This window comes from Triticum urartu, chromosome 2, assembly GCF_003073215.2.
Source record: "Triticum urartu cultivar G1812 chromosome 2, Tu2.1, whole genome shotgun sequence".
Taxonomy (NCBI): Eukaryota; Viridiplantae; Streptophyta; class Magnoliopsida; order Poales; family Poaceae; genus Triticum; species Triticum urartu.
This window is the reverse complement of record NC_053023.1, coordinates 672,601,394-672,673,482: the sequence shown is the minus strand read 5'-3', so window position 1 is coordinate 672,673,482 and position 72,089 is coordinate 672,601,394. Positions and strand designations below refer to the sequence as shown.

The 72,089-nt window shown below is 43.4% G+C and overlaps 3 protein-coding genes across 10 annotated transcripts; 1 reads left to right on the top strand and 2 right to left on the bottom strand.

Moving 5' to 3' along the window:
• Nucleotides 1-5,625: 5,625 nt before the first annotated feature.
• LOC125534004 (transcription factor MYB93-like) lies at nucleotides 5,626-6,951 on the bottom strand. Its single transcript, XM_048697312.1, has 2 exons — nucleotides 6,602-6,951; nucleotides 5,626-6,432 (listed from the first exon to the last, which is right to left on the bottom strand). Exons 1-2 carry the CDS (start codon nucleotides 6,871-6,873, stop codon nucleotides 5,742-5,744), a joined length of 963 nt encoding a protein of 320 aa, XP_048553269.1. The 5' UTR covers nucleotides 6,874-6,951; the 3' UTR covers nucleotides 5,626-5,741.
• Nucleotides 6,952-35,230: 28,279 nt separating this feature from the next.
• On the bottom strand, nucleotides 35,231-64,153 carry LOC125539630. 8 transcript variants are annotated; one of them, XR_007296911.1, is made up of 8 exons: nucleotides 63,539-64,152; nucleotides 62,012-62,178; nucleotides 61,690-61,904; nucleotides 58,609-58,785; nucleotides 38,773-41,122; nucleotides 36,835-38,187; nucleotides 36,171-36,320; nucleotides 35,231-35,978 (listed from the first exon to the last, which is right to left on the bottom strand). XR_007296911.1 is itself a non-coding variant. In XM_048703128.1 (6 exons), exons 1-4 carry the CDS (start codon nucleotides 63,783-63,785, stop codon nucleotides 58,782-58,784), a joined length of 594 nt encoding a protein of 197 aa, XP_048559085.1. In that variant the 5' UTR covers nucleotides 63,786-64,149; the 3' UTR covers nucleotides 35,231-35,978; nucleotides 36,171-36,320; nucleotides 58,609-58,781. The 8 variants fall into 8 exon arrangements, 1 of the variants encoding a protein (XP_048559085.1); XR_007296910.1 differs by having other exon boundaries at nucleotides 36,835-41,122; nucleotides 62,012-62,252; nucleotides 63,539-64,153; XR_007296912.1 differs by having other exon boundaries at nucleotides 36,835-41,122; nucleotides 61,690-61,833; nucleotides 61,965-62,178; nucleotides 63,539-64,153.
• LOC125539631 (norbelladine synthase-like) lies at nucleotides 35,658-36,269 on the top strand. Its single transcript, XM_048703130.1, has 2 exons — nucleotides 35,658-35,855; nucleotides 35,968-36,269. Exons 1-2 carry the CDS (start codon nucleotides 35,666-35,668, stop codon nucleotides 36,267-36,269), a joined length of 492 nt encoding a protein of 163 aa, XP_048559087.1. The 5' UTR covers nucleotides 35,658-35,665.
• Nucleotides 64,154-72,089: the final 7,936 nt, after the last annotated feature.

Genomic DNA, 72,089 nt, shown 5'->3' with positions numbered 1-72,089 from the left:
CTGTTGCAAGAAAGATTTCTGCAACACTATCGATGTTGAAAGACTTTCTAGTGGAGACAAAAGAAGTCTGCAACATTATCCCTATTGTGAAAAAATTCTGCAACAATACCTTTGTTACGAAAGTTCAACAACATGAACTCTGTTGAAACACCTGAACGCAACATCATCCTTGTTGCAAAGCTTGTAGCTGAATCTGACGATCATCTTACGATTAAATCCAATGGCTCGCGAGGCGGCGGATCTTTTATGGCCGGCTTCTAGCGTTGCCCTTTCATAATTTAGTTTAGATTCACCGCCCTGCAAAAAAAATGTTTGGATTCACCGTTTTCACCTTTTACTTAGTTGGCCAGAATTGCTCAGTATGACCCAGCGGCTCGATCCGTGCCAATCCAGTCCGCTCATATGCACACTAAGAAAACGTGCACCGAGTTTAATTGTTCCACCCCGTTTCCTATTCAGCTCCAAGAACCCAGAGCAAACAATATCCTTAACTACAACTAGCTTGGCACGAGCAACTAAAGTCAACAGAGTTCTTTTAACCTTGTACTTAAAAAATGCTACCAGTCATTATCCATTGAAATGACACAAATGACTTCCTTAAAGGTGTAAGATCAGAATAACCCAACGATAATCATTGGTCACTCACAGCGATCCTTCTTCTCTTCCCTTATTTTTGTTGGAACAAGTCAATGGCTTTAAACGTTTCACAAAAAAGAAAAAAGAAAGGCTTCAAACATCGGGCAAGCCTTTAACCTACCCAACTCCTAACTATAAACGACTCTTTTGCTGCTCTTGTAGGGATCGATCAGCTAGAGCACCAAGCCATCGCTTCTTTATGCTTAGCACATCTAGCCATTAGATTTAATTTGATGTTGTTACATGATCGGAGGTAAAACCCTTCATTTTGACTTCCGTCTCAGCTCTAGAAGGCCGCGCGTCGGTCTCTGTATGCTTGAGTTAGCTCCATCACCTTTCAACACTGCACAAACAACTTCCTACCCTAACTAATAAGGCACCATAAAGAAATAGGGCAGCTCATCTATCTGATGGTGTTACGTCCATAAAATGCAAGCCTGTTTTTTTATAAAGGGCATTTTTATTGACTCATAATGCAGCATCGAGGAATACAATCATAATAAGCATACACCTTGCCTCTGCATACTAACTACGATGCACACACACACACACACACACACACACACACACACACACACAATCACGCCAGCAGAAGCAAAGCCATACTAGACCGAAGCTATGCCTTAGCGGAGGAAGAAAAAGAAAAGGAAAACCAAAGCAAAGAAAACAACAGTTGGTGATATACAACAGTGACCATTAGCACCAACCATCTCTTGATAGCATAAAGACTACGAAAAAGGTTCTGGAAAAGCAACGCCTTCAAGAAGGGAGCGACGCACAAGTGCTGCCATTGCCGGATCCAACCACGAAAGGACATATCATGGATTTTCACCTCGAAGATCAAGTCAATGTAAATTCTAAGCAATGCCTTCATCGGGATAACGGCACAAAGAACACCGTCATTGCGAGGTATAGCCAAGTAGGATCAAACATAGGATTTTCACCCTGGAGACCAAGACCAAGTAATCGAGAAGCATCACCCAATGTTAAGTAATATCTCGAGCTTTCCTATTACATTGGTTGGGACTGTAACATTTTCTAAATTTAGTCCTCTACATATGTCGATGCTCAGTAATTATTTTTGTAGATCAATTTTTTCTGCTAGGGTACATAATAGTTTAACAAACGAATCTAATATTTGTGACACAGAAAACATGCTCAAGTATTTTTTGTGTGTAAAGTCACTACAATGGATTTAGCACAATTTTTCTTGAGTGAACGGATCTAGCACAATTATTTCTTTATTATGTTTCCAAACACATTTAGTGGTTGTCCAACCGGATGCGACATGTCATGCTGACTGTTGCCACCAAGTAAAAAAAATTGTCCAATAGTTAACTATGGTTCTATTCAAAATGGTTTTGTGCTGATCTGGCTTCGAAATTGTCACTTAATTTGCTAGAAAATATATGGTTCTTAGTGTAATTTTTTTAGGAAACTACGGTGGGAAAAAACATCATGAACCAATTTTAATCCAAGAACAAGTCTTTTCAAAAGGTGGTTTTGCTATCCCACACTAGCTATTTGACAACCCGCAAGTATAGGAGATCGCAACAGTTTTCGAGGATAGAGTATTCAACCCAAATTTATTGATTTGACATAAGGAGAGCCAAAGAATATTCTCAAGTATTAGCAGCTGAGTTGTCAATTCAACAACACCTGGAAACTTAATATCTGCAGCAAAGTGTTTAGTAGCAAAGTAATATGATAGTGGTGATAACGATAACAAAAGGTAACGGTAGTAAAAGCAATGTTTTTGGTATTTTGTAGTGATGATAGCAATAGCAACGGGAAAGTAAATAAGCGAAGAACAATATATGGAAAGCTCGTAGGCAATGGATCGGTGATGTAGAATTATGCCGGATGCGGTTCATCATGTAACAGTCATAACTTAGGGTGACACAGAACTAGCTCCAGTTCATTGATATAATGTAGGCATGTATTCCGAATATAGTCATACGTACTTATGGAAAAGAACTTGCATGACATCTTTTGTCCTACCCTCCCGTGGCAGCGGGGTCCTTACGGAAACTAAGGGATATTAAGGCCTTCTTTTAATAGAGAACCGGAACAAAGCATTAACACATAGTGAATACATGAACTCCTCAAACTACGGTCATCACCGGTAAGTATCCCGATTATTGTCACTTCGGGGTTAACGGATCATAACACATAATAGGTGACTATAGACTTGCAAGATAGGATCAAGAACACTCATATATTGATGAAAACATAATAGGTTCAGATCTGAACTCATGGCGCTCGGGCCCTAGTGACAAGCATTAAGCATAGCAAAGTCATGGCAAAATCAATCTCAGAACATCGTGGACACTTGGGATCAAACCCTAACAAAACTAACTCGATTACATGATAGATCTCATCCAACCCATCACCGTCCAGCAAGCCTACGATGGAATTACTCACGCACGGCGGTGATCATCATGAAATTGGTGATGGAGGATGGTTGATGATGACGATAGCGACGGATTCCCCTCTCCGGAGCCCCGAACGGACTCCAGATCAGCCCTCCCGAGAGGTTTTAGGGCTTGGCGGCGGCTTCGTATCGTAAAACGCGATGATTTCTTCTCCCTGATTTTTTTCTCCCCAAAACACAATATATGGAGTTGGAGTTGGAGTCGGAGAGTCAACAGGGGGCCCACGAGGTAGGGTGGTGGGCCCCCTGGCCTTCATCTTTTACAGGTATTTTTCTTATTTTCTAAAAAGTGGCTCCGTGAAGTTTCAGGTCATTCCGAGAACATTTGCTCCTGCACATAAATAACACCATGGTAATTCTGCTGAAATCAGCGTCAGTCCGGGTTAGTTCCATTCAAATCATGCAAGTTAGAGTCCAAAATGAGGGCAAAAGTGTTTGGAAAAGTAGATACGTTGGAGACGTATCACTATTTAATCTAAATAACTTCTTAAAACCATTGCCTACAAATATATTTACATAAAATTGTATGGAAGGCGTATACATTGTTGAAAACGTCGAGTTTCAGCTAGTTCTCTACAAAAACTTTCCACCTCTGTACATGAACCCTCCTTCTCTTCATATGAAAAGATAGTGAGAGGGGGACGATATAACTAACTCCTTCCCAATTGGAAGAAGCCCTCGAGCTGTTCCTAGGGAGCGGCTTGGGCAGAACCTACCCCTAGTCCCCCCCCCCCCCCTGCCCGTTGGTGCCCCTCTCCTCGCCATCGTTGGCTAGCGCCTCCAGGCAAAGCCCGCTGGTGGTCAGCAGCAGCGGGATCTGCCCCCCTCCCATAGTACGTTGTTACCTTGTTGAAGGCATTGGTATGCTCAGACTGATTCTTCAAGGTGAAAACCTAGATTCTGGCCTTGTGGTTGGATCTGGTGACGGTGACACTTGAGTGTCGCTCCCTTCTTGAAGGCGTTGTTGTTGAATAACCTCGTCGTCCATATGGTGTCATCAGATGGTTTATGCGGATATGGCCAATATTGTACTTTGCTGACCGTAGATCTGATTGTTTTGATTTTTTTTTTCTCGCCTACGCAAAGTTGTGGTCTTTTATGACTTTGCTAGTTGCCGTCCGTTTTTGTATGTGTGAGTTGGTGTTGTTGTGTGCATACTAGCTATGTAGAGGCCAGATATGTGCTCATTGTGTTATGTATCTTCTTGATGCTTCATTTTGAGCCAATAAAATTCAGTTTTTATCGAGAAAAATGAAAAGATAGTTTTCTTGCCAGTTCTTTGAAATTTTTTTGAAAATGAAATCTACTAGCTTTTTATGACACCTTAGGTCCATTCGAGTGTATTAGCTAACATAGGATGTGTAAGCCAGTATAACAATTCATTTCATTGAAGCATCTATTACTAAACTCCAACCGTAAACAAATTTATCTAATAAGCACCACAGTCATTGCGACAAAATTGTTTCGGTTGTCTGTCATCTTAGTGGGAACATCTTAACTGATAAGGAGCACGAGTCACATTAAATCAGCAATGAACAACCTTCAACTTCACTGACCAATATATTCGAAGAAGCACAATGAACACACAAACAAATCAATGCATGTTTTATCATCCCATCTACACCTCTATGATGGATCTAACACTATGCAAAACTATCATACACAACACATTTGTTTCAGCCGGAAGGAGGAATCTACAAACGGTAGTTGTCCTCCAGTATGTCCTTCCAAAAAGAATCACTCTCCGGAGAGCACATATCAGGCAAAGCCCGCCGGTGGTTGGCGGCGGCGGGATCTGCTCCCCTCCCGTAGTACGTTCATACCTTGTTGAAGGCATTGCTTGAATATGCTCAGATTGATTCTTCAGAGCGAAAACCTAGATTCTGGCCTTGTGGTTGGATCTGGTGACGACGGCGCTTGAGTGTCGCTCCCTTCTTAAAGGTGTTGTTGTTGAATGACGTTGTCGTCCATTTGGTGTCATCATATGGTTTATGCGGATATGGCCATTATTGTAGTCTGCCGACCGCAGATCTGATTGTTTTGGTTTGTTTTCTTGCCTACGCAAAGTTGTGGTCTTTTATGACTTTGTTAGTTGTCGTCCGGTTTTTGCATGTGTGAGTTGGCGTTGCTGTGTGTATCCTAACTATGCAGAGGCCGAGTATATCCTCATTATGTTATGTATTTTTTTATGCTTCATTTTGAGCCAATAAAATTCATCTTTGGTTGAGAAAAAATGAAAAGATAGTTTTCCTGCCGGTTCCTTCAAAAAACATTGAAAATGAAATCTACTAGCTTTTTAGGACACCTTAGGTCCATTCGTTTATTAGCTAACATGGGATGTGTAAGCCAGTATAATATTTCATTGAAGCATCTATTACTAAGCTCCAACCTTAACCAAATTCTATCTAATAAGCACCACAGTCATTGCGACAAAATTGTTTCGGTTGTCTGCCATCTTATTGGCAACATCTTAACTGATAAGGAGCACTGAGTCACATTAAATCAGCAATGGACAACCTTCAACTTCACTGACCAATATACTGGAAGAAGCACAATGAACACACAAACAAATCAATGCATGTTTTATCATCCCATCTACACCTCTATGATGGATCTAACGCTGTACAAAACTATTATACACAACACACTTGTTTCAGCCGGAAGGAGGAATCTACAAACGGTAGCTGTCCTCCAGTATGTCCTTCCAGAAAGAATCACTCTCTAGAGAGCACAGATCGGGCAGCTCCATCATGGGCTCCAGCAAGCCACCAAACTCCTGCGCGGGCGACCAGTTACCCACGGGTGCAACATCATGCGATGCAAATGAAGTTGCAGTACAGCAGAGCTGGTCAGCCTGTTTAGCTGCTGCAAAGGAGCTCGTTCCCGGAGACGTGTCGTTGGTCAGCTGCTGTTGCGGCACGTGCTGCTCTGCAAAATTGGAGGTGTTGCAGAGGTAACCCGGCTGCAGGCAGTTCATCTGGTCCTGCTCCTGCAAGAGGTTCGGAACCATGCTACCGCTTGAGTTTAGCATTGCGTTTGCTGCAGCTAGGTTGGCGATGAGGCCGCTGGCGCCATTGTTGGATCCGATGACCTGGAGGAGCTGTTGTAGAAGTTGCGCCTGCATAAGGGCGCCGGTGTCCAAGCTGCCGAGGCTTGTAGCCGCCGCAGCCCAGAGGAGCGCCCCGGGGTGGTGGGCGATGGAGGTGGCGTTGAGGTGGTGGTGACTCTGGCCGGGTGGCAGCTGCTGATGCGTCACTGGGTCGACGCCCATGCGTAGGAGCTTCTTGCGGATGTGCGTGTTCCAGTAGTTCTTGATCTCGTTATCCGTCCGGCCCTCCAGGTGCGTCGCGATCGTTGCCCACCTAATATCCACCGAAAAATTATCCATGCATGTCAGTGTCGCTTCAAGACTAACAACTATTATACAAAAGCCAACGGTGAAGAAATTGACAGTGCATGGCGGCTAAGCTGTTGTGCGAGTGATGGTGTGTGGAGTAGTTGGATTAATTTGGACGTGGACTAGGTACGTACTTGTTGCCAAGGCCGGCGTGTAGGGTGATGATGAGGCGCTCCTCTTCGTCAGTGAAGTTGCCGCGCTTGATGTCGGGGCGGAGGTAGTTGGTCCAGCGGAGGCGGCAGCTCTTGCCGCAGCGGTTGAGGCCGGCGGCCTTGGGCAGGCGGCGCCAGCTGCCGACGTCCCCGCCGCGCTTCTGGATGTGCTCCACCAGCGTCTTGTCTTCCTCCTCCGTCCATGGTCCCTTCTTCACGTCGGCGTCGCGGCAGCAGCACGGCGACCTCCCCATCAGATCGATTTTCTAGATACAAGCTCTGCTAGCTAGTTACCTAGGATCGACTGGTGGCTGTGATGGAGGATGTAGTAGCCAGAAGTCAGAACTCAGAAACTATGTTCGTGTCTTCCCTTGGCCACGTATATATAGAGGAGTAGAGGACACGGCCAGTCCATGGTCGTACTCCATGACAGATTGACAGGGCACGAGCGAGAGGTGCCGCGGAAGCTACGAATTTTCCTTCCATTCTGCCGTCGTGGCGACTAGTGTTGCACAGTTTGTCTATGTCGGATACTGTAAACAAAAGGCGTGTGTACGATGTAAGTCAAGGAGGGCAGTTGTCCGGAGATCTGGCCACGTAAGATCAGATATATCCTGCATGCGCTGCATGTCGCAAGGCACGCAACAAGGAAGAATGAAGTGAACACTCCCAACAAGTGGCAGGCTGCTGTATAGAAAATTCGTTATGAGAGCGCTCTGTGTAGTGTAGCACCTGTAATTCAGGATCTGGTTAAGCACGTCAGGTAGTGGCAGGGACGAGTGAGGAACCTTCCTCGTCTCCTTCCTTGGAGATGCTGATCGACACGCTGATCTCACCGCTGAATAATGTTTCAAATTACGTTACGTCCATGTTTTCTTTACCTACGATTCAGGAAAATAATAGCCTACGATTACCATCCTACTACTATACTATAGTATTTTCTTTACCTATCCTGCTGGCGGCTTGATCGAGGTTTCGCCAGATGATTTGGGTCGTGAATTCGGTGAAGAATCCGATTAAAATACTCGTGGAAAACCACTGCCGAAAGTTAGGCATGCGTTCAATGAAACATGACTGGATGTTTTTGGAGGCACCGTGGCTCTTGTAGCTCCTGTGGAGCTGCTTCTGAATCTGGGTGCTCATCACCGTATTGCCAAGTCAGGACTCGGGACCGTGGCTCACGCTCACCAGCCATTTCTCCCCGTGGAAAACCACGTTGCCTTCCCGTTCAGGTTCAGACCGCCACCTGATCCACTAGAAAGAGCATGCGTGAGGCAGCTGAGTAGCCGAGCCGTGCGCTCGTACTTGGCCACGCTGGCCGTCTACTAGTTATCTGCCATGGTCGTCTTTGATCATTGGTGCCGAAAATCTGTGTACATTATGACCGTTCAACCTGAGCACCCCCGGGTCGCCTCGTCTTGTACGACCATCTCCACATGGCAGCAGCACTGAGCGAGACGAGTCTCGTGCGAATGGAGGAAGGTGAGACGTACCGGACGGCCATGTCGAAATTATGGGCCAGTAAATGAGCATGTGTGTATGAATTGATGATCTTCCTTTATGGATGAAATTGACAAGGCTGAAGCTCCGCCAACGAAGATGGATCTCTTGGAAGATGGAGCATTAGATGGCACACACCGCTGACCACATGAATTGCATTCACCACTTTCAGTCATAAGCTAATGCTGAGCTTCACAACAAGCTAGAGCTTCGAGGGTGTCCGGGTCAGATATACCTTACGTGGAAAGACAATCGCTGGCGCGCCCATGAATATGCCATCTTTGCTTCAACATGCTGCAGCTACAGCTCCACGACAGCCTACTTTGGCAATAACCCCATCAACACTGATTTTCATACTTCCAGATGGCTGGGGGGGATCAACCGAGTGGCCAGCTCAATTGTAGATTGGGTACGATTACTCGTCGGTGAATGCACAATCCGTAGGTCAGAGAGAAGCTAGTAATGAAAACATCCACAGGGGGCTTTGGAAGATTTTCTCGTCAGCTTTTCCTCTGGCTGTCAAAAATGCCTAGAGAGTGACCGCCACTTTCACAAGCACCTATCTCTCCCTCTTGAAGATCCACACCCTGGTACCACCCTCTTGAAGATCTACACCATGGTACCACGTTACCTTTTTTTGAGACTGCCTGATACACTGTCCCCAAAATGTTAAGAATCTGGCAGAGTAAAGTTGGTGGAGGAAAATTTTACTCCACTAAAGTATAGCCGATCCTCCATATACTTAGTGGAGTAAAAATAAAATTGTGTATATTTTGTGTCCTAGCCGCTTGACTTCAAACAATATACAATATATATCTTAAAAACATTCAAATTAAAACATACATAACATAATCGTCATAAACATAAAGTTTCATCATCGTGTTTTTTAATTAAAACATGCATAGTTCATCCAAAAGGCATCACTTCAAACACAAATGTTTTATTCAAAATCACCACGAGTATAGCATGTATATGTTGTAGATCGAGCCAACCATTGGCATGTACGAACTCAAACGAGGTGGTCTCCGAACAAAATATCACCGCCGCCACCACCACCATCCTCTCGGCCACCATCACCTCCATCTCGCGGCTGCCGACACCACCACCACCATCCTCTCGGCCGCCGCCGCCGGCACCACCACCACCTCCTCGGCCACCACCACCATTATGAAGAGAGGATTTCGCTTGGGTCAAGATCTCCCCACGAGTGAGCTCCCAATACTTTCTTGCAGTTTCATCCATTGTGTTTGGATTCATGAACATGATAGCACGTTCTTCGGCCTTCTTGTCATCACAGATCCTCTCCTCCTCAAGTGCAAGTCTATGCTCCTCCACCTTCAACTTCCTTTCTTCGGCAGTCAACTTGGCCTTCCATTAATTTCTCATCCTCCAACAACTTGAGCTCATTCCACCTCGCCATCTTCTCTTTTTTGCGTTCGGCCGCCAACAACTTCTTGGCCTCAATCGTGGCCACAAGTTGTCCTCCTCAACCTCGTCGGCCACCGTTCGAATGCATTCCTCTTCTTCTTTTTGTGAAATTTTTTCCCATCCGGTCTATTATTGGCCTCTTCATCAACCTCGTCATTCTCCTCAACGAATATGCTCAACCTTGATCTCTTGGTCTCCGTAATTCTTTGGATCCACTTCTCATTCTTGCATAGCTCTTTTGTAGCAATGATGCAACGACGTGAAGGGTTTGTGGCCGAACCTTGTGTTCCTATGCTTGGATATTTCTTGGATGTAGGGGCCATACTCCGCCACTTGCACACCGCTCGGTGGTGCATAATTCACTTGGTCGATGCAACCAAACAATCGGTTACAATGGTCATGAATGGTGCTCCAACGATGCCCAAGAGATCCTTGCATACGGCTTGAGCTCACCTCCACGGAGTTGTTGTAGTATTCTGTGATTCTCACCCAAAACATAGTCTTCGTTTGATTCGTTCCAATTGCAGTTGGCGGTGCGTGACCTTGACAACCGCATGCTTGCTTCGGTCACCTCCACAACTTCCTCCTCTTCCTCGGCCACCTCCTCTTCTTCGGCTGCCTCTGAATCATTACAAATGGAGTCATAATTGAGCTCATCAAGCCCCACCGTTGCCTAGGACTCCAAAGATGCTAAAAATTCGGCCGTGTTCATCTCCGCACTATGACAACAAAACGAGCAAACTACATCGCGATCGGCTACCAACAAAAATCACCGACCAGCCAAAATGTTGAAGTTTTTTTACCTTGTAGGCCTTTCGTCGTACACTTGGCAGCCGCGACCTTTCTTACCGGCTGACGTCGCCGGACGCATCGGAGTAGTGCTTGTAGGTGTCACTAGAGACGATGCACGAGGCACTGGCCGTGGGCGGGGCACCATTGTGGCTTTTTTCTTCTTCCTCTTCTCGGACTCCGGCGAGGGCCGATGCCGCAACCGTCGGTTTTCTTGCTCGTTTCGCAGCGGCCGGAGGGCAGCACGCCGTCGCCACCCCGGCGGCCTTTGCCACGGTTGGAGCTGGAGCTTGAACCCGGTGGATTTTTTATCCCCAAGCTCTTCTTCGGCGTGGGCAGCGGCGCGGGGGTCATTTTCGGTGGCGACAAGCTAGCGGCACTGGCGGCGGGGTCCTGGGTATCCTTTACAGCGGGTGGTATGGTCATCGATGGCAGCGGCGGGTCGTGGAGGCGGATGCGGTGGGAAGGAGGAGGCGGGAGAGAAGAGGAGCCACTTTTCCTCAGCCGATCGCACGGTGAGGATATTTAGGAAGAATGGGGGAGGATTCTTTTGGCACTGGAGAATGATTTATCCTCCAGTAACTGTTTTAGAGGATCGGCTTGGTGCAGCGTATGGGAAGATAACTGAATTTATCCTCCCTTAGGGCATCTTGTAACCGGACTGTTGTATACGGCCAGAGCTATATATAGCCATTTTCGATATGGGAGTTCCATCTCGCCTGTGGTTGGCGCTCTATTGGCCGCCCCTTCACTGAAGGATGATTTTTTTTCTGTTTGCAGGGTTTTTTCGGTTTTCCTCAGGGTTTTTTTGTTTGTTTTCCTTTTTTCCTTCGTTCATCTTCGGTTTCCTTTGTTTTTTTGTCTATATTTTTCATTTTTCTTTGGTTTTATTTTTTCCTTTCTTGGTTGTCTTCAATATTCTTTGTTTCTTTCTCGGTTTTTTACATTTTGCTTTGTTCTTTCTTTGTTTTCTTCATTTCCTTTTTTTGCTTAAAAAATTTCCATTAAATGCCTACCATTTTCATACATATAGTATATTTTTTGTATACAACACGAACTTATATATATATTAGAATATATGTATTGATGTCTATTTTTTCTATGCGTTGTACATTTTTCAAAACATTTATGTGTGTGTGTGTGTGTTTAAGAAGATGTAAATACAAAATTAATATTTTCTAAAAATATGTGTTTTGATATCTATTTTTTATACGCGTTGTAATTTTTTTGTATACACCCAAAACATTTCTTTGAATTACAAAAATATTTTTTTACATTGTACAACACTTTCTAAGAAAAGTTCATGTACATTTTTTTGAAGAGCGTGAAAACTAATGTAATGTCACATTCATTTTATTTAATGCTACAAATATTTTGTTTAAAAGTGAGTGAATTTTTATTTACATTTCAGTTACATTTTTTGAATTTCCAATGCACACTTTTTAAAAGAATTGACTAATTTATTTTTAATATTATATTTTAGTATTTTCTATATAATATAAATAAATAAGAACAAAAAAGCAAGACATCAGCATAATGAGACCCAGAGGTAAGCGCAGTACCATCACATAGACGAGTCGTTGTGAGCATTATATGGACGCGCTCGCCGTATGCCGCTTTGTGCGGGAATTAACGCCCCAGGAAATAGGAACTTTTATTTCGGAGTTTTGATAAAAAAATATAAACTACAGTATGTTTAAATCATGGAAATAATTAAAATTATTCTTTCACTAGAATATATATTCTTCCATACTGACATAACATATTTATGTAATTTTGGAAAAGATTAGTATATTCTAAAAATGTTGATGAAATTCTAAAATTTTGAGTATGTTTTTAGAATGAATTTAATTTAAAAACGTTGACATGCATTTTTAGAAAATCATGTGATATATTTTAGTTGAGAAAAATGTTCATATACTTGAAAAAAGTAATGTTTCGTAGTCTTCAAAATTTTTCATGTCTTTCGAACAAAATGTTAATGCAATTTTAACATTGTTCATGCATTAATTGTAGGTGAAATGAAACTTTGATCTCCCCAAAAGGAGAACTTCGTATATCTGGGAGACCGGATATATATTGTCCCACTGTTGAAACAGAAGGTTTCCAAAATTGTTTTCGTTTTACATATTTTATAAGAACATCTATGATTTTGTAAAGAAACCAGCGATAAATCCATTTCCCCCAAAAGAAAAAATAAATACATAACAATAGCGTGCAGCAACAAATCCCGTGTCGGTGATCGCCGGCCGCTGGATCCATCTTCCTCACCGGTCGTCGCCAGCATCAAGGCCATGCCACTAGAGGTGAATGGAGCAGTCAGCTAGCCTCTGGGTGATGCTTAACTTTGAGACCATGGACCATGCTTACTGTATATGTTTTCGGGAATAGAATTAGAGTAGGCAAGGAAATTTGCTTTCGGCTCCGAGCATTCGTGATGGACCAATGGCTTCAAACATCGGGCAAGCATTTAACCTACTCAACTCCTAACTATGAACGACCCTTCTGCTGCTCTTGTACGGATCGATCAGCTAGAGCGCCAAGTCATCACTTCTTTATGCTTAGCACATCTAGTGATTAGATTTAATTTGATGTTGTTACATGATAGGAGGTAAAACCCTTCGTGTAGGCTTCCGTCTCGGCTCTAGAAGACCGTGCGTTGGTCTCAAGGTGCTTGATCTAGCTCCGTCACATTTATTTTGAAGTCCAAGCTCCATCACCTTTCAACTTTGCACAAACAACTTCCTACCCCAACTAATAAGGTATCATAAAAATAGGACAATGCATCTATCTGATGGTGTTACGTCCATAAAATGCAAGCCTGTTTTTTTATAAAGGGCATTTTTATTGACTCATAATGCAGCATCGAGGAATACAATCATAATAAGCATACACCTTGCCTCTGCATACTAACTACGATGCACACACACACACACACACACACACACAGACACACACACAATCATGCCGACAGAAGCAAAGCCATACAAGACCGCGGAGCAACTACAATAGAAGAAGGGCCTAGGGTGAAAGAATAGAAAAACAAATCATGACCATTGGATGGAAGATGACTGGTATAGATTAAGGTGGAGGGTTCTCAGTGTACACTTCTTAAAACCCCCTAGTACTAGTTACATATGGAAGATAACTTTTGCAATAACCACCCAAAATTTCTGATATATGAATCATTCTGTACGTCATAAATAAGACAAAGTTTCATATCTACCGGTAAACAAAAACTTCATACGTAATGTAGAATACTTGACGTATATTTGATTTCATTAGTAGCCTCTGCTACATCCGTAATCATGCAAGAACACCAAACATGTTGGTCACGTAAATGTATGGGAACATCATAACAAATATTTTGAGACATGATAAAATTAATCCATCCGCTTTAAATCATAACTAAACATCATTTTAAATTGCACGATCCCAGACATAACATAACAGAAGAGACATACACACATATAGAGTGTTACATATCATGAGAGGATCAATTTTGGTACACCACACAGAACACTAAGTATGAAGGACTAAAATCAACATCGCTAAACAAGCATTGTCGTTAGAATTTGCATCAACTTTTGCTATGTTGATGGTACACAACAGAAAATCTATAGCCGTTTGCCTTTTGCCTCCGGTATTAGTGCTTCTTGCTTATCGATCTTCTTGTGTTGTTTCTTGCTTATCAATCGTCTTGTTCTGGGAGATGTCAGACCTAGCAAATAAGATTCAGTTAGCACAGTTCTATACAAGTGTCATGCATTCATACTTAATTTTTAATCACCGTCACCTAAAGAAATGAATATGCATCAACAATACCATTCAATTGTTTGCTACACATACCACATGGAAGGAAAATTACAGACAAATGCTTCTAGGCTAGACGGGAGAAGGCACTGGACAGTTTAATCACTTAAGAGCAATCATGAGTTCGACAAGAACAATATTACCTATAACCACATATAGTCAATTTCACCTTTCTCCTTTTCTTTGAAGGGTCAACAATAACCATACCTTTCTCGGGCCGAAAACCTTCTGTTGCACACAAGAAGCGCTTCCACTGAAGCACATTATCTATGATCTTTTGCTGCCCAAGACATACACCAAATTCAACATGCTGTGCATATGTTATGTAAAATTTCATCACCGAGCCAATGTCATCAAACAACATCCCCACTTTTGGCCTCAATTCCTCGTCACACTGGGAGAAGTCTGTTATAAGTAATCATGTGGAGTTGGATTTCGTTCTATATTTTGATAATGTGTTATGTTGTTCTTCCTCTAGTGGTGTCGTGTGAACATTGACTACATGACACATTACCATGCTTGGGCCTAGGGGAAGGCATTGTGGGATTAGTAAGTAGATGATGGGTTGCAAGAGTGATAGAAGCTTAAAACCCTAGTTTATGCACTATTCTGTAAGGGGCTGATTTGGATCCATATGTTTCATGCTATGGCTAGATCTATTTTAATTCTTCTTTTGTAGTTGCGGACGTTTGCGAGGATTGGGGGGGAGGTAATCATAAGTGGGTTGTTTGTTCAAGTAAGAACAACACCCTAGCACCGGTCCTCCCACACAAAAACTTATCAAAGTAATGAACGCGAGTCAACGAATCATGATCAAGTTAACTAGACAATATTTTCATGTGTCCTCGAGAACACTTTGCTCACTATAAGAAGTACTTTCGGCTTGTCCTTTTGCAATAGAAGGATTGGACCACCTTGCTGCACCTTGTTACTTTGGTTACTTGCTAATTGTTACGAATTATCTTTCTATCAAACTATCTGTTACCGCTATTTTATAACACTTGTAGAAAATACCTTACTGGAAATCGCTTGACAATTCTTTCTGCTCCTCGTTGGGTTCGACACTCTTACTTATCGAAAATACTACGATTGATCCCCTATATACTTGTAGGTCATCAGATGGCTCTCCGGCGGGCTTCATGGCGGCGGTGATGGCTATGTCTCTTGGTCGTGTGGGCGACAAGAGATATAGCAGCGGATGGCTCAGGCGCGCGCTCTGTCTCTCGAAGTGGTGCGCCATGATTCATATCCGAGAGAAGATGTCGAGCGAAAGCTCAATGCTTTATTGCCGAGGACAGCGTTGTTCTTGGGCGCCGCTCTCTTCTTGAAGACATCGTTGTGGTGTTCTTCTTCATGTCTAGGTTCCGGATGAAAACCTTTTTCCGTTGTGGACTAGACGGCGCTTTGCACCGTTCTCTCTTTTGAGGGCGGTGTTGTGGAGATTAGGTCTAGGGAGTAGCGTGGAATTGTTCTCTGATCTTTCTGTGTTATTCTTTGGTATTGTAGTTATGCGTGATCCGAGTATTATGGGATTAACTTTTTTTGAGATCTAGAGTAGAAAACATCTACTCATAAGGGGTTGTGTATTCAGAGAGCATCAAGGACCGAAGCTCACTCGGGACATTTGCAATCAGCATCTTCTCTCCATCACTGTTGGTTAGCGCTGCAAGGCCATGGGCCAACGAGTTGCAGTTTCTGTTCACATATCTAACGCTGCAAGAAGCAAAGTTAGCCATGGCTTTCTTAATGTCCATTATTAGACCATAATGAGGGGAGCGTGTCAGGCTTGGGGACGCCAATTCATTTACTATGTTTTGATTGTCCATCTCCAACACTGCCTGACCATTATAAACGTCTGCCATTGACTGCAAACCAACAAGGGCAGCGCGAGCCTCTGCTTCCTCCGCGCTGTAGCAGCGTGGAAGCTTTCTGCAGACAGCAATGAAAACATAGCCTCTGTAGTCTCGGCCGACCACTCCCGTAGTGCTTTCACCTGTATCAGGCCAAAACGTTGCATCAGTGTTGATTTTAACTTCATTCTGTGTAGGTGGCGTCCATTGATTTCCCTGCCTAGCAGCATTTCTACTACAGGTTCCCTTTTCAATCACCTTTTCCTTTCCATCAGACACAGTACTAGGCAACTCTGCATTAACAAGTTCTTCCTCATATTTGAGCAGAAACTGAATCGAGCTGCTAATTGACTCTTTTCCATTGTGTCGTATGCAGTCTTCTCTGAGATGCCAACATCTCCAGAGCATCATCAGGACCCTTGCGTGTCCCTTTTCGCTCTCTGTGTCCAGCAGGGTCTGCAACCAATCATTCCCCGTGTACCAAAACTTTTCCTCCCCAGGTAAATTCCATACACCCCTCAATGCATTCCTCAGGGCTCTACTCTTTGTGCACATGACCACAGCATGATGTTCATTCTCAACACCATTTCCACAGATATTGCATGTAGCATCCAAGTCGATGGTTCTTTTTCACTTATTTTCTTTGGTGGCTAGTGTATTAGTGGCCACTCTCCAACCAAATATCCGTACTTTTGCAGGGACTTTAGCCTTCCAAATTAGGTCCTAGATATTTCTATCATTTGGCTCCCTTGACGAGCTCGATGGGTTCTGGGCCAATTGGGGAAGACTTGCCGCAGCAAGCTTATAAGCACTCCTCACCGAAAAAATTCTATTCTTTTCATAGTGCCAAGCGATGCGGTCATCCACCTCTGAGGCCGGGATGTTTAATTTGCATATTTCATCCACATCAAAGGGGTAAAATAGCTGCCTTATCAAGGCCTCGTTCCATTCTCTCCTATCCGGGTGCATGAGCTGATTTACCCATCGAATTATTGACCTCCGGATGAAAGAGGCCGTCTTCAAACCCTCTCGCCTAGGTAACCACTGGTCTCTTTGAATCTGAATGTTCTTTACATTTCCTACCCTCCAGATGAGGCCTTTCTTTAGGAGCTCGAGCCCAAATTCAATGGCTCTCCAAACCGGGGATGCATCCGAAGCAAAAAACCGTGTCCAGAAGGTTTCCGTTTGGGTAGTATTTCGACTTTAGGACCCTCGCGCAGAGGCTATCTGGATTTTGAATTAATCTCCACCCCTGTTTGGCAAGAAGTTCTTGGTTGAAAAGGTGCATATCCCTGAAGCCAATCCCTCCCGCTCTTTTTGGCCTTGTCATTCGCTCCCACGACATCCAGTGCACCTTTCGGTGTCCATCCTCATCCTCCCACCAAAAGTCTCTTATTATTCTTTCATATTTCTCGCAGAATCCTTTAGACAACATGAAGACACTCATGACAAATGTAGGAAGGGCCTGAACCACTGACTTTACATGTACCTCCTTCGCTGCATAAGACATAAATTTTTCCGACCAGTCACTACACCTTTTCCAGAATCTGTCCATGATTGGTTGGAACTGGTCGTTCTTCATCCTTCCCTCCGGGGTGGGGAGACCAAGATACTTGCTCTCAAAGGTCTCCGACGTCACCCCAAGAATGCTCCTGATTTCCTTTCTAATCTCTGTTGGGCAAACTTCATTAAATAGGAGTGACCACTTACTTTCACTAAGTAATTGGCCCGTGCATTTCTGGAACGTGATCAGGACCCTCCTTATAGTTTCTGCTTGTTCTGGTTTAGCCTTGAAGAAGATCAAGCTGTCGTCCGCGAACAAAAGGTTTGAAATGCTCGGGCTGCTTCTAACAATTTTAATAGGTGTCAATCTGTTCTCAGCCATTTCCTTCTTTACGAGATGAACTAGGCCATCCACAATAAAAAGAAAAAGATATGGGCTGATAGGGTCTCCTTGTCGTAGTCCACGGGATGGTTTGAAAGGCTCTAGTAATTCTCCGTTGCAACAGACCGAGTATCGAACGGATCGGACGCACTGCATCACCCATCCGGTCCATTTGTCACAAAACCCAGCTTTCCTCAAGACTCCTTCCAGAAAACTCCAATCAACTCTATCATAGGCCTTCGCGAGATCCAACTTGTAAGCGCAATAGTTGTCCTTTGCATTCTTACAGTGTTGTATTTTGTGGAAGCACTCGAATGCACTAATAGCATTATCCGTAATCATTCTACCTGGGATAAAAGCAATTTGGGTTTCCGAAATGATCCCGTACAGCATGGGGCGAAGCCGATTCACAAGACACTTGGACACCACTTTGTATATGACGTTACAGAGGCTAATTGGCCTGTAATCCTTTAGGGACTGCGGATCATTTCCTTTCGGGATGAGCACAATCATCGTGTCGTTTATTCCTTCCGAGAGAACTCCCATCTCAAAGAACTCCCGGACTCCCTTCACGACATCCTCTCTCAACACCTCCCAGTTTCTTTGAAAAAAACGTGCCAGGAATCCATCGGGGCCTGGAGCCTTAAGAGGGCCAATCTGAAACAAGGTGTCGTTGATTTCCTCGGTGGAGAACGCCTTGGTCAGAGCTGCGTTCATGTTGCTGTCCACCCGTTCCGTGACAAGGTTCGGAATTTCACTCGGTTCAATCCCTTCCTCGGCCTCATACAAATTCTTGAAAAAGGCATTTTTCATCTCCTGTACTGTATTTGTGTCCTCTACCCAGCCACCACTTCCATCCCTCAACTTCAGGATGGTGTTTTTCTTCTTCCTCCATGTTGCTCTCTGCTGGAACCATTTAGTGTTCTTGTCGCCTTCTCGGATGTATGTCGCTCGAGAACGTTGTCTCCACATGATCTCCTCCCTCAAGAGCAGCTCATCTAGCTCCGCTGCCAAGCTGTTTTCTTCTACTCTCCGTCGTTCAGTTGGGGGTAGATTCCATAATCTACTTAGCCTTTTCCGGATTTCCGCTGTTTTCCTAATAACTGAACCAAAATCACTCTTTGCCATCCACTCATTTCGGACCGCATGTGATTCAGCTTCGCACGGACCTCTCGCATACTTGCGGCCGGCCCATTCTTCAGCCAGGTGTCATCTATGGTTCTCTTCAAAGACTCTGTCCTCTCCCACATCTGTTCATATCTAAAAATGCTACTCTTCCTCTCATCTACTGGTCCCCACTCCTTCTTACTTCCCACCCTTAGGAGAATAGGGAGATGATCAGACCTTGAAGAGCAAATATGTTCAACAGAGACATTTATGAAATAATCCGACCATTCTGGTGATGCCACAAACCTGTCCAACCGGGCTCGGACATTGCTTTTTTCCCCTGCTTGTTGTTATAGGTCCATTTCGGCCCTCTGAAGCCCAAGTCAAATAAGTTACAGTCTGAGAGAAGCTTTTGAAAATTCTCCATATTACTCTCTGACCTTCTAGTGGCAGATAAGTGCTCCGGTTGCCACATAGTTTCATTAAAATCTCCCACCATAAGCCATGGGAGGTCACTAGTATCCTTGATTCTCCTCAACAATGTCCACATATGGTGTCATTCATGAGCCTTTGGTTCACCGTAGACAAAAGTTCCAGGCCACTGAAGGCCATTGGGATTTAACCTGATCAACACATCGATGTATCTCGCCCCTGTGGCAATCTTTTTTATTTCAACATTCTCATCATAAAATAGGGCAATTTCGGCACCTTTTCCAATGTCGGGTTGCATGATACAATGGCGAAGGCCTAGCCTCCACTTAAGGTTCTTAACATACTTATTATTCTGCCGCGTTTCAGAGAGGAAGACGAGCTTGGGATTGTATGTGTGCACGAGGCACACCAGTTCTTGAACTGGGCGAGGTTGCCCTCAATAGTTCCATGCTAGCACCGTCATGGCTCCTGGTGGGCGCCGTCCTTAGCGCCCACCAGTTTGTCGGGAGCCCCTGGCCCGGTCGCTGCCTTCTTGTCATCCATGCCGCCGCCATCTGCTTCTGACTTACCAGCACCACAAACCTTCTCATTCTGTTCTGGGTTCTCACATGCAGCTGAAGTCCCTGTCTCCTTTGATGCACCATTCTCACGGCCTCCTCTTTTTCCCAGCACCGAGCCAACCTGCACTGGCTCTTTCTTCTCACCCCTGCCAACCTTCAGGTTTCTCTTTTTTGGAAGTACATCAGCACCAGCAGAGTCGCCTGCTTCATCCATTTCTGGGCCGACCAAGGGCTGGTCCGTCGTCGCTACCACCTGAGTGAAGCGGGGTACCGGTCCAAAACCCGGCGGGAATGATGGCTCTACTGCAGCACTTGAGCCATTAGCCAGTTTCTCTCCCAGAACAACAGCTCTGTCCACTAATGCATCCACCAGAGGTTCAGAAACATCACTGTTGACCACCTGAACAGCCACGGGAACATGCTTGTAGTTTTGGTCCAACGCGGCCACCGCTGAGGTCTTGGCCACCCTGTTTGTCGTTGCCCCATCAGCGTCACCTCCCGAGGCTAGAGCTGGTTTAGAAGCCTCTTGAGATGCAGTTTTTTTTGGTGGACTCCTGCCATCAGAGACCTTCAGAGAACTGACAGTTGCGATTGCAGCTTGGACCAGAGGATTCAGCAGGACCTCCTCTGGTATCACCTCATGCTCGTACTAGTCACCTCCTTTCCAAAGCTAAGGAAGCGACGAGCACTGCTAGCCACCGGAGGATTAGCTTTGTAAGAACGTTATCTTATCTTCTTGTATCGTTCAGCCGTGTACTTTGTTTGGTTATTTTTTTATATATAAAGTGTGACGAAAGGGGAAATACCCAATGGTTCCTGGGTACATATGTACCCTATATGGGGATTTATTTTTAATAGTTAAACAAAAAGTCAAAATAGTTAAGAAACTATTTTTAGAATAAAGTTGACTTACTTGCGCACTAGTATACACATTTTCAAAAAAAAGAAAACTATGTTGATTTCACAGCGAAAAAGACAAAGTTTATTTGCTACTATAGGTCACTACTCACGCTATTTTGACCAGAAATTTGTCTTTTTTGAAAAGAAGTCAAAGAGAAATTTTATGTTTTTCACTTTTCTCACTAGTACAACGGAAGGTCAAGTTTTTATCAAAAATATTTTTAGAAATGTTTGACTTTTTGTTGAATTACTAAAAAATTTACATATAGGGTACATATATACCCGGGAACCAAAAGTTCCCATCCGTGACGAAAGCCTGTTTCAAGATATATGGAGGAGGGGTCGGCCGGCAGTATGGATACGCCGCCGTACCTTCTTCTTTTTGACTGTTCTTGTCCCGTCCTTGACCACGCAAAAAGCGCAAGCCCAAGCGCAAGCCGAGGTGTTCTTGGAAGGAGGGCCTCCACTGTCAGCATTGCTTGTCTTATCATAAAACACCGCCGGCCTTCCTATCCGACAGGTAGCGGTTGCATAGTGGTTTGGTTGGTATCCTCCATCCAAGGTAAAAATCAAAAGCACATCGTCAGAGTCTTCGTCGAGCACAAATCTTCACCGGTGACCTTTCTCACATGGAAAACGCATCGCACGAGGTACACTTTCCCCTTGTGCAAGGGAGCCACCGAGACTACATCCGGCAGCCGGCGGTACGTGTAGCCTGCCTGCATAGTGGTTTGGTTGGCACGTCGGCGTCGTCGCTTCGGTAAACGCGGCGTGCATGCGCCGTAGGTAACTGAAAATCTCTCGTCGCGTCAAGTAGGGCGACCTGCGTCGCATGCATGCATGCTGATCCCTCCGGACAAACGGTAGTCAAATACGTTTCTCATTGTGCACCAACTCATCCATCCATCAGCTAGCTACTACAATTTGTTTTTTGTTTTTTTGAGGAAAACTACTATTTGTTTTGACCGGCCTGATGATTGGTTCAGCGAGGCAGGGTTAGCTTCGCGTAGAATCTTCCTGGGTTGACCGCGTTCACGAGCATTTAGCAGTTCGTATGTGGTTTCGTGGATCGGTAGCAACAATATTTCACCATCGGTCTCGTCTCCCGTCGTCGTCGATCATTTCCTTTGAGACAAGGCATGTAAGAGCATCTTCAGCCGGGCTACCCAAACCGGTTTCAAACGTCCAGCGGCCCGTCCGGTACTGATCAGTCACAAAAATATGATCTAGACGGACACATTAAACATGTCTCAAACGCTTGGTCTGACTGACACCCTAATATCCAGCTTAAATGTGGGGCGTATATGGGGCTTTTTTGCGCGTTCGCCAGTAGAACGGACTATGGGGTCTCACGTGGAACCGCCTGGAAACCCGGCGGTCCGACGGACGTCTCCTCTGTCGCGGCAGTGTGAACATCGCATGGCGCCGCTCCGGCTCGCCGCCTGAGGCCAAATCCGGCTATTTAAGCCGCCCGCCGTCCCCCAACCCTAGCCCATCCCCCTCCTCCCTCTCTGTGCCGCCATTCGAGCCCGTCCGCCTCCTCTCGCCCGCTCTCCTACACTCTCTGGCATCGCCATGGTCTGGCCGAAGATCACCACGTACGTTGTGCTCCCGTCGGAGCTCCGTGGACAGACCGCGGAGGAGATCCAGGCTAGGTGCGCCGCCCACATCACTGTCGGGCTGCCTCCGGACTCGCCGAAGCCGGAGGAGGAGGAGGAGGAGGAGGAGCAGTCAGAGGAGGAGGGAGAGCAGTTGCCGGAGCCGATGGAGGTGGCAGATCCGGAGGAGGATGAGGCGGATCAGCCTGCTCTGGGGTTCAACATGGAGGAGACCGAAGCGGTGTTCGCTGTCGCCCAAGCCGCAGAGATTGCGGAGCAACGGGCCTTTCTGGAGTCCATTCAGAATGAGGCCTATGTGAAGGCCAACCGGCAGTTCCTCATCCTGGAGCCGGGCACGGACATAGTCGACATCCCCGACAAGGAGTAGCAAGGTGATCTATGTAGTACGTAGGTTTTTTCTTTTCATGATTTTATATGGATTTAAAAATCTAGTATGAGGCGTCCGGATGCAGTTGTGCTAATTTGAAGATTGCCCGACATTGCTCATGGACACACCCGGACATGTCCGCGAACATTTATGGGGTCATATTTATCATATGCGGCTGTAAATGCTCTAACGCCATCATTTCTGGGTCTACAAAACTCTCTGCTTTAAGATATAAGTAGATAAAATTGTTTTCATAATTTAGTTTAGATTCATCATCTTTCACCCTTTACTTCGTTGGCCAGAATTACACAATGGATGTGGCTAGATCTTAGTTGACTAAGACTTAACAAAGTCTCAGTCAAGTGACTTATCATATAAAAAAAATAACGGGGTTGCTTTAGCATGGTCTCATTCACATTCATAAGGGCATCTCCAACGGCAACCCACCTGCCGCTTCCATCCACGGACACGGATGCAGAAGGATACCATCCAATCGTAATTGCATACATTTGGCCTTCTTCAATTTTTATTCAAGTCCGCACGATCAAATAGCCACATGTAAAGGTTACGGACGTTTAAATAGCTGCATGCAGCACTAATTCAAATTTTAAAAAAAGTTTCAATATTACATCCTAACATTGTTTTCCCGTTTCACCACCGACTGATGCTCAACCAAGTCTTCTTTCAGTTGCTCGTGAGTTGGTCGCTACCGAATTTGTTGATGCATTTGGATAAACTCTTCAAATGTGGCCCGATTCTGGTCCGAAAGTTGGATAGGATCACCCCTGTTCTCAAATTCTAGAGCTGCGGCAGCATCCTCACCCTCATCCTCGACAATCATGTTGTGCATGATCACACAACATGTCATCACCTCCCACAGGGTCTCCGGTTCCCATTGTTTTGCAAGTCCACGAACAACTGCAAAACGGGCCTGCGGAACTCCAAATGCTCTGTCGACATCCTTTCTAGTTGCCCACGCGCCTTGTTGCGGTTGAGCACTCAGTGACCCTTGATCAAGCCTTTGAAATTGAAAACATGCTCCTCTGCGCGCTCCGCGTCTTTAAGGACCACCTGCATCATCGTCGTCTCATCAGAGTACTCCTCCTCGTCTGACGAGCCCTGCGACAACTCAATATATTGCTCGTATATGTACTCCAAATCAAAATCCATTGCTAGAAAGAAGAAGGGACAATTATTTTCAGCTCCGATGAGTCATCGAACAGTTGCTGGACATGGTGAGAATAGCAGTAGAGGATAGTACCTGGCGGGGCGGTCGGAGGACATGGGTTGAACAGAGACGGAGGAGAAACGGCGGGGGACCCTGCTGGAGCGCCGGAGGTGACAGAGACGCAGAGTTCAGGCGGGGGTCTGGCATGGTGACCAGGATGGTGGAGCGGCAGTGAAGGCAAGAAAGAAAAAATGAAGAAGAGAAAATGAGGAGGATGAAATCGAGGGGTTCGGAAAGGGTTTTGGGTTGGCTGAGGGTGTCGGTTTCGTATATTTGGCGTGTTTAGACTCCCGCAAACCTCCTCCATTTTTATCTTCGGTTTGTGAGAAAAATAGCGTCTGAACCGTCCTGCCGACCAATATAAACACGCATTGGATGGCTCCTGCAGTTCGGACAAACGGTCTGAATGGATGCAGGAGATTTGTGAGTCCGCATTGGAGATACCCTAACCATCCGATTAAATTGTATGCAGATTCGTATCTAGCGATACACTTTGTCGTGGCGACCTGGGTTAACGAGTTGTCCATTTCTTGGGCTTTTCCCTCTTGCGGGCTGGATCTGCTGCTTTTCCCGCGTGTGTGTACGGACCCAACCCCTGATTTGGTGGGCCTTTTTTTCCTATTCAGGCTAGACATGTTATTGCTTTTATTTTTTTTCTCCTTACTAGCAAGAGGCTCATACGGTGCATGGAACATCAAGATGCATTTGTATGAGTATTTTATCTTGTGGGAAAAAAAATAAGAGAATGCCTAATTTGCAAATGTGAAGAGGGGTGTGGATATCTTTTTGCAAAATTGCCATAGTTTCCTTCATATCCGTTAGATATAAATCGGACGGCCTATATTATAAGATAGCAGGCACACCATCATCACCAACTTTGTTTTTTATAAGAGTAGTAGATTGTTAGGCTAGGCTCGTTATTGTTGTTCGATGCACCAGGCCCCACTATTGTCTTTTCTATGCCTCTTTCTTTTGGTATTTGTTACTCCCTCTGTAAAGTAGTGACTAAAACATTTTATATTTGTTTATAGAGAAAGTATTTTTAAAGGAAGCGGGTAAACTGAGTCCAAGCTCATATGAGCTTGATGAGGAGTAAGATCCGACAAAAAGGAGTAAAGTATTAAAAAAAATGGCAAAATTTGACAAATGTTTTACATGCTTGCAAACTTTCATCACAAAATAACATTTGTGGGAGTCGTGGCAAAAGAAAAATCGATGCTCCAAAAAAGTTATTTTTGGAGTGTTGATTTTTTTTTTGCCACGACTTCCACGAATGCCATTTCATGATGAAACTTTTCAAGCATTGAAAACATTTGTCAAATGTTATCACACAAAAATTTCAGATTTTTTTGAAAAAAAATCAGATTTTACTGTTCACCCAAGCTCATATGTGCTCGAGCTGAGAAGGGCATTTTCGTTTTTTGAGGTGCTTTCTCATAGTTTGAATGTGTTATAGTTATTTTTGTCCTTTGGTAAAATGACAATTGTGGTTTTCTTTTTGTTTCCGTGTTTTCTTTTTGTGTTTTTCACTGCTACACAATACACATAGTGCAATTGCATGACCATAAGTTTTCAAAAGGGGGCCGCAACAGCATGTTTTTAACGGGGACACAACTGTAAGTATTCAAATAGAGTCGCAACTACTTGTTTACAAATGAGGTTGCAATTGCATGTTTTTCAAATGGGGTGGGAACCAGGGGCGATTCTACTGGGGGGCTTTAACAGACTCAAGCCCCCCCTTCAGCACTGTAAAATTTATTTCTACTACTAGTTTTAAGGCCCAGCCCAACTACTTGCAGGCTCAATCCAACACATATTTGCATGACCCAGGCAGCCCAGCCCGCCCTCCATTTTTCTCTAGATTCGCCACTGGTGGGAACTGCATGCTTTTAAGAAGGGTCATAACCAGTGGCTCTATGTTTTTGTAGTTTTGAAAATTGTTCATGTCTTTCGAGGCTCACAATCTCGCTAAGCATGCACTTACTTTAGGGGTTTGCCACCATACTTGGTTAGGCCTGTAAAAAATAAAAGTGATTGTACGAATGATCTGATACTTTCATTGATTGAGAATCACATATTTATACAAGATTTGGGACGCATTGTGAAGGCGTCTATACAAAGAGGCGCCTGTACGGACAGATGCGTCCGTACGACGCTTGGACACTAATAACCGCTAACTACGTTTCCTAATGACGATTCGCTAAAGCCGCTTCGTTGATGTCGGTTCTCAACACTCCCCCTTGTACAACGTCTCTTCTTTTGATTCATCTTTGAAAGCTTCTTGTATATTTATCATTCATCTCTTGAGAGTCTCCTCCAAAAACCCTGTGGGAAAAAATATGAGGAGAATGGTATAGATATGTTGCTAAAACTCCTTTAAACCCAGTGGGAAAAATAATAAGGAGAAAATGATGCAACATATAGAGATTATTGTCTCTTGATAACTCATATGAGAAAAACCTTCAAAGAAGGAGAAAATTATTAGTGAGTTAGAGAACAATAAACATGCTTTAGATATTTTCATTTAAAAACCTTCATAGGAAAAATAGAAAGTATAGCATATAATCTTTATGAAGATATTTGCCTCATTAAAAACATCATGAGAAAATTTTCAAAGAAACTCATAATGAAAAGAGTGCAATCAGATGTGCCATGAAAAACTCCTTTAAAACCTAGTAGGAAAAATATAAGGAGAAATATGATATGGCATACATTAACTCTTGTATTTAATTGTCTCGTTAAAAACCTCTTATGAGAAACCTATTGGAAAAACTCATAAAGGAAAAGAGTACAATATTCATTATCTACTGATAACTAAAAGGATTATATTTTCAGGAGATTTCTCCCCCTGAACTTTGCAAAACTCAAAGTCGTCTCATACCAATTCCATGAATGCATTTCTGGAATGTTGAATTTGGTAAAGACTTTGTGAATAAATCTACTAGATTATCACATGATTTGGTTTGCAAAATATCAATTTCTCCATCTTTCTGTAATGAATGAGGAAAGAATAATTTAGGAGAAATATGTTTTGTGATATTACTTTTTATATAACCCATTTTCATTTGAGCAATGCAAGCTGCATTATCTTCATAGATAATAGTTGGTGATCCTAATGAACCAACACCACACGAAGTTTGAATGTGGTTAATCATCCTGCGAAGCCATACACATTCCTTTGATGCTTCAAATAATGCAATTATTTCAGAATGATTAGTGGAAGTTGCTACGAGAGTCTGTTTTTGTGACTTCCATGAAAAAGCAGTTCCACCATATAAGAATACGAAACCTGTCTGTGACCTAGCATTGTGAGGATCAGATAAATAGCCAGCGTCAGTATATCCTACCATAGTCATATCTTGGTTTCTCTGATAGAATAAGCCAAGATCTTTTGTGCCATGTAAATATCTAAAGATATTCTTTACTCCTGTCCAATGACGTTTTGTTGGAGCAGCGCTATGTCTAGCTAGTAAATTTACCGCAAATGCAATATCAGGCCTGGTGCAATTTGCAAGGTACATTAGCGCACCAATAGCACTGAGATACGGGAACTCAGGTCCTAATATCTCTTCGTCATCATCCCGAGGTCTAAAAGGATCTTTATTCATATCAAGGGATCTGACAACCATGGGTGTTTTGGTTGGATATGATTTATCCATATTAAATTTCTCCAAAACCTTTTGAATATAAGCAGGTTGGTATACTAAAATTCCTGAGGGAAGATGCTCAAGCTGTATGCCTAAGCAAAATCTGGTCTTTCCCAAATCTTTCATCTCAAATTCCGTCATTAAATGATTGCGTGCTTCTTCTATATCATGTGTACTCCCAATGATATTGAGATCATCAACGTATACTGAGATGATGCAAAATCCATTTGAGGATTTCTTTATAAATACACAAGGGCAATCATCATTATTTGAGTATCCTTTCTGAATAAGAAACTCACTCAGTCGGTTATACCACATTCTACCCGACTGTTTTAAGCCATAGAGTGACTTTTGTAATTTTACACAATATGCGTTGCGATTTGCTTTTGGATTCGGCATTTTAAGTCCTTCAGGGACTTTCATATATATGTCCGATTTGAGTGACCCATATAAGTATGCTGTCACTACATCCATCAACTGCATAGATAAACTCATTTGTACTGCCATAGATATTAAGTATCGAAACGTTATTCCACTCATAACAGGAGAGTATGTATCATCATAATCGATGCCGGGTCTCTGCGTGAAACCTTGTGCTACAAGCCTCGCTTTGTATCTCACCACCTCATTGTTTTCATTCCTTTTCCGAACAAAAACCCATTTTGCTCCCACAGGGAAGACATTATGAGGAGTAGGTATTACTGAGGAAAATACCTCTCTTTTATTGAGCGAGCACAGTTCTGTCTCAATTGCTTCCTTCCATTTAGGCCAATCAGGACGCTTGAGGCACTCCCTGACGGTCTTTGGTTCTGGATCCAGTTGAAGGGTTTCGGCAATTTCGGAGGCAAAATATATGTCGACAATTGTAGTCTCTCTGTTGTATGATTCTCCTGATTCTATATAGTTTATGGAAATTTCTTTTATACCTTCAGACTCTATGTGATTTCCCACAACAATAGAGTCATGGTGTTCCGATGTCCCAGCTATTATATTTGTATGCGCATTTATGCTGGGTTCTAGATGTTGAGCATCTGATTGGTGTCCTTCAACTTGAGGTTGAATTGCATTTACTGGTAGAGGATTTGATTTCCTCTGTTTCCGTGGAGGCTTTTGAGAAGCTATATTCCGGCTAACCAAATTTCTCCCCCTCTTACTCTCATTTGGGGTTTGAGTGGTTTTACTTGGTACCTCCACTCGTTCTGGTGCATTAACAGCGGGAATATGTGATTTAGTGACACCTTTATGATCAGTAAATGCATCTGGCAGGTTATTTGCAATGTGTTGCAAATCTATAATCCTCTGAACTTCAGTTTCAGATTTTTTAGTACGTGGATCTAAGGACTGGATGCCTGTTACATTCCAATCGATTTCCTGGCATTCTTTGTGGTTTGATTCTCCCCCTAATGCCGGGAAATGGTCCTCATCAAAAATAGAATCAGCGTAGCGGGCAGTAAATAGGTCCCCTGTAAGAGGTTCAAGATATTTTATAATTGACGGAGAATTATAACCCACATAGATCCCTAGTTTTCTGTGGGCGCCCATGGTTATACGCTGCGGTGGTGATATCGGTACGTATACTGCGCAACCGAATTTTCGCAGATGGGAAATACTTGGCTGAGTGCCACATACTATCTGTATCGGAGAGGTTGAATGATATGCAGTTGGTCTGATTTGTATCAGATCGGCGGCGTGTAATACCGCATGTGCCCAACAAGATGCTGGTAAATTACAATTCTGTAATAGTGGTCGAGCAACTAATTTTACTCTTTTGATGAGAGATTCAGCCAAACCATTTTGAGTATGAACATATGGCACAGAATGTTCTAAATGAATGCCCATAGCCATGCAATAGTCATTGAATGCACGTGAAGAAAATTCAGCGGCATTATCCATTCGAATTGTTTTTATCCTATTTTCAGGATGATTTGCTCTTAATTTGATAATTTGAGCAATTATCTTGGCAAAAGCATGATTTCGTGTGGACAATAGACACACATGTGACCATCTAGTAGATGCATCTATGAGTACCATGAAATATCTAAAAGGTCCCGATAGTGGTTGAATTGGACCACATATATCTCCTTGAATGCGTTCAAGAAAATTAAGTGACTCATTTTTTACTTTAAGATAAGATGGTCTTATAATTAATTTCCCAGTTGCACATGCAGTGCACACAAAATCTGATGATTTAGGGAAGTTTTTAGTTGTTAGGCTGTGACCAATAGAATTGTCAATAATTTTTCTCATCATCCCTATGCCAGGATGACCTAGGCGGTCATGCCAAGTCTTGAATTTATCAAGGTCTTGAAAAATTATTTTGTACGCAACATGTGGAACGGGTTTTGTATAACTGTAATATAGTCCAGATGAAAGCGAGGGGAATTTCTCAAGAATTTGTTTCTCAGACCCAGTACTCTTTGTTAAAAGTAAATATTCAAAATTATTTTCAGAAATTGTTTCCAGATGGAAATTATTTGATCTGAGGTCTTTGAAACTTAGAAGGGTGCGTGTAGATTCAGGATACAAAAGTGCATCCTCAATTACAATTGTAGTACCCATAGGTAGAACAAGTGTGGCTCGTCCTGAACCAATAATCGAGGCAGCGCGGCCGACGATGGTCATAATATTCCCTTTTCTCTTAGTTAGAGTTTGGAAATATTTTATTTCCCTTAATATTGTGTTAGTGGTACAACTGTCCACCAAACATAGTTCTTCTTCCATTGGATTATCTTCCCGTAAAATCTATATAGACTGAGAGAATATTTAGGATGAAATTTTATTCATTACTCACATATAAATACATAAAAAGTATTCATATTACAATTATAAATATAAATATGACATTATGTCTGAATTACATAATATGATTCGTCCGTAGGACTTTATTTTACTTAGAGTTATACAAATTATAACTTCCATTATTACAATAAAATAGCTGATAACATCAAATGAGTGATGTGGAGATTATATGAGATCTCCATATGTGTCTTGGGTGTATTCCACCATCATGTTGTCGACATCAAGAAGATCTTCATCCTTCTTCCTTGTTTCCTGAGGAGCGCTTTGAGAAGTGCTAGCTTCAAGGTTCTCTTCTTGTTGTAAAGCGTTGAAGTGAGCTTCTGCTTTTCCATGAACTTGTTTGCCTTTCCCGGTGGATTTGAGATATAAATCCGCTAGATGCTTGGGAGTTCGGCATTTGCTAGTACGATGGTTAGTACATCCACACCTTTGACAAATCTCGGATTTGGTGTTTCGGTCATCTTTCTTGAAATGACCTTTACCTTTAGATTGACCAAATGTTTTCTGCTTGTTGTTCCTTTTCCACTTTCCATTGAATTTCTTGAATTTCTTTTTATTTCCCCCATACTTTTTAGTAGACTGAGTGTTAGCATGTGCTTCAGGGAGTGGCATGGAGCCCGTTGGGCGTGTCTGATGATTCTTCATGAGAAGTTCATCATGTTTCTCAGCCTGAAGTAAAGTGTATATGAGCTCAGAATACTTTTTGTATTTTTGTTGACGGTACTGCTGTTGTAGTACTCTCATTGAGGGGTGGAAAGTGCACAAGGTCTTCTCAATAAGGTCTTCTTCGGAAATTGCTTGATTGCAAAACCTTAGTTTTGAGTTAACCTTGTGAACTGCAGAGTTATATGCTGCCACAGATTTGAAATCTTGGAACCTTATGAGGGACCATTCTCTCTGTGCTTCTGGCAGCATAACTGCTCTTTGTTGGTCATATCTCTCCTTGAGAGAGTTCCACAAAACTAGTGGATCTTCTTCCATCAAATATTCCGACTTTAAGTCCGGATGGAGATGGTGCCTTAAGAAACTTAAAGCGGTATATTTGGCTGCCGTGGGGATTTCTCCGGCGCCTTCAATGGGTGTGATGATGGTGGAACCGAGTTTACGACTTTCAAGGGCTATCTTTGCATCCATAGCCCATGGTAAATAGTTACTACCATCTAGTTCAAGTTCATGAAATTCTCTGTTCATGACACCAGCCATTTCATGCATGGTGTTATCATGCATAATTTTAGTTTTACTATGAGAGTAAAATATAAGTACAACAAATGCTTCAAAGAAGCAAAATTTTCAAGTATGGCTGATGCTTTATACTTATATGTGTAGACCTCATTTTATGTATATGGCACTTTGAAGATAGTCACCGTTGTGGTGTAGATCTCGCAGCAATGGAGAACATAATCTGGTTTTGACCAGTAGATGTTCATATATCCATTACCTTGTGCCATACTACATTTTTCAAAAACACTTTGAAGGTAGTCATCTGTCGAATAACTAGATGTAGACCTCACAGTAAGAGTGGATAGTCTGCAATTTGATGCAGTAGATCACACAGTTACCTTGTGCTTTGCTTGTATAATAGTTGAGGTAATCACATCAATTCGCATATTTGGGAGAGCACTCGAAGATAGTCATTTTGCCAGAACAAAATAGGCAAAATGTAGATCTTTCAGTAACGAGGATAATCTGCAAAGTGCAGTAGATGCCTCATCTACCTTGTGATCCCGAAATATGAATTGTAAATAAAATTTGCTCTAAAATAAAATGCTGAAGCAATCATACAGAATATGTACACATAGTCTGATACTTTATGTTAGACAATACATAGTCTAAATATTCACACTTATAATACAGTACTGAATATGATAAGCAGAGGTTCTTAATACAATAAAATACTACTCTCAAATAGAAAGAACAAGCTGTTGTACAATATATACACTATGGCTATTTCCTGTTGGAAATGACACAGCGCCAGCAGCCATTTATTGGATTTCTTGGCCTGTAGGCCTGTTTGGTGAGAACGTACGTGACTTGGGCTGGCCCATGCACCGACAGAGAGAAGGATAAGGATAGCACGCACGAGGGTTTCCCTTACAGCGCCGCTTCTCCCGTTCCCCACTTCTCTGCTCGATCTGGCACAGCACCTCACCACATCGTCTCTTCCCTGCTCATGGCGTCATCTTCAAGGGAGGCGGGGTGTGCCCCGCATCTCCGCACGGCCCCCGCCGCTGCTGCACGCCCCGGGGGCGCCGGTGAGGCCGAGGGCCGCCGGCGACCACGCGCCCCGGACGGCTGCGCGGTTTTGCGCCATGGCCGCGGCAAACTGCCGCAGTATCCGACGCGCCTCCGGTGGGGGCGTGGGAGGGAGGGGTGGTGTCGCCGGTGATGAAGGAGGCGGCGGCAGCGTCGACGACGAGCCCTGTCCTTCCATCTCCTCTTCTTCTTCTTCCTTGATGGCCATGTTCAGATCGGGGACGGTGGGGTAGGCGTGGACTTCCACTGCTGCCGGCGTCGGAGACGGGAGATCCGGGACAGGACCGTATCCAGGAGGGAAGAAGTGCTCCGGCAGTTCATCCGACGGCGTCGGTGACGGCAGCCGCGGTTGTGCACCCGTACGCGCTGGGCACGGTCCAAACTCGTGCTGCAGGCAGTACGGGGGCAGTGGTGGCGGCGCGAGTTCACAAGGGAACATCTCCTCTTCTCCGAGAAACGGCGCCGATGGCCCTGCAAGCAACCACTCCATCGGAGGGATGGAGAAGACGGTTGGTGTAGTCGCTTGTCCGACGTACTCGTTGGCAACTGCCGGAGCCGAAAGCCCGGCCTGGCGCATTGCAGGTATCTCTCCATTTGCAACAGTGGCCGTGGCGGAAGGCCCAGCCTGGTGCACATGGTGGTTGCCATGGCGTGCATATCCACGGCGGCGGTTCTGGCGGTGGTTCCCGGCGAAGAAGCGGCGACGTGGGCCGCTCCTTACACCAAGGCCATGACGGCGACGTGCGGCACGGTGGCGAGGAGTGCGGGAAAGGCGACGGCTCTCTCTTTGGATAAAGCGAGCGAAAGCGAAAGCCGCTGATGACAGGTTTCTCCCTGCCATGACCTACCTTTTCTTGTCCTTCCCGGTGATGGCTCTATCTTACTTTTGGCAGAGCAGTGCTGATAACGTGTAAAAAATAAAAGTGATTGTACGAATGATCTGCTACTTTCATTGATTGAGAATCACATATTTATACAAGATTTGGGACGCATTGTGAAGGCGTCTATACAAAGAGGCGCCTGTACGGACAGATGCGTCCGTACGACGCTTGGACACTAATAACCGCTAACTACATTTCCTAACGACGATTCGCTAAAGCTGCTTCGTTGATGTCGGTTCTCAACAAGGCCATCATGATAATCTTTTGTTCGTCCCAGTAACGGTGGTGACACCTTAATAAAGCTTGCGTACAAATAAAAAGGAGTCACTGCAAGCATTATATAGACGCACCCGCTGTATACCGCTTTGTGCGGGAATTAACGCCCCATTACCGGCAGCCCCGTTTCATGGGCCACTATTTGTGTGGCCCGTTAGAAAATAGGTATTTTTACTTCAGAATTTTGATAAAAAATATAAAATAAAATATGCTTAAATCATGGAAATAATTAAGTATAATCTTGTGTTATAAAATATGTTCTTCCATACTGAATAACAAATATCTGTGCTTTTGGGAAAGATTAGTGTATTTTCAAAAATGTTCATGAAATTCGAAAAAGTGTGGGTATTCTTTTAGAACGCATATAATTTTTAAACGTTGACATTTTTTAAATCATGTACTCTTTTTGAGTTGAAAAAAATGTCCATGTACTTGAAATAATTATGTTTTTGTAGTTTTGAAAATTGTTCATGTAATTTTCAAATATTGTTCATGCATTAATTGTAGGTGAAATGAAACTTTGATCTCCCCAAAAGGAGATCTTCATATAACTGGGATATTGGATATATTTTGTCACACTGTTTTATACAAGATTTGGGACGCATTGTGAAGGCGTCTATACAAAGAGGCGCCTGTACGGACAGATGCGTCCGTACGACGCTTGGACACTAATAACCGCTAACTACGTTTCCTAACTACGATTCGCTAAAGCCGCTTCGTTGATGTCGGTTCTCAACAAGGCCATCATGATAATCTTTTGTTCGTCCCAGTAACGGTGGTGACACCTTAATAAAGCTTGCGTACAAATAAAAAGGAGTCACTGCAAGCATTATATAGACGCACCCGCTGTATACCGCTTTGTGCGGGAATTAACGCCCCATTACCGGCAGCCCCGTTTCATGGGCCACTATTTGTGTGGCCCGTTAGAAAATAGGTATTTTTACTTCAGAATTTTGATAAAAAATATAAAATAAAATATGCTTAAATCATGGAAATAATTAAGTATAATCTTGTGTTATAAAATATGTTCTTCCATACTGAATAACAAATATCTGTGCTTTTGGGAAAGATTAGTGTATTTTCAAAAATGTTCATGAAATTCGAAAAAGTGTGGGTATTCTTTTAGAACGCATATAATTTTTAAACGTTGACATTTTTTAAATCATGTACTCTTTTTGAGTTGAAAAAAATGTCCATGTACTTGAAATAATTATGTTTTTGTAGTTTTGAAAATTGTTCATGTAATTTTCAAATATTGTTCATGCATTAATTGTAGGTGAAATGAAACTTTGATCTCCCCAAAAGGAGATCTTCATATAACTGGGATATTGGATATATTTTGTCACACTGTTGAAACAGATGGTTCCAAAATTGTTTCCGTTTTACATATTCTGTAAGAACATCTATGATTTCGTAAAGAAACCAGGGATAAAACCCTTTCCCCCAAAAAGAAAAACAAATACATAACCATAGCGTGCAGCAACAAATCCCATGCCGATGATCGCCGGCCGCTGGCTCCATCTTCCTCACCGGCCGTCCCCACCATCAAGGACATGCCACCAGCGGTGAAAGGCGCGCTAGCGGTGAATGGAGCACTCTGCTGGCCTCTGGGAGATGCTCAATTTTGAGAGCATGACCATGCTTTTCCAGAGAGAATTAGAGTAGGCAAGGGAATTTGCTTTCTGCGCCAAGCATTACAGTCCATCAAGTCCATGGCGATGAGGAGGAACAAGGTTCACGAGTTCGAGGCCGATGTGCCCGCCGCCGAGCTATGGGGGCTCTACGGCACGCTCCGTGCGGCCGAGCTGCTGCCAGAGCTTCTCCCGCAGGTGCTCGCCAAGATACAGCTCGTGAGCGGCGACGGCGACGTCGGCACCATCTTGGAGCTCACATTTGCTCCAGGTCAGATATCCAGAAACCACCCTTCAATCCTCAACTCGTATGCTTTCAAAAAAAAAATCCTCAAGTCGTCCATGTGCATACTGACCGAGTAACGGTTTGCTGCTTTTGCTAGGGATCCCTGGCCTGGAGACATACAGGGAGAAATTCATCAAGGTTGACAATGAGAACTACATCAAGGAGGCGCAGACGATCCACGGAGACATCCTGAAGCTCGGGTTCCTCTATTACATGGTCAGGTTCGAGATCATCGCCAAAGGACCCAGTTCTTCAGTGATAAGATCGACCATTGTGTATGAGATAAATGAGGAAACTCACCCCGGGCTTGAAGCTATGGTCAGCACCGGACCTCTGGCTGCAACTGCTGAGAAATTTGCAGGGTACCTCAAGGAGCAGAAGATCCCTCAGAGAAGTTAATTCTTGCAACAGCTCAGAGCAAAAGTGTACCAATGCTGTTGTGTGTTTTCCCTGAAAAATAAATGACCAATGATCAAACATATTAGGATAGTATGTTTGATCATATGAATATCACATAGTTGATATATAGATATTTTGCGGTCCATGTACCTTAACTTTATTAGTTTCATGAAAATGAAGTTGGGAGCCTTGATGCTCCTTTTCTCGAAGAAATGTACCTTAACTTGTTTTGGTTAATTTAGGTTTGATTAAAAAAGTACCACGGATTTCATTATGTATCATCACATACTTGGAATTTTGGAAAATATTCTCACGCATATGCATTTTGCAGTTATGACCAGTTAAGCCGAATAAACACAAGATATATATGACTCAGATTGATGGCAAGATGGACTAAATTGTATTGTGCAAATGAAGAAGCTGAATCGAGAGGGGATTATATCATCCAAACAATCACGAAGTTCTAGGTTGATGAGTAGTTCAACACCACATTCGAGAAGATCTGACCAAATGAAAATAACAGTTGACTGTAACGAATCAAATCAGCCATGAACAGAAACCAAACCTCGCCAGCCTTTGATTCATCTCTGCAGAACTACTACCCTCCTGCTTCTGCTGCAAGTAAAGGAGAACATACACACATACCAAAAGCAAGATCAACTGCTACAATAAGAATAAATCAGGACACTGAATCCACCTCCTATTAAATGATGAATGATGGAACTCATGAACAGAAGACCACAGGGAGATGGCCCTTCAAATCAGACCTTCCTCAAACCCCCATCGACATGATCTCCACATACCAGATTCAGTCCTGCAACCAACGCATGGAGGCCAACACAAATGAATCGAACAAACCACCGAAAAGGCACTGACCTGACTCAGTTACAGAGCAAAGGTTTGCCCACGAGACCAACAACAACAAAGCCTTTAGTCCCAAACAAGTTGGGGTAGGCTAGAGGTGAAACCCACAAGATCTCGCAACCAACTCATGGCTCTGGCACATGGATAGCAAGCTTCCACACACCCCTGTCCATAGCTAGTTCTTTGGTCATACTCCAATTCTTCAGGTCTCTCTTAACGGACTCATCCCATGTCAAATTCGGTCTACCCCGACCTCTCTTGACATTCTCCGCATGCTTTAACCGACCGCTATGCACTAGAGCTTCTAGAGGCCTGCGCTGAATACGGCCAAACCATCTCAGATGATGTTGGACAAGCTTCTCTTCAATAGGTGCTACCCCAACTGTATCTCGTATATTATCATTCCGGACTCGATCCTTCCTCATGTGGCCACACATCCATCTCAACATACGCATCTCCGCCACACCTAACTGTCGAACATGTCGCAGTCGGCCAACACTCAACGCCATAAAACATTGCGGGTCGAACCGCCGTCCTGTAGAACTTGCCTTTTAGCTTTTGTGGCACTCTCTTGTCACAGAGAATGCCAGAAGCTTGGCGCCACTTCATCCATCCGGCTTTGATTCGATGGTTCACATGTTCATCAATACCCCCATCCTCCTGCAGCATTGACCCCAAATATCGAAAGGTGTTTTTTGAGGCACCACCTGCCCATCAAGGCTAACCTCCACCTCCTCACACCTAGTAGTACTGAAACCGCACATTATGTACTCGGTTTTAGTTCTACTAAGCATTCCAAGGTTTGTATCCACAACTCTAACTTCCTAAATATATCGTGCAACCGACAAGCGCAGAAGACCAACATGGGGATCAAGGGTACATATAATGGACCAAACCTTGAGAGATAGATCGCAAACCAAACGATTTAAACAGATTCCAACTCACTACCAGAGTACCAATGATGGTGCAGAAAACCGTCAGTGCCCCCGTTAGGGTGGAGACAGTAGTCGGAAGTAAAGGGAGTTCACACGGGGGTTTTACCCAGGTTTGAGACCTCATGCTATGTTTTTAAGGCGGTAAAGCGTCATAAGGCGGAGGAGGGCCGCTCTGACGCCTAAGTGCCAAGGCGAGGCGGTAAGGCGAGGCAAGGCGACGCCTTAAACATTGCAGGAATAGAGTTATTAATAGGTCTGCACATATTAATACTAGAAAAAGAGCAATGGCTGAGAGATGGGCCACTACTTATGCACCTCCCAGTGGCCCAAAAGCCCATTTAGTGGCCATATACACCCCCGTGACCTAATTCCACTATCTCCTTCCCTTCTTTCCCACCACAGCCGCCACGAAGCCACACCCTTCTGGCCCTCCCTCCCTCCTCCAGTCCCCTCTCCTCTTCATGGCCCCACCCTTCTCCCTCACAGCAGCAAGCCCCAGGAGCCCCCAGTCCTCCCTCCTCTTCATGGTGCCGGGAGACAGCGGGGCCGTCATCTCCAAGCCCCAGGAGCAGCCAGAACTAGGGCATCCACAACCGTACACTTCATGTCTGTCTAAGGCGGGGTAGATGCCTTGCCATCCTGGGGCGCCTTGACGCTTAGGCGACGACTAGGCGACGCTTAGGCGACGCCTTAAAAGCATAGACCTCATGATCGAGGTAGTACCCTACTCCTGCTTTGTTTTGGATTGATGTGGCAGCACCTCGTGCGAGGGGGTTACAAGTGGAGGATAATGAATGCTACCGAGGTCTGGGCAATGGAACAGATGCCTCGGACTACCCCTAGCCTCGCCTTATAAAGGGGATGAGAGCTAGGGTTGATAGGGATCCTAACCGACCTCATTGTGAGAGCTTCTTGGCTTGCACGCCAAGGATAAATTTTATCTCCAAGCCTGGACCCTTGGACCGATCGCTGGGTAAGGCTGCCGCTAGGCCTCTTGGGCCCTGAAGCCAGCCAAGTCTCGAGCTTCCCGGCAGACGGGCCACCCTCGGTATATTGTACCGTCGGTAGCGCCCGAGCTTGTCTGGAGTTGTGGAGTCTTGCTGCCTTGAGAACGAAATCCAGGCAGGCTCTTTCTTAGTGATGGACACAGTCTAGCTCCCGGTAGCCCGACCTCAAAATCTACGTATCACGCGGCCTCCAGCGACGCATCTCTATGGCTTCGTAGCTCTTGATTTTGTGGTGCCGCGATCTAGCGGTTTTGCATCTTTCACCTTCATGGCTTCGCGGTATGCGTCTTTGCAATGTTGCGGCTTCACGGCTACACAGCCTTCGGCGTCGCGTCTTCACAGCTTCATGGCTGTGCGGCCTCCGGTGTCAAGTCTTCTTCAAATCAATTGCTAGCCATAGGAACCTAGGCGTCGTTGCCGCTCGCTTTGTCACATCCCGTCATCACTGTCGTAAAGATAGGGAGATAGCCAGTCGGTTCCGCTTTGACCGCTGCATCATGATGATAATGCCTGGATCTCCGCGCCCACATCCTGCGTAGTGAGAAACCGCAAAGGAAATGGGGCAGTTGTCGACCTGCCAAAGCCGTTGCTTGGGTTTCCCGATGGGATATAAAGAGGGGGGAGAGAGGCATTTCCCCACTTCCTCTTTTCCTCTCGTAGATTCCGCTACTGCTTCTCCCTCCCCCGTCGGAACCGCCATCGTCGCAAGCTCTTGCTCCTCAAGCCCTCCCTTTCTTTCCTTCTCCACCCAAGCGAGCCGCTGATGGTGTGAGTTGAGGGAGACCGTGGTCGAGGTCGTGGCCGGAGCATTCCCAAGGCCACCACCGCTGACAAGTGGAAGGACAACGCTTCCGCCAACGAGAAGGCGGGCGAGACCACGGACAAGTGGTTCTTCTCCACTGCGTTGGTTGAAGACAACTTTCTGCTGCCTTGGGAGGTACTTCAATGGATGACGGCGGGGACCGAGGCCATCCTGGCGTCGGTCGGCACAAGCAAGTGTTGCACTAGCAGTTCTTTTGTCGAGGTTTGGCTTTCCCTCTGCACAGCTTTGTGCGCGGGCTTCTGTTCTCCTACGGGTGTCAGTTGCATCATTTGACACCCAACGCCATTCTCCAATCGCCAACTTCATCACCCTTTGCGAATGCTTCCTCGGGACAAACCCAAACTTCGAGTTATTTTGATACTACTTCCTGGTGAAGGTCTAGAAGAATGGCGATGATATCCGCGACCTTGAAGGCGCCAAACCTCCAGCTCCAGCTTGAATCGAACTACTTCAAGATTGCTTTGGCGAAGTCAGTCTGCAACTGGCATAAGGGTTCTATGCTTTGGGGCTCGCGGGAGATCTGCCGCCTTTCATCAATGAGCCACCCAAGCATCTGAGAGATCTTGGAAGCCGATGAAGAAGACATCTAGCAATGCTCGGGGGCTGATCAAGGCGGTGGAGAGCCTGATCGACCACGGGCTGACCGGGGAGCAAGTCTTGGAGATGTATCTCGAGCGGCGAGTCCAGCCACTCGGGCTCACCCCAAGATACATGGGGCCTTAAAATCCGACTCAGGCAACGGCACGAGAGCTCAGCAACGACAAGCTGCGAGCCCGCATCGTCACCCTAAAAGATCTAGGGTCAAACAAAATTCCGCTCACTGTCGCAATGGAGCCTTTTAGCGCTGCCAACCCTCAAGTGACGCAAGTGTTCTCGAGCCCGGGGCCGTGTGGCCTTAAGATTCATAGTGGCTTTTCTTCTCTTCTTCATCCTGCCTTGACTTGTTGATGTTTGCAGTAGTTTGCTGCTTTCGCTGCCTTCCTATCCATACCTTTGCTGCTTGGGAAAGCTCTGAGCCCAGCGATGGTAGCACTACTTGAGCTGGAGCCAGTGAAGGTGATTGCGGCTCGCCGCGCTCCTACCAAGGGGAAGACCGCCACACCGCCTGAAGAGGAGGAAAATGACGATGGCGGCAACAAGAGGACGCTGAATTTTTAGAAGGTGAAGAATATGATGATGCCCTTGAAGAACCTGATCTCTATGCATATCGGAGAGTACCCAACCCTACATATGCAAGGGATACATACAAGGTGAAAGCTGAGAACAAATTAAATAAAGATTAGTTCATCCAAAATAGATTAACAAATAAGTTGCTCCCACCAAGCCGTATTTAGAACCACCAATAATCCAAGTAAGAATCATAAGGGACTAAATTATACTATGCAAACAAGAAGTAATCAAAAGGGATTATTATCCAAATAATTAAACTCCAGTTCAACACCAAAACATCATCCAAGAAGATCTGACCAAATAAAAAAACTGTTGAACCATAACAAATCAAATTAGCCATTAACAAAAATAAAACCACTCCAGCCATTGATTCATCTCTACGGAACTACTACCCTCAGTTTCTGTGGCATCCAAAGATGACATACATACCAAAATGAGATCATCAAAGTCAAACTAGCCATTAACAAAAACAAAACCTCTCCAACCATTGATTCATCTCTACGTGACTACTACCCTCCGTTTATGTGGCATCCAAAGAAAACATAACCCTTATAATTCCAATTTTCAAAGAACACCAACAAATCCAAATCAGAATTCATGACAAAGTTAAACCCCGAAGACAAAGAAATGAAATAGGATAACTATAATCCTAACTCATCATGAAGACGCTCCCGTTAAGATGTATAATCCAAATTTCTAGGCAAAAGGACACAAATGCAAACCAGAATTGTTGAAAACATAGATGAAGAAATTAAATAGAAGGAGAGATCATATAAATGAAGATTGATAAACAGATAAGTTGCTAATGCTTAAACATATGTGATAATCCTAGTTTCTAGAGAACCTCAAATAATCCAAGTGAGAATCATCAAGGACTAAAATTTGATAAAAAACGAAGAAGTATTCAAGAGGGGATTAACATCCAAACAGTTCATCTAAATAAGACGAAAACAAGAAATCTTTTTGCAAATTTTGGGTTTTGCAACATAAACACAAAGACGAAAGAAACGATAAAAAGAAAACAACAAAGAAAAGAAAAAAGAACAACCAAAAGAAAACGAAAGAACAACGAAAGAGAAATATTTTTGGATTTTCGAAAACATAAAAGGCAAAGATGAACTCAAAGAAACACAACAGAAATATTTTCGGAACTTTCGTTTTTTTTCTCAAAGAAGGCAAACAAGAACGCAGAGAGAAGCAAATATAAAAGATATTCAAAGTTTCAACAAAGAGGCAATCAAATAAACTTTTCAAAGAAAAAGAGCAAGAATTTTGTTTTATTTTCTCAAAGAACTTCAAAAGAACATAAGGACAAAGAAATCTTTGGGGTTTCCTTTAAAAGCAAACAAAAAAATAGGAAAGAAAAATAATCAAAAAGAACACTTCAAACACTTAACGCTCAATAAGAAACAAACGAGAAATCTTTTTGGAATATTTGGGTTTTGCAATTTAAACACAAAGACCAAAAAAACGACAAAAAGAAAACAAAGAAAAGCCAAAAGGAACCAAAAGAAAACAAAAGAACAACGGAAGAGAAATATTTTTGGATTTTCAGAAACATAAAAAGCAAAGAAAACTTGAAAGAAACACAATAGAAATATTTTTTGGAATTTTGGTTTTTCCTCAAAGAAGGCAAACGAACTTAAAGAGAAGCGAAGATAAAATATTTTCAAAGTTTCAACAAAGAGGCAATCAAATAAACTTCCAAAGAAAAGCAAAATGAATGAGGAAATATTTTTGTTGTTTTCTCGAAGAACTTCAAAAGAACAAAAGGATAAAGAAATATTTGGGGGTTTATTTTAAAAGCAAACAACAAACAAACAAAAGAAAAAATAGGAATAAAAAAATCAAAAAGAACACTTCAAACACTTGAGACTCAATAAGACGCAAACGAGAAATCTTTTGGAATTTTTGGGTTTTGCAACTTAAACACATAGACGAAAGAAACGACAAAAAGAAAAGAGCAAAGAAAAGCCAAAAAGAACAACCAAAAGAACACCAGAACATAAATATTTTTTGGATTTTTGGAAACATAAAAGGCAAAAAAGAACTTAAAGAAACATAACAGAAATATTTTTGGAATTTTTGTTTTTTCTCAAATAAGACAAACAAGAGTGTACAAAGAAGCAAAGATAAAAGATTTTCAAAGTTTCAACAAAGAGGCAATCAAATAAACTTTCAAACAAAAAGCAAAACGAACAAGGAAATATATTCTTTTTGTTTTCTCAAAGAACTTCGAAAGAACAAAAGGACAAAGAAATCTTTTGGGGTTACTTTTAAAAGCAAACAACAAACAAACATCCAAACGAAAAAATAGGAAGAGAAAAACAAAAAGAACACCTCAAACAGTTGACACTCAATAAGAGCAAATGAGAAATCTTTTGGATTTTTTGGGTTTTGCAACTTAAAAACAAAGACAAAAGAAACGATGAAAAGAAAACAACAAAGAAAAGCCAAAAAGAACGACCAAAAGAAAACAAGAAAAACGAACGAACAACGAAAAAGAAATGTTTTTGGATTCTGGAAACATAAAAGGCAAAGAACTTAAAGAAACACAACAAAAATATTTTTGGAACTTCTGTTTTTTCTTAAAGAAGGCAAACAAGAACGTAAAGACAAGCAAAGGTAAAACATATTCAAAGTTTCAACAAAGTGGCAATCAAATACACTTCCAGAGAAAAAGCAAAACGAACGAGGAAATATTTTTGTTGTTTTCTCAACATCAAAAGAACAAAAGCACAAAGAAATATTTTGGGGTTTCTTGAAAACAACAAACAAACATACAAAAGAAGAAATAGGAAGAAAAAAGAACAAAAAGAACACTTTAAACACTCAAGACTCAATAAGACGCAAACAAGAAATCTTTTTGCAATTTTTGGGTTTTGGAACTCAAACACAAAGACAAAAGAAAGAACAAAAAGAAACAGGACGAAAAGCCAAAAAGAACAATCAAAAGAAAACAAAGGAAAACAAAAGAAAAATGGAAGAGAAATATTTTTGGATTTCTTTAAATATAAAAGGTGAAGAACTACACAAAAAAAATTGATTTTTTTTGTTTTCTCAAAGAAGGCAAACAATAAAACGAAGACAAGCAAAGATAAAAGATTTCCAAAGTTTCAACAAAGAGGCAATCAGATAAACTTCCAAAGAAAAAGCAAAAATAACGAAGAAATATTTTTGTTGTTTTCTCAAAGAACTTCAAAAGAAAAAAAGGAGAAAGAAATGTTTTGTGGTTTCTTGTAAAAGCAAACAAATAAATAAAAGAAACAATAAGAAGGAAAAAAACCATAAAGAACACAAAAGAAAGAGATCAAAAACCAAATGAAACCAAACAAGAAGAACGAGAAATACTTTTGGGTTTCCGATCTTTAACAGAACACCTACTTCCTACTTCTAGTTTCATTGCCCGGTACGTCTTTGTCAACTTCTTCAGTTGAGACCCTAACTACACCGGAGGTTAGACGACTTCAGTATCTACTTGTGGCTTCTTTTGGTTCAACATCAACATGTTTTGCTACTAATTTTTCTTGTACCGAGTGACCACTTTTTACAAAACCAGGTACATCTCCATGGATCCTTGGTACTGGACGTATTTTCATATAACTTATGATTCTTCCAGTTTGTCAACCATTTGACCTCCAGATTCTCATGTTCATGTTCTGATTAGAATCCTCACACGAATGCTCTACTTGGTGTTGGCCTTCAACCTTGTAATTCCCAGGTCCTTTGGGAGCTTATCTGGCTTAACCTTCCCTTTGTTGCCACCACCGCCAGTCTCTTCGCCTCGGTTACTTTGTTTACCGACTCTTTTGGCATCATCGTCTTGGTCACTTGTGTGGCTCTAGTCTCCCATCCTTAGTTCGACGTGGTCTTCTTGGATCTGTCTCTAGCGGTTTATCTTTAGGTTGTCGGTTTGTTGGCTTAGCAAACAGGTTAAGTTACATTATCCTCATAGAGAGATTGTGTCTCATCGTCCTTTCGATCTTGTTCACTTCGATGTTTGGGGTCCAGATCCCTTTGCCTCAAAAGGAGGACATCGCTACTATATTATCTTTATAGATGATTTCTCTAGACACACATGGATATATTTTATGCTTTTCTTCTAGTGAGGTCTTATCTATCAGTAAGAAGTTTGCCGCCATGCTTCATACCCAATTTTCCACTCCTATCTATGCCTTCCATGCAGATTTTGCTTGCGAGTTTATCAATCATTTGTTGTGCGGATTCCTTGTTGAGCAGGGCACACTTTCTTAGTTCTCTTGTCGTGGTCCTGATGCTTAGAATTATTTGCTAAGCATCGTCACCTTCTTGAGGCAGCTTGTGCATTGAAGATCAACGCTTGTCTTCCACCTCACTTTTGGGTTGAGGTTGTTTCTAAATCCACCTACCTCATCAACAGTCAGCCTTCCTTGCTTTGCAGGGCGATATTCCTCTTGAGTGTCTTTTTGGTCATTCACGTGGCTACTCAATTGCTTCGTTTGTTTTGTTGCGTCTAACACGTTCTTCTTGCCCCTCAAAATGACTGCTTAGTATATTGAATGTGTCTTCTTAGGTTACTGATGAGCACAAGGGCTATCAGTGTTGGGATCGTATCGATCGGCGGATAAGCATTCCTCCGAGTGCAACTTTTGATGAGCCTTCCTATCCACATCGATTCTCTCCTTCAGCCTCTCTCATTGAGGATATTTCTTTCCTAGCTTTTGCCGATACACCTATCACTCATATATTGCCCTTGTCCATCCATTCCAATGTGTCTTCCTATACGACTATTGTAGACCCCACATCATCGTCACCTGCAGCTTCCCCACCTCGTTCGTCCCCTAAGCCTTCCCCGGTGATTCATCCTCATCCTCTTCTTTACTACACTAGTCGTCCACATCTTGTGGATTCTTCTGATGTGTCATCTTTCAATGAGCTATCTCCCCTAAGCCTTCTCCGGTGATTCATCCTCATCCTCTTCTTTACTACACTAGTCGTCCACATCTTGTGGATTCTTCTGATGTGTCATCTTTCAATGAGCTATCTCCCCTAAGCCTTCCCCGATGATTCATCGTCACCTGCAGCTTCCCCACCTCGTTCGTCCCCTAAGCCTTCCCCGGTGATTCATCCTCATCCTCTTCTTTACTACACTAGTCGTCCACATCTTGTGGATTCTTCTGATGTGTCATCTTTCAATGAGTTATCTCCCCTAAGCCTTCCCCGGTGATTCATCCTCATCCTCTTCTTTACTACACTAGTCGTCCACATCTTGTGGATTCTTCTGATGTGTCATCTTTCAATGAGCTATCTCCCCTAAGCCTTCCCCGGTGATTCATCCTCATCCTCTTCTTTACTACACTAGTCGTCCACATCTTGTGGATTCTTCTGATGTGTCATCTTTCAATGAGCTATCTCCCTCGACTACTATGTCTCCTTCTATTGACAACGCACCTCCTCCAGCTCAACCTACTTATGTTCTTTCTTAATCGTGAGTTGCATGAGAAGGTATACATGTAGCCACCACCTAGATTTTTTTTCCTGATGGCACGATTTGGCGTCTTTGTTGGTCTCTCTATGCCTTTAGCCCCTCGTATCCGGTTTGAGTGTTTTGTCTCAGCGATAACTGCGACCAGTTTTTGCCAAATGCTTATGATCTGCACTTTATACCATCTTTCAACTCAGGGTCAAACTTTGCTTCTATATGTCGATGACATGATCATCACTGCCAACAACTCTGAGTGCATTGCCTTTTTGAAGGTTCATCTTAGTGAATAGTTTTTATGTCTAATATTGGTCCTCTTTGTTACTTCCTTGGAATTGAGGTTTATTCTACCTCTGATGGCTTCTTTATTTCCTAAGAGAAGTACATTCAGTATCTTCTTGCTCATGCTGCTTAGTGATAAAGTCACTATTGACACTGCCATGGAGCTCAACGTCCACCTTTGTTTGATCTGACACGCTATCGTCATCTTGTTGGGAGTCTTGTATTTAGATGTCACTCGTCCAGACATTTCATATCACGTTCTCATTCTAAGTCAGCTTGTCTTTGCTCCCACTTTAATCCACTTTGAGTCACCCCCTCCCCCGGTTCTACAATATCTTTGTGGAACTACCTCACCGTCTCCTTATTCCTATGCACAAGTTTGCTCGTCCCGTTGTACTTACTGTGTTTTCTTGATGGTTTTCTCATTGCCCAAAAGACAAAGAAACAGACTGCGCTATTCCCTTTGAGTGCAAAGGCTAAGTTGCAAGCTATACCTCTGTTGACAACAGAGGTGACTTGGTTACGATGGTTGCTTGAGGATTTTGATGTTTTTGTCACTAGACCTACTCCTCCTTTGTCAAACAGTACAAATGCTATCAATATTGCGTGCTATCCTGAAAAGCATGAACTCACCAACCATAATCGTGTTGATGTGTCCTATCACTCACGTATTGCCCTCTTCCATTCCCATGTGTCTTCTTGTACTACTGTTGTAGACCCCACATCATCGTCACCCGCGGCTTCCCCACCTCGTTCATTCCCTAAGACTTCCCCGCCCAATCCTCTTCTTTATTGCACTAGTCATCCGCATGTTGTGGATTCTTCTAATGTGTCATCTTTCGATGAGCCATCTCCCTCGACTATTATATCTTCTTTTGTTAGCAATGCACCACCTCTAGCTCATCCTACTTATGGCTTCTGCGCTCGCCCGCTTCCGCATATTGATCGCTATGGGTATTCTAGTGCTGCTCTTCACAATACGACATACCGTGACGCCATGTTCATCCCGAACGGCGACATGCGATGGCAGAGGAGATTGCTGCTCTTGAACACACCGGCATGTGGGGTCTCATTTCCCTTCCTCCCTATGCTCATCCCATCACTTGTATATTCATCACGTTAACTTGCCAGACCGATTAAATGGTCGGTTAGACCGACTAATCTGTTGTCAGGCTGATTAATCATTGTTGGCATGTTAATTTGTGGGCAAACAAAGCCCAATTGTTTGGCCCATAAACCCTCCCGCTCCTAAATAGCTAGGGTTTAGCCCTCCTGTCACCCCTCTTGCTCCTTTCATCCCCTCCCGACCTAGATGGCGGCCGACCAAGTCCTCGTCGGCGTGCTGCCACTTTCCCTCCTCCCATGTGTGTCGCCGCTTCCTCTTCTCCCTCTACGCACCGCTACTTCCCCTCCTTCGTGACATAACACCTACTGCAACCGACCCGTTCAGATGCCCTTCACGAAGGCCGTCACCTTCCCTCTGTCTGTCGTCATCGTGTGGCCACCATCTCTTAGAGTTGCGACACGGGCAGAATTTAGCAAAAAATGTTGTATAAATGTTTGTTGATGACTTTTGATGCCCACATGGATGATTGTTGTTGTATACATGTTTGTGGTCTATTGAGAAAAGAAAACGGTGCCATTTGCCTCCTATTTGCAATGTAGATTTTCCCTCCATACAAAATTTGCTTCTATTGAGTTGAAAAATCCACTAATTAGTGGTTGACCGGTTAATCCGGTTAATACGCCGATTCAACGATTAATCACTACTCCCAAGTTGAGTGAGCAGTTACCAGATAGCGATTTCCTCAACATTCTTACCCCGCAAGATGTGTGCACGACGCTACCTGTCACCGAGGCCAAGGGCCACCAAAGGGAACATGGGATGCAACTTCAAGTCCGTGGCACAGAACCTGCAACCAGGGGAAGGACGCCAAACCGGATCGACGAGGAACAGAGATTGCACGACTTCGACACCTACTTCTTTTAATTTTTACTCATAGCCTTGTGCTTCTTCGTCAACCTCTTCAGTTGACCTCCTCACTACACTCGAGATTACGCGACTTCAATGTTTACTAGCTGCTTCTTTTGGTTCTCTATCGATAGGTTTTGCAGGTTTACTACTGGACAATTTGTACAAAAGAGAAGACAAGGGAAATATTTTTGGTCTTTTCATTAGTTCAACAATAAAGCAGATAAGAGCCAGTCAGAAATATTTTTGGTTCACAATACTTAAGACTCAATAAGACGCAAACAAGAAATATTTTTGGAATTTGTAAGTTTTGCAACATAAATAAACGCAAAGACGAAACAAACAACAAAAAGAAAACAACAGAGAAAAGCCAAAAACAACAGCCAAAAAAACAAACGAAAACAAAAGAACAACGAAAGAGAAATATTTTTGGATTTTCTAAATCACAAAAGGCAAAGAACTCAGAGAAACATAACAAAAATAATTTGAAATTTTTGTTTCTTCTCAAATAAGGCAAACAAGAATGCAAAGAGAAGCAAAGATAAAAGATTTCCAAAGTTTCAACAAAGAGGAAATCAAATAAACATCCAAAAGAAAAGCAAAAAAGAACCAAGAAATATTTTATTATTTTCTCAAACAACTTCAAAAGAACAAAACTACAAAAGGAGAAAGAAATCTTTTTGGGTTTCTTTTAAAAGCAAAGAACAAAAAACAAAAGAAGCAATAGGAAGCAAACACTACAGACACTTAAGACTCAAAAGAGAAATCTTTGTGGAATTTTTGGGTTTTGCAACTTTTTTTTGAACGTGTGCAACTTCAACACAAAGACGAAATAGCAAAAAGAAAACATCAAAAAATATGCCAAGAAGAACAATCAAAAGAAAGCAAAAGATCAACGAAAGAAAATATTTTAATTATGGATTTTCTGACAAATAAAAGGGAAAGAACAACTAAGAGAAACACAGAGAAATGATTTTGGAATTTTGGCTTTTCTCAAAGAAGGCAAAGAGAAGCAGAGATAAAAGATTTTCAAAGTTTTAACAAAGAGGTAATCAAATAAACATCCAAAGAAAAAAATGAGGAAATATTTTTGTGGTTTTCTCAAATAACATCAGAAGAATAAAAAGATAAAGAAATCTTTTTGGGTTTCTTTTAATAGCAAACAACAAAGAAACAAAAGAAAAAATAGGAAGCAAAAAAACATTTCAAACAATTAAGACTCCATATGACGCAAACAAGAATCTTTCTGGAATGTTTGGGTTTTACAACTTAAACACAAAGACGAAAGAAACGACAAAAAGAAAAAAAGAAAGAAAAGAGAAAAAGAATAACCAAAAGAAAACAAAGGAAACAATTAGGACTCAATAAGACGCAAACGAGAAATCTTTTGGGATGTTTGGTTTTGCAACTTAAACACAAAGACGAAAGAAACGACAAAAAGAAAACAACGGAGAAAATCCAAAAAGAACAACCAGAAGAAAACAATGGAAAACAGAAGAACAAAGAAAAAGAAATATATTTGGATTTTCTAAAACATAGAAGGCAAAAAAGAACTCAAAAAACACTTCAAAAATATTTTTGGATTTTTTTTCTTTTCTCAAAGAAGGCAAACATGCAAAAAGAAGATTTTCGAAGTTTTAAAGACAAAATCAAATAAACTTCCAAAGGAAAAGCAAAAAGAACGAAAGGAAAAAATAAATCTTTTTGGGTTTCTTTCAAAAGCAAACAACACACAAACAATAGGGGGTAAAAAAACACAACAAACACTTGGCACTCAATAAGATGCAAACGAAAAATCTTTTTGGAAATTTTGGGTTTTGCAAGTTAAACACAAAGATGAAAGAAACAATAAAGAAAAGTCAAAAAGAACAACCAATAGAAAACAAAAGAACGACGAAAGAGAAATATTTTTGAATTTTCTGAAACATAAATGCAAAGAACCCAGAGAAACACAACAAAAATAATTTAGAATATTTGGTTTTTATCAAAGGCAAAAAAGAACGCAAAGGTAGAAGATTTCCAAAGTTTGAACAAAGAGGCAATCAAATAAACTTCCAAAGAAAAAGCAAAGAGAACGAAGAAATATTTTTATTGTTTTCTGAAAGAACTTAAAAATACCAAAAGAACTAAAGGAGGGTTTCTTTTAAAAGCAAACAACAAACAAACAGAAAAAATAGGGAGCAAAAAAAAAGGAACACAAAAGAAAACAATCAAAAACCAAATTAAACTAAACAAAGAAGAAAGAGAAATACTTCTGGGTGTTTGATCTTTTAACATAACACCTACTTGCTACTTCTAGTTTCATCGCACAATACTTCTTCGGCAACCTCTTCAGTTGAGACAGTGACTACACTGGAGATTAGGCGACTTCCATGTCTACTAGCTGATTCTTTGGGTTCTCCATCAACAAGTTTTGCCATTGATTTTTCTAGTACTGAGTGACCACTTTTACACAATCAAGTACATCTCTATGAATCCTTGATACTGGACGTATTTTCAAAAAGTTTATGATTCTTTGAGTTTGTCAGCTATTCGACCTTCAAATTCTCATGTTCATGTTCTTACTACTGATGGAACTTCCCTCCAAGTCGGCAGTCGAGGCACTCTTACTACTTCGTCTTTTCATGTTAATCCTTGGCCCATGCAACTCATTTTAGGTGGTCAGATTGTCGACTTTGGTTGTACAGTCATTCTTTAGTTTAACTCTTGTTCTGATTAGTAACCTCAGATGGATGCTTTACTTGGTGTTGGCCATCGTCGTTGTAACTCCCAGGTCCTCTGGGAGCTTGATTGGTCCCTTTGCAACCAATGTCGACAGTCTCTCTGCCTTGGTTACTTCGTTTATTGTCTCTTTGTGGCACCATCGCCTGTGTCACTTGTGTGGTTCTTGTTTCTCATCCTTAGTTCGAAGTGGTCTTTTCATGTTAATTCTTTTGCTCATATTCCTTGGCCCGTTCAGCTCATTTTAGGTGGTCAGATTGTCGACTTTGGTTGTACAACCATTCTTTAGTTTAACTCTTGTTCTGATTACGATCCTCAGATGGATGCTTTACTTGTGTTGGCCATCATCGTTGTAACTCCCACATCCTCTGGGAGCTTGACTGGTCGCTTTGCTGCCACCATCGACAGTCTCTTCGCCTTGGTTACTTCGTTTACTGTCTCTTTGTGGCATCATCATCTTTTTCACTTGTGTGGTTCTTGTTTCTCATCCTTAGTTCAAAGTGGTCTTCTTGGACCTATCTCTAGCGGTGTCTTTAGACTATTAGGTTTGTCGGCTTGGCAAACAGGTTCAATTACTAGTGAGATTGTGTCTCGTCCTTTCTGTCTTATTCATTTTGATGTTTGGGGTCCAACTCCCTTTGCCTCAAAAAGAGGCCATCACCACTATATTATCTTTATAGATGTTTTCTCTCAACACACATGGATATATTGTATGATTTTCTTGTAGTGAGGTCTTATCTATCAGTAAGAAGTTCGCCCCCATGCTTCATACCGGGTTTTCCACTCCCAATTGTGTCTTCCATGAAGATTTTGCTTGTGAGTTCATCTATCATTTGTTGTGCGGATTCCTTGCTGAGCAGGGCACACTTTCTCAGTTCTCATGTTGTGGCCCTGATGCTCAGAATGGTTTGCTGAGTGTAAGCATCGTCAACTTCTTGAGGCGGCTTATGCATCGAAGATCAACACCTCTCTTTCACCTCACTTTTGGGTTGAAGTTGTTTCTACTTCCACCTACCCCGTCAAAGTCAGCCTTCCTTGCTTTGCAAGGTGACATTCCTATCGAGTGTTTGTTTGTCGTTCTCATGGCTACTGAGCGCTTCATTTGTTTTGTTGTGTTTACTACGTTCTTCTCCCCCCCTGAACGCGCCAAACTGACTGCTTAGTCTATGGAATGTGTCTTCTTAGGTTACGCTGATGAGCACAAGGGCTATCAATGTTGGGATCCTATCAATCGGTGAATGCGCATTCCTCAGGGTGTGACTTTTGACGAGTCTCGTCCTTTCTATCCACGTACATCCTCTCCTTCGGCCTCTCCCATTGAGGATATTTCTTTCGTAACGCTTTCCGATACACCTATCACTCATGTTTTGCCCTCCTACATCCATTCCAATGTGTCTCCCTATACTACTATTGTAGACCCCACATCATCGTCACCTGTGGCTTCCCGACCTCATTCGTCCCCTAAGACTTCCCCGGTGATTCCCCCGCATCCTCTTCTTTACTACACTAGTCGTCCGCATCTTGTGGATTCTTCTGATGCATCATCTTTCGATGAGCAATCTCCCCCCATTACCATGTCTCCTATTGGAAACGCACTGCCTCAAGCTCAACCTAGCTTCTGCGCTTGCCCGCTTCCACCTATTGATCACTATGGGTGTTCTGGCGCTGCTCTTCTCAATACCACTTACTGTGACACGATGTTCACCCAAACGGCGACATGCGATGGCAGAGGAGATTGCTGCTCTTGAACGCACTGACACATGGGATCTCATTTCCCTTCCTCCTCATGCTCAACCCATCACTTGTATATTGTACATTGGTCTACAAGATTTAGACTATGATGGTTCCCTTGCCTTACAAAGCTCGTCTTGTGACTTGTGGCTTTCAATAGGAACATGGCTATGACTACGATAAGACATTTTCTCATATGGCCCACATGACCACTCCCCGCACACTTCTCGTTGTGATATTTGCTCGCCACTGTCTGTCTCTTAGCTTGATGTCAAGAATGTCTTTTTTAATGGTGAGTTGCATGAGAAGGTCTACATGTAGCCACCACATAGATATTTTTCCCTGATGGCATGATCTGCCATATTTGTCACTCTCTCTATACCTTTAGCCCTCATGCACGGTTTGAGGTTTTTTGTCTCAACGATGACTGCGACTAGTTTCTGCAAACGCTCATGATCCTGCACTTTATATCCATCTTTAAGCTCATGGTCGAGCTTTGCTCCTATATGTCGATGACATGATCATCACTACCAACAACTTTGAGTGCATTGCCTTTTTGAAGGCTCGTCTTATGAATAGATTTAATGTCTGATCTTGGTCCCTTTCACTACTTGGAACTGAGGTTTCTTCTACCTCTAATGGCTTCTTTATTTCCCAAGAGAAGTACATTCAGGATCTTCTTGCTCATGCTGCTCTTAGTGATAAGGTCATTGCTGAATCTTGGTCCTCTTCGCTACTTCCTTGAGATTGTTCCTTATTTCCTAAGAGAAGTATATCCAGAATCTTCTTGCTCGTGCCGCTCTTACTGATGAGCGCACTGTTGAGACTCACTCCTACGGAGTCAACGTCCACCTTTCTGCCCACCTTTGCTCCCTGCCAGTCTGGATGGGCATTCTTTGCCTTGCTGCGGGTTGCTATGAGTACTGTCTCAATCCCACATCCCATGTTCCCTTTGTGTGCGACACCATAACCGCACGCTCGAGCACCACCAATGGTGAGCAGGAGCTCGGACAGTCGACGCGTACCTGGATTATACACGAGACAAGCCGAGGACAGGCGCTACCTAAAGTCGAGGCCAAGGGCGCAGTAGGAGAACTTGGGGTGCTTAATCAAGTGCGTGACCCACAACCCGCAAACAGGAAAAAGAGCGCCAAGCCAGATCGGTGGGGTACGAAGAGTGCACAAGCACGTGGATGCTGGATCAAGTCCCTCTGCTGCCACCGCCACCAGTATCTGCCTTTGTTGCCTTGTCTACCAGTTATTTTCAGGATTGGCATCATCCCCTTGGGTCACTTGTGATCTCTCATCCTTAGTTCGACGTGGTCTTCTTGGATCTGTCTCCGATGATATCCCTAGTCCCACGGTCTAGTTACCTTATACTCGTAGCGAGACAGTGCCTCAGCGTCCTTCCGACCTTGTTCAACATGATCTCAAGGGTCCATCTGCCTTTGCCTCTGGTAGTAGCTTCTCTTGACACACCTGGATATACTTTATTTCTTCTTGTAGTGAGGTCTTATAAGCTTTTTGCTGCCATGGTTCACACTCAGTTCTCTACGCCTATTCATGTGTTCTATGATGGCTCTAGTGGAATCCTTTCTGAGCAGACTTTGGTTCTCTTATCCTGGTGCTCATGCTTAGAATGGCGTGGTTGAGCGCAAGCATCGTCACCTTCTTGAGACGACTCGTCCGTTGATGGTCACCGCCTCTCTTCCGCCGCACTTTTGGGTCAAGTCCGTCTCCACTTCCATCTATCTCATCAACCTTTAGCAATCCACTGCTCTGCAGGGTGACGCTCCTTTCGAGCGTCTATTTGATCGTTTATTCGACGCTTCAATTGTTTGGTTGTGTTTTCTATGTCCTTGCCCCTCGTGAACGCACCAAACTAACTTGTCAGTCTGTTGAGTGTGTCTTCTTAGGATACAACGATGAGCATAAGGGATATTGTTGTTGGGATCATGTTGGTCATCGGATGCCTATTTCTCGGGATATGACTTTTGTTGAGTCCATCTTCTTCGGCCTTTTAAGTGGAGTATATCTCTTTCCACAGTTTTCCCGACACTCTTCTCTGATTATTGTAGAACCAACGCCATCATCTCCTATGATTTCCTCACCTCACGTATCACATGATTCTACACCTTCATCACTGCTGGCTTCCTTATCTCCATCACCTAAGTTTATCCCGATGATTCCAGCTCGTATTCTTCCATCTTTTCCTAACTTCTACATAGGACATCTACATGTTGTGGATGCGTCTACCGATGTGCCATCTTCCCCGTTTCAGCCTACTTATGGCTTCCGTCCTCGTCCGCTTTGGCATGTTGACCGCCAATGTCTTCCAAGCGTTGGCGATGCTGTTCTTGAGCCAACTTCTTGCTGTGATGTTGTTCATACCAAATGGCACCTTGTGATGGCAGAGGAGACTGCTGCTCTTGAGCGCATCGGCACGTGGGATATTGTTTATGTTCCTCCTCGTGTTCATCCCATCACTTTGTGGGTCTACAAGGTTAGGACTCACTCTGATGGTTCTCTTGGGCGTTACAAAGCTCGTGTTGTGGGTCATGGCTTTCAGCACGAGCATGGTCCTGATTACGATGAGACTTTCTTTGACCACTGTTCGCACACTTATTATGGCCTCTGTTCGCCACTAATCTGTGTCTAGGCTTGAATGTTAAGAATGCATTTCTTAATGGTGAGTTGCGTGAGGAGGTTTACATACAGCCACCACTGGGTATTCTACTCCTTACGACATGATTTGTCGTCTTCATCGCTCACTATGGCTCTAAGCAAGCCCCTCACACCTGGTTTGAGCGTTTTGCCTCTATGGTGGTTGTTGCTGGTTTTCATCGAGTGCTCATGATCCAACGTTGTTTGTCCTCCTTTCTGCTCCTGGTAGGACTCTTCTTCTATATATTGATGACATGATCATCACTGACGCAGACCATGAGTATATTTGCCTTTGTTAAGGCATGTCTTAGTATGCAGTTTCTTATGTCTTATCTTGGCCCTCTCTGCTACTTTCTTGGGATTAAGGTCCCTTCCTGCTCAAAAGTAATAATTTAGGATCTTCTGACTCGCGCTGCTCTTACTAATGAGCGCATGTTGAGACTCCCATGGAGCTCAATGTTCACCTCCCTGGTAGTGATGTTGACCTACTGTCTGATCTGGCGCTTCATCGACATTTTGTTACAAGCCTTGTTTATCTGCCTGGCACTTGCCCGAAAGAAACAGACTACAGTGCAGTGCCCCCCCGTTCGAGTGCACCTCCTCCCGCGGCGTCATCGCTCCACTTTCCTACTATATGCTCCGCGGCATTGTCGTCATGGCTAGGATGGTGGCAAAATCGCTAGCGCCAATGCCTCTCGCACGATGTTGCTAGAGCCTTCATCCTCTCAAGTGGCATGAAACTCCCATGGAGCTCAACATCCACCTTTGTTTGATCTGACGCGCTATCATCATCTTGTTGGGAGTCTTGTCTATTTAGATGTCACTCGTCTAGACATTTCATACCACGTTCTCATTCTAAGTCACTTCGTTTTTGCTCCCACTTTCTTATGTCTTATCTTGGCCCTCTCTGCTACTTTCTTGGGATTGAGGTCCCTTCTTGCTCAAAAGTAATAATTTAGGATCTTCTTACTCGCGCTGCTCTTACTAATGAGCGCATGTTGAGACTCCCATGGAGCTTAATGTTCACCTCCCTGCTAGTGATGTTGACCTACTCTCTGATATGGCGCTTTATCGACATTTTGTTGCAAGCCTTGTTTATCTGCCTGGCACTTGCCCGAAAGATGAAATAGACTGCAGTGCAGTGCCCCCCGTTCGAGTGCACCTCCTCCCGCGGCATTGTCGCTCCACTTTCCTACTATATGCTGTGCGGCATTGTCGTCGTGGCTAGGATGGTGGCAAACTCGCTAGCGCCGATGCCTCTCGCACGATGTTGCTAGAGCCTTCATCCTCTCAAGTGGCATGAAACTCCCATGGAGCTCAACATCCACCTTTGTTTGATCTGACGCGCTATCATCATCTTGTTGGGAGTCTTGTCTATTTAGATGTGATATCAGTATTGTGCATGACTCCGTGCAACATAGCTCACCAAGCATATTGGTGTCGATGCTTCCTTCGTATGCTCCAATGTGCAGGATCAAATAATTCCTCTATCTCTTCAAACTCAGTGTTGTTGATCCACCATTAGCTAGGGAAGGATTTTATTCTCTAAGTACTCCCTCCATTAACCATTATAAGATGTTCTAACTTTTTCTGAATCAAGTGTATATAGACACGTTTTAGAGTGTTTTGTTCACTCATTCCTGTACGTAGTTCATATTAAAATATCCAAAACATTTCGTATTAGTGAACAAAGGGAGTATATGTTTATACTTAAAAGAAGGAATTCGCCCTCGCCCTTTATGGTCATCCAGCCGGGCATAGCTCCCCCCTGTGGCCTCCGCCCCGAACATACCTCCCCCTAAACATGCTCGAGTGCACTCTTGCTCCTTTTCTAGACCATACACCATACTCTAGATTCTCTCGGCCAAGATCCTTATTTAGTAGCAACTAGTCGTCAACCCGTGCCTTCGCACGGGCTAGCCTATTTTAGGTAGATGTATATAGGATGAACACCTGGTAACATTTTTTTGGATGCAATGTTTTTTCGAAATTTGAATTCGGAACTAATAATAATACAATTATGAACGACCGCAACTAATAACATGCATAAAACCAATGCATGTTGGTTATTTATGATATGAATGATCTATTTTCAATAGATTCCTAATCGGATAATTTACATATATGTAGGTTTACCAATTGTCTCACACTAATAATTTTTTGTCTTTTATTATTTGGACGGCTTGATACAGGTGTACTCACATATTAATGAAAGGAAACATATTACACGCCAATGATAATGGTCTCTTTCTTTGTAAGTTTACTTATTGAGTTTCCCCCAGCCATGTCTTAATCACTGAAAACAAATATGTAACATACCTTGCTTTTAAATGATAAATGTATTTCTATTCTGATAAATGTATCTTTCCTTTTGTTAGTACTGCGAGTCAAATCTTGGGTGTTTCCTAACCTAAGTGCCTCCTTTCAGCTCGAATACTGATCTGAAATATAACTGCTGGGAGCTTATAATGCAAGACATGTTCTACTCAAAATCAATTAATCGTCTGAACTGATTTATTCAAGAAACCAACTAACAAACAGAAGGATCAGATGGATAATGATAACGTCTTTAAATAGGAGTTCAGCACACCAAATGTACAAAAAAACTATACATAACTATGAGGCATGCTTGTAGAACCTGATTCCCAGTTTCATCCATAAACTGTAACAAACTTAATATTATGTATTTAATCTGAGGAGCTAGCATACCTGCTGTAAGTGTCCACCAGTTCGACAGACGTGGATGATGCCATCGTCACTATTCGCCAGACAAAACAGGATTGCTGTTGCTGTTGGGGAACAAACTGTTGCTTGTCTCCGGCTGCTAGATGTGCTTGCTGCCTCTTCTACGTCCCAATAAATTTGACTTGCTCGTGCAGTACTCACCTGCCGGAAGGAAGCAGGATGGAAGTCAGAAAGGGAGGGATAAATAAAGGAGGAAGTGGTTTTATTGGCCTAGGGCGCTGGCTTGAAGTTGATGTGCGCGACAGAAACTTGCAGAGAAAATGATCTGCATAAATGATCCTCTAGAAAAATACTGCACACAACAGTGCTATTGTTACTTCATAAATATAGAATAATCATATAGACTCATTTTGCAGCCATGAAAATTTGCATATAGGCTATAGCATCTTGTAAGGGGAAAAAGCTGCACGGACAACAATAGCTACTATTAATGAGAGTGTATATCATGTCATGTACTCTATCCTAAATTCAATACTGTTAGAGTTGCTCCGAACCATTATATACTATTAACTTCTATATAGAAATTGATCCTTTTTCAACTATAAATCTCCACAGTGATATCATGAAAAGAAATAACCATTGCATAGGTATTCTTAAAAATATTATCTCAAACATGGCAATCAGGTCCAAGTTCTAGCAGTTAGATGGAGGAGGGATGATTCCCCCGCAAAAAAAAAGATGGAGGAGGGGTGATTGGAACTGGGTAGATGGTTACTCTATTGTGCTATATGGTGTAACGAATGCACCTGTATGTCTATTCGGTTTTCATCAAGTCGTTGATAAAAAAAGTCAGGTTGTTGCCGGCACATGCATGGTGAATGATGCAACATATCTTCCATTGGCATTAATACATCATAGTTAAGCTTCCTTCAATCTTGGTCTTGCAGGCCCTGCTGGCGTATCCCCTTGCAGCACAGTCCTACGCATTGATCAACCGGTATGATACATCTCCAAGACAGCGACCTTCCTCTTCCTGCCATCCTCCTTTGTGATTCAATTCAAATCAGATTTTGTCTACGGACAGGAACGGTTTGATGTGAGGCGACTGGTGGCTGATGATGCCATGTTATGCGGAAAGGACTCATCAAAGGTGAGTTCAATTAGGAGAAGAAGATGAGGAGAGACGGATGCAGCAGGCATCGGTTTTAGGAAGAACAGAAAATATGGCGGTTTCAGTGAAATTGGGATTTACAAATGGCAGCCGCGCAGGAGTAATACATTGGTTTAGGGAAGGACATCGTAGCTGCAACTTTTTTGGCAAGCAATGAAGAGCATGAATACTTGCTTAATTTTCTTTTCAGATACTTAGCTTAGCGGCGATTTGAGTTGGAGAAAATGTCGAGAAAGAAATCTGGCAAGTGGGCGGGAGAGAAGAGAGGAGGCTGATCTAACATGCGACGGTAGTGGAGCCTGCGGGAACCCCATGAGATATGCAAGGTTCAGCAATCTATGGAGAGGAAGAAGGCCTGCGTCAGGGAAGATGACAGCAGATGAGATTGTAACCATCGATGGAGCCATGTTTTTGCATTGGATTGAAACTATGTTGGACTGTAGATTGTATACCCGTGGGACTCTGTTGGATTGAAACTATGTTGGACTGCAGATTGTATACCTGTGGGACTCTGACCACAGTCTATTATTTAATCTGAATCAATGATTTAAAATCCAAAGGAAAGAGATAAGTTTGCTTGAATTAGAGTAGCAAGAGAAACGTGGAAGAGAAGTGGAATCACGTCTCATGTGATTCTATTTTTATAACCAACGCTAACGATTGTGGGCCTCAAAGTGTTTTTTTCTTCAAAATTAAGCAAAATATTCACAGGGGATTATATCGGTCGATCTACACCGTAATAACTCGGTCCCACCAGATTAACGGCTCCTAATTACTGATTAACGTGGTAATTTTTTGGGAGTCTGTAATTAGTATAGGTATAGATAGATAGATAGATAGATAGATAGATAGATAGATAGATAGATACGGGACTAAAACATTGCACATTATTGTTGCTTCCCTGGGTCAGATGAGTGGTCGGCACCTCCTTCCGCAATGCCGTCACCCACCATCCCGTTCTACCCTCCGTTGTGTCATTATCGTTGCAACAAGGATGGTGGCAACCTCGCTTGCGCCGATGTCTCTCGCGTGACGTCGTCGAAGCCTTCATCCTCTCAAGTGGCATGAATGGCCCAAGGGGACACTGCCGCCATGGCTGCTGGCATTCCCTTCCTTGGGAGCGAGACTAAGGGAAATATGGGAAATAAAACAATTACTAGCGTATTAGGGGAATGAGGCCCAAACAAAACCGCTGAGATGAGTTAGGCCCACTACCAAAATGGTAGCTGTATTCTTCAACGAAGTGGGGACACACTTTTGATGGAAACAAGACCGAGTGGGATATAGTCATACTCTATCAATCTCAAGACCGAGTGGTAGCTGTATTCTTCAACGAAGTGGGGACACACTTTTGATGGAAACAAGACCGAGTGGGATATAGTCATACTCTATCAATCTCAAATAATAATCTGCTTTTTTCTTGGCAAACTTTAACCCCTACTTTCAAATAATAATTTGACCCAAACACTAAACTAGCATTGACCATAAACTTTTATACATCACACCATATTTTCATAATCTACCAAGTAAGGCATATGAAAAAAGGATAAATCTACACACGTAATTTACATGTAACCATTATAATTATATCGTTTTAGAAATGCTATAGGTAGGTTTGGCTAGATGTCTAGGCCCGTGTCTACACTCTATAACATCGTATGTTTGTAAAAGAAACATTACAAATATTCAAGTCTATATAGCAGATAGTCTCCTACAAAGAAACATGCTTTTCTCTTTTGGAATAAATAACCATAACCCTTTTTTTGCGGGGGAAATAACCGTAAACTTAACAGCCAACTGAACAGCAACACAACTAAGGAAAAGAAAATATAATCACAATATATACATAGAATAAGAATGTGTGAAATAGATAACCATGTCGTAAACATCACTTGTGGACAAATTTAGGGTGGTTGATAGAACAGAATCATTACCTTTGAAGCAGAATTGGGATTTGGTCATTCCAGAGTTCCAATAATTCTGTAGAATGAATCAAAACTGTCACATAACTGAGTGTAACTGGTTGGGTGGTGAGCTGATAGAGGCGGGGTCGCGACTGCATCGATTGGAGCCTCGGACTGTCGATTTGGACAAACCGATTTAAATGCAACAGCAGCAGCTTGCACAATGCTAGAGAAATTTTCACTAACTGCAATATCAATAGAAGCATTAATGCTAAGGAATTAGAAGCAGGTTGCACTGAACAAACCTCATCCAAATTTGTGTTTTTTACTGGAAGCAAGTTGCTGAGCTTACATAGTGCTTAAGTTTCACCTCCTAATGGACTGTTCGCACCTTTCTTTGCAACCAGCAATACAAGTGGAGCGACAACGTGCAAACTGATGCCGCCATGGTGCCGAAGGCCCAAGCCATCACTTTTATGTGCAAAATAAATCCTTCTGGAATATGCTCCATTTTGTTGCCTGCCGCAATAGCAAGAAAACTTCTGTTGTCACTTTCCACCAGCGCTTGCCAATTACATAAAGAAATACTCCCTCTGTTCACAAATATAAGATGTTTTGGATATTTCAACATGGACAACATACGGACTGAAATGAATGAACAAACACACTAAAATGCATCTATATACATCTGAATCAGAAAAAAAGGTAGAACATCTTATATATGTGAACCGAGGGAGTAACATTCTACTAGCACATGCAAATTGCATACAGAAATAACATTCACCAAATTCAATTAGTTACAAGATCACAAAAGAGTGGATAGCTAGTTAATAAATCAAGCTATTCCGATTATTCAGTGCCAGTATTTTAGGTACTAATTAGCTAGCTGTGTTTTTGTTTTTTTCTCCATGATAGAATACACTATCATTTTCCAATCAAGTCGAGGACCTATGGCATAACAGAAGAAACCTCCAAAGATTAGTCAGACCAAGAAGAGCTGATCAACTTCTCAGGAGGGCAACATTCATCATAAGTGCTGGAACAACTGGTGTGTTTTCCCACTATCTTGCCACAAACCGTTCAGGAACAGATAGTTGGCCACCATATGAGAATCTACTGATAACACATGTCACTAACTATACCCACCGTATGAGAATCTACTTGAAACCTAACAATTTACCTTCTTCTGACATCACCACCTAAATAGACGAATCAAGTGACATGGTGCAAGCTGAGCCTGTCCATAATGATCTTCAGCCATTCTTTGAACTTCACATTCTACACATTGTTGTATTTCTCAACGTGCTAAGTTCATAATTTAAAGAAATAATCCATTTCTGGCATTCATCTAATGAGAAGTAGAACTCTTGCTGATTTGCTTTTCCCATTGGCTACCAACTATAAAAAAATTCTAACTCGTCATTAGCAATGCTTGATGGTGGTAATCTGTCATCATCATCTTTAAAATAGCACTACAGCAAATTAGCAGCAGCAGGTTGTATCTTGAATCTCGTCAATGAACCCGCTCCGAAAAATGTAGGAAACTTTGCCATGATTTATGTAGATTGATAGTCCTTTCAAATCACAACTTCCGTATATGTTTCCCTAAAGAAAATGAGTGTGTGCTGTGTGAACTGAGTGCACATTATGATTCTTTGCCTGATGCTAGAAAAAATCTATGTTTTGTAACAGGACAGCTGATCAAATATGCTTTAGTCACAAAATTTATATCTTCCTTGTGAGTTCCAGCGGGGCAAATTAGCAGCAGTAGCAGAGTAGTGGCAGCAGCAGAGCATCACGCGGCAAACAAAGGGAAGCAGGAGCATCACACGGCAAACAGCTGGGAAGCAACAACATAAGGCTGTAGGAGGGTGTCTACCTTGTCCGTGGCGGCGGGCGAGGCAAGCGTTCCGCGGGAGCGAGAGAGCATCCTCCGCCGCGAGCACATGCTCTGTTCGTTTACGTCGTCGCGACCGGCAGGCGGAACCAGCGGCAGGAGTCGCCATGCGCACCGGCGTGAGGAGATCTGGGTGAAGACGCCCTCGGTAGCACGACGACGGGGAATTCAGGAGGAGCATGACTGGATCCGCCGCCACCCACCGCCTCGGGCTCGCCTCCTCGTGCATCGCTGTGGCCGTCGTCCAGCTACCTCAGGCTCAGCGTGCTCGCGGCGCAACAGCCTCCGTCGGCAGCTTGGACCTGAGGTCGGATGCCGAGACTCCAGGCGCCCGCCGCGCCGCCGCCTCCCCCTCATCCTCTCCAACTCCCGAACCCGACGATGCTCAGCCGCCGTCGAGCTCGTACTCGCGAGTCGCCGCCGCCTGACTGCTCTCTCAATCTACAGACACATGTGGGTACTCGTACTCGCGAGTCTCCAACTCCCGAAGCCGACGATGCTCAGCCGCCGTCGAGCTCGTACTCGCGAGCCGCCGCCACCTGACGAATCCCTTGCTCTGCTCGAGCGGACAAATAGGGTTTTCCTACTAGGCGAACAGACCGCATATGGGCCAGCCCAAATAGCTAGGAAACGTATTTTTTTTTTCACGGTTCTTTCTGGTTTCTTCCTTTTTTGTTAATCCTCCATGACTGGTTTTCCTTTCGTTTCCTTTTTCTTTTTTATTTTACTACTACCTCCGTCTAGATGAATAAGTCTTTCACGTAGTTCTACGTCATTGATTTGAGGAAGTAAATATGTATTATATGTCATGAAAAGTATATCACTAGATTTCTACACGGATGTAGTTTCTAAGTATATATTTTTTTCACATATAATACATATTTAGATAGTTAAATCGTTGACCTAAAACTACGCGAAAGACTTATTCACCGAGCCGGCGGTAGTAGGAAAACTGCCGTGCGTTGCAACAGGGAAAACCACATACCCATGCCTTGTGTTTTGATATTGACTACCGGGATCAATATCGTCTGGAGACAAATTATTTTATATTTACTTTACTAGATGTGATATATGTTTTCGATGTGTGTGTGTCATAATCTGTGTATACTAGATCACTGATGGCGCGCGTTGCCGCGCCCGTCTATTTTTGCTCTTAGTTGTTAGGGATTAATGCGTGTTGCAACTTCAAAAAGTATCGTGCTTTCTCGTAGATTGTGCTTGACTCCATTTTTGGTCTGTAATCGAAGAGAGGAATTCGGTTAATCTGCAATAGTGGCATACAACCAAAGAAAGAAATTTGGTGGATCTGCAAGAAAGTGACATGTTGAGCCCCTTTTAGGCCTAATAGACTTGTTGGTTCAAGTTGTGAAATCAAACATATGGGATTTGAATTAAGATGGTTGATCGATACAAGTTTCATGATTGATCATGACTCTTTTGGCTCTAAAAAAACTCTCTCACAAATACTCGCTTCATGACATCTAAAAATATAAATATTTAGGAAAGACATTAGGAATATTTCATAAACTAAGAATAAAATAAGCCATACAAATATTTTAGAAATTTTGAACAACTTTTATTATTTAAACAATGAAAATGCATTTTCAGACATTGTTGCCAGCCTGCAATAAAATTCTACTGTACATTGCAGTATAATAGACAAAGATTCTCCAAGGGATTACACCCGGGCACTAAACATCTGGTCAATACAGGAAAATTGTTACAGAATAAGGAGTAAAAATAGAGGTGGAGTTCTCTGAATATTAGCACAACGAACGAGAATTTATATAGGATCAATAGGGGGTACATAAATATAAGTGAATCCGTCATTAGTGAGTGTAAAACAAAAGGATGATTTGCAGGGTATCTCCAACAATCTTAAACAATTTCTGCCAAGGGAACTAAGGTCATGGAACACAGATACACTGTGACAACAAAGAGTGGAAAGCAAAGACTTTGTGGTTGATTGCAGGGGCACCAACCTGGATAAATCAAAGCCAACAAATCCAGTGTTCAAATGATCAATTTTAGAATCAAAATATTCTTGGGCTCAACTGTCGATAATATATTCACCTCTTCCATTACTAACAAAAATAGATACCTTGTTTCGTGAAAATTTAACTGTCACCTTGCATACCTCCATGTATTTTACTGGACAGCTAGCAAATAGGTATTCATTAGCATATGCGAATTATCAAAGGTCGAAACTAAGAAAGGCATACAATACCCTTTTTTTAAAGATGGCGACCCTTCCCATTTCATTGCTAATTTGGATCGCTTGTCGGTTTCATAACTTTTCACAATATATATTCAAGAATCAACAAACTTTTTTGTCTCAAACAATAACTCGTCTTGCCATTCAATCAGGAAGTTATGTCAATCTAGGACGACAAAAGGGAATTCATGCAAAGTCTACTTGTTAGATTTCAAAAAGAAAAAGTGGACATGCATGAGATAAGTCAATCATATTGCCATGGTAGATAAGCCCCAAACAATACGTAGGAGTGATACCATGAAATCAGAGTGAGCTATGGCCAATGGACTGCACATCCCATAAGAGTAAATTCGCCTAAATGCATGTACCTGGACGTATCGGATAACCTTAACTCAGTAGTCATAAAAAAGAAAGAAAGAAAAGAGTAAAGTGCACTTCAAGAATTATGCATATATGATATTCCAATGAGAACACGATTCACATGCATGCAGTCAAAATGATTCAGTAATAGGGAGAACCTTGGGAAACTTAATTTAAATAAAATCACACTTCTAACAGAATGATTATTGGACAATTTTGTAGCGCCCAAGATGCGATTCTATCCCAATCACGTGATGAACTCATGATTGAGGCACAACCGTATTTCGAGTGCATAACAAGGTGGATATCATTACAACATACCATGTACTGAATATATGAGAATACAAGATAAAGGCTTACACTCGCCACAAGCTACAATATGAATACAACAGTTCATCAATACATAGCAATCATCATACAGAAGAGCAGGATCCGACTACGGATGAAACCAAACGAAAAACAAGAACGACATCCACCCTGCTAATCCCAGGCTCCCCGACCCGAAACCTATTCCCTTGATCGAAGAAGAAGAAGAACTCCAAAAGCAATCAAGCATTGCTCTCACGCCAGATCATCGCATTACATGTACCTACAACTGTTGTTGTAGTAATCTGTGAGCCACGAGAACTCAGCAATCCCATTACCATGGGTATGAAGACTAGCAAAGCTTAAAGGGTATGGAATGGATAAGTGGTGAGGTTGCAGCAAGCAACTAAGCATTGTATGGTGGCTAACTTACGAGTACAAGATTAAGATGAGAAACTATGCAACGGTCGCAAACTAGTAATGATCAAGAAGTCATCCTGAACTACTTACGTTCAAACATAACCCCACCGTGTTCTCTTCTCGACTCACCCAAAAAGAGACAGTCACGGCTACGCACGCGGTTGGTGTATTCTAATTGAGTTTAGTTCAAGTCCACTACAACCAGATATTAACAAATTCTCATCTGCCACATAACCGCGGGCACGACTCTCGAAAGTTTAAACCCTGCAGGGGTGTCCCAACTTAGCCCATGACAAGCTCATGATCCGCGGAGACAATCCTCCATCGCGGGACCCTCCGATCAGACTCGGAATCTCGATGCACAAGACATTTCGGCAATGGTAAAACTAATCCAGCAAGACCTCCCCGCGTGCCGACACCCTGATAGTAGCCGCGCGTATCTCGTCTCAAGCCACGTCCGGATGAGCAGTCCGTACAACTGTGGCGGCGCTGTAAGGGACTCTAGTTTGGGACCAACACCATCAGCACTGGCCCCCTGTATGTAGAAAAGAATCCTCGGGTTCATGATGCCCTATGCCAATTAATTATTTACTTCAATATTATTATGGCAAATGTTAAAACCAATGTTGGGCCTTGTTGGAAGAGTTTTATTCAAAGCGAACTGTCAAGAGTGGCCCATAAACCCTCGTCGTGTTAGGGACACAAAATCAAGGAACATAACACCGGTATGACGGAAACTAGGGCGGCAAGAGTGGAACAAAACACCAGGCAAAAGACAGAGCCTTCCACCCTTTACCAAGTATATAGATGCATTAATTAAATAAGAGATATTGTGATATCCCATGATATCCATGTCCCAACATGGAACAAACTGCAACTGCACCTGCAACTAGCAACGCTATAAGAGGGGCTGAGCAAAGCGGTACATAGCCAAACAACGGTTTGCTAGGATGGTGAAAAAGGTTAGAGGCTATCATGACAATTTGGGAGGCTTGATAAACAAGTGGTAGGTAGCGCGACATAGCGATAGCATCGAGACAACTAGCAAAGCAAAGATAGTAGTGGTATCCAGAGTAACGGTCATCTTGCCTGAAATCCCGCTAGGAAGAAGATCGAATCCATGAAGTATACGAACCAATGTAGTCGAACGGATACTCACAATCGCAACGTAACCGGAACTATCGAGAAGAAGTACAACCGGAAAAGAAGCAAACAACATGGTAAACACACATATCATAACCATGGCATGATGTCCAATCAAGTATGATGCATGTCCAGTTTAATGAGTCATGGCATGGCAAAGTGCAAGAAACAATACTACAAGTTAAGTGGATCTCAATATGCAACGAGTTGCATATTGATGAAACACCACATTCAAAGATTTAGTTCACTCCCGCTTATGCTACCCATCAATATTAAATGTTGTTAAACATGGCAAGAGGTAAAGCATAAGTAAACTACACATTTAGGCATTTTAAATGAGGTCGGAAACAACAACAATAATTCCGGAAAATCCCCATATGCATATTTAGCAATTTTCATGCAAACAACATTTCTTAATGCATTTACATGTTGTTATCATGATACGGATGACATATGCAAGTTTTACGCATTTTTTGTTAAAAGTTGACATGAACATGGTATGATGCATTTGGTCGCCATGACGGAATGAAAGGGGTGCCATGGCGGCGATAACGAAAATGATGCCAAGGCATTGTTCCGATTCCGACAACTCATTGAGACGTCGATGCAAAAGAAACATGGGATGCATGGAATGTGTAATGCAACGGGGAGTGATCCCGGATACCGGGTGTCCCATGTGTCGGTGGCATGGCAAACAAGGGACGTGCACGAAACAAACATGCACGGTGTAAAAACGGGGTTCATATCATACATCACACAACATTCGTCCACGGCGGCCGTCTCGATGTTATACCTTTGAAGCGTGCATTTTCAAGGCGGAACGAGTTCGTCAAGGGAAGTAGTCATTCTCGCGACGGTAGTGGAAGTAGTCGTTCACAGGGCGTCATGGGAAGTAGTCGTTCACGGGTCTTCAAGGTTCGACGGTAGTCGTACACGTTTCGTAGATGTTCGGGGACGTCGGTAGAGGTACTCGACACATCACAAGGTGTAGTTGTACATGTTCGGAGAGGAACTTGTCGTCGAGGGACTTGGTGCATCCAAGATCTTCGGACTCACGGTACTTGGCTCTTGAGGTTCCAATCCGGTTTCAAATGCGTCCACGCAAGACATCACAGGTGCAAGACGCAACATCTTGGTGTGGTTATGGCCACGCATGATGAAGTTGAAGCCGAGGCGAACAGGAACTTCCTGGGAAGGCAAATGACAGTGGTGTCGGGGCATGAACAGGGGCCAAGGAGCTCGAGGCAAACCCCCAACATTACCCTTGTACCCCTGGGGGGTTGACCTATAAAACCCCTCGGGTGCCCCCATGCATACGGGCAGCCACTTCATTCGCACGGGCGATCACACACACACCTAGCAAGCAACACCCGAGGAGAGGGAGCAGCCTAAGCCTTGGCCAGACCTCCTTCTTCCTCCATACAGCTCTAGGAGCAGCTCTGTACTGTTACATATAAACCACACTCGTCAGGACTAGAGGTGTTATCTCTCCGGAGAGCCCCGAACCTGGGTATGTCTTGCGTCCCGCGCTCGCTCATGCCGACCTCGCCTCTGGATCCCACCTGTGCCCTCAAGCCTCCTCCTATCTTTAGCCATCCCTTGGCATCTGCCGTGCGCCCACCATGACAGTTGGTGCCCACCGTGGGGCCGCTCGAGGTCCTGGCCGGGAGCATGCTTCAGACGGGGATCTTCCCGACTCCGACGAGCCCGTCATGCTGGCGAACGACGTCATCGACGCGCTCGCCGCCTCCTTCGCCACGCTGCGCATCTCCGACGTGCCTACGGACGACAAGTACCCCCGCGAGGTACTTAGCTTTTCCGACTCCCCGCTCCCCATCAACGACGGCGCTCCCGCCGGCACGATGGACCTTTGCGTGGAGGTTTTCGTCACCGACATCGACGCCTCCTCCTCATCGAGCGCGAAAAGGAAGGTCGTCGAAGCTAAGGCCGCGGCGGATAGGGTCGGCTCGCCCAACCCGCTGCGCACCACGATACAGAGCCTCCGCGTTCCCATCGGCACCGACATCGACACCTCCAACATCGACGAGGCCCGGACTCGCCTCAACGACGATCACCAGCGCCTGTTGGATCTCACCGAGACACTCACCGCCACGCAGCGTCGCCTCGACTCCGCCCAGCTGGAGCACGACGCCGCCTACGGCTTCACACCTACCGCCCCCGAGCGAAGCCGGATCGCCGACGTGCGAGCCCAGGGTGGCGCGATCGGGCGCGCTTTCGGCGTCCTCCCTTCCCTCTACGAGACTCCCGTGAAGAACATGTGTGCCGCCCAGGCGGCCGCGGCCGGCATGGATCAGCTCGCGGGCGAGGAGCTGCAGGATCGCCTCAAGAGGGTGAACGACCTCCTCGCCGCGGCCAACGCGCAGCAAGACCGCCTCAACTAGCTCACCAAGCCGGCCGGCTCCGTCCGAGTCGCCGGACCCGGCGACAACCAGCACACGGCGTCTTCACCGCCCGGCGAGGCGCACTCCGACGCACCCCACTACTAGGGAAAACCTTATACACAGAGGTATAGCAGTAGCACTGGTCAAAACACGACGCTATTGCTACTTATTAGTAGCGCTTGTTACAAAAGCACGCTACAACCATTGTTGTAGCAGTAGCGCGTCTGCGCGGAAAAGCGCTACTACTATAATTCCCTCGCTGGTGCCGGTAGGCTAGGAATAGTAGTAACGGTTCTTCCAGAAGCATGCTACTGCTAAAAACTTTGTAGCAGCGCGTTTATGCTGTAGAGCGCTACTGCAATGAAAAAGAAAATAAATAGAAAATAAGTAGAAAAGTAAATGAAAATGAAAGCAATAGAAAGAGGAGAAATGAAAAAAAGAAAATGTAAAGAAAACAAAATAAAAATAAAATAAAACAGAAAGGAATAGTTGTAGCGCGTTTCGCTGGAAAACGCTATAGCTAACTTAGCTATAGCGCGTTTGGCAAAACGCGCTACTGCTAGTTTGACTTAACCCCCGGCCGCGCGGGCTCAAAATTTCGCTAAGTCCTCCCCCCTCCACTCCCCCTCTCCCCCAACTGCTCCATCGTCGTCGTCACCCTGCCGCCTTCGACCACACCGCCGCCGCCCGAGGCCGCCTTCGACCACACTGCCGCCGCCCGAGGCCGCCCTCAACCTCATAGCCGCCACCCGAGGCCGTCATCGACCTCACTGTCGCCACCCTCGAGCTCACGCCGCCGCCCTCGACCTCACCGCCGCTGCCCGAGCCCGCCTAGGACCTCCGCCGCCTGAGCCAGAGCCTGCCCTCGCCGCCGACCGTAAGGCTATGCCTCTCCTCTCCCCTACCCTCCTCTCTCTCTTTGCTAGGGTAATTCATATATATGTTCATGTTGTGTTGATGTTCATATGAACCCTAGTTGTTCATATGAACCCTAGATTTGTTTAGGGCAGTAGGCATTTTTTAGCATTTAGGAAAAATGATTAGCAATTTTTTAGGAAATTAGCTAGGGCAAATTTTTATGAAAATGCCTAAATAGCAATTCCATTTAGCTTTAAATTAATAGAGGGTATGTAAATAATAGTAGCATTTAGATTTAAATTAACAGAGGCTATAAACAAAAAACACTTAGCTATAAAAAAATATTTGGACTATGGTCCTGAATCTGTTCCAAATTTCATTCAAATGAAATTTGAATTATTTGGACTATGGACCTGAATATTTTTTAAGAAATTGGGTGTAGGTACTAAGGTCTTGCTGTGGAATTTTCGGTGAGGTCGGAAGGGTTAGAGAAAATGGAGTTCCTAGACTTTTAGCTTTAGAAAAAACAAAAGTATTTAGCTATAAATAAAAAACAGTAGCTATGGCATTTATCTATAAACAAAAAACAGAATTGTTTTTCTTTTCAAAAACTTGGTTAAACTAATTGTTACTATGTAAACAAAAAACAAGATTGTTGTTATATGATATATGTCATTGATGTTTATTTGCATATTCCATTATTGTTGATTATATCTTTTCATTAAAGTGGCCATGTTATATGCAAATTCCTCAATAGTGTTTGCTCATGTTCTATCTTTTCATTGAAGTGGTTCGATTGTGCCCAAGTGGCTTTGTTGTTTCCAGGAAA

What these genes read in the sequence shown, in the direction of transcription:
- LOC125534004 (XM_048697312.1), bottom strand. Translation starts at nt 6,873, where the DNA reads ATGGGGAGGTCGCCGTGCTGCTGCCGCGACGCCGACGTGAAGAAGGGA. An exon ending in CACGCCGGCCTTGGCAACAA is followed by an intron (nt 6,433 to 6,601) that starts GTACGTACCTAG and finishes GGTGGATATTAG; the next exon opens with GTGGGCAACGATCGCGACGC.
- LOC125539631 (XM_048703130.1), top strand. Translation starts at nt 35,666, where the DNA reads ATGGCGATGAGGAGGAACAAGGTTCACGAGTTCGAGGCCGATGTGCCC. An exon ending in GGAGCTCACATTTGCTCCAG is followed by an intron (nt 35,856 to 35,967) that starts GTCAGATATCCA and finishes TGCTTTTGCTAG; the next exon opens with GGATCCCTGGCCTGGAGACA.
- LOC125539630 (XM_048703128.1), bottom strand. Translation starts at nt 63,785, where the DNA reads ATGCACGAGGAGGCGAGCCCGAGGCGGTGGGTGGCGGCGGATCCAGTC. An exon ending in CGCCCGCCGCCACGGACAAG is followed by an intron (nt 62,179 to 63,538) that starts GTAGACACCCTC and finishes CTATTGCGGCAG; the next exon opens with GCAACAAAATGGAGCATATT. An exon ending in ATTGCTGGTTGCAAAGAAAG is followed by an intron (nt 61,905 to 62,050) that starts GTGCGAACAGTC and finishes TTGATATTGCAG; the next exon opens with TTAGTGAAAATTTCTCTAGC.